Raw genomic sequence first — 72,089 nt, forward strand, 5'->3', positions numbered from 1 at the left:
ATGATGTACATGGCCACTGTGATGATAAGGGGGTCCAGTTTAGTTAAGAAGAGAAACCACAGGAGCTGTAACTTAATGTAACAAAGAAATACACACACATATACATATATTTTTATGTAAATTATTATTTATATAGTATACAGTGTCTTCTGAAGAAGATAGAGTTGTTTGTAACTTGGGATCTCACAGGAGGTTTCACAGAGAAGGTAGACCCTGAGCTGGGCAGAATTTCAGTAAGTTAATTTGGTTCTGACTGTACGATAAAATCAGGTATTTGCACTGGTCAATCTGACCTTGATGGAACACCATTCCATTTGCAGGGAATAGTGTGATCAAACATGCAGTGGTGGAGATTGCCAGCTTGTAATATTCCAGTACCTGGAAAGTGTTGGAACATCTGCTTTCTCCATGGTCTAGAAAAGTGAATCTCGAGTGAAATGCAAGTATAATGGAGGCCAGTGCTCTTTGCTTTGTACACTGCTTTGATTCTACAACATGCAACAATGTAGTGATCTGTTTCAGATTGTCATTATTCCAGAGGGTTCTTAGTAACAGGAGTGGAAAAGGAAGACCTCTCTTCCTGTGTTTCTGCCCTATGCTCTTTTTTGTTGTTGTTGTTGCTGTACGCGGGCCTCTCACTGCTGTGGCCTCCCCCGCTGCGGAGCACAGGCTCCGGACACGCAGGCCCAGCGGCCATGACTCAGGGGCCCAGCCGCTCCGCGGCATGTGGGATCTTCCCGGGCCGGGGCACGAACCCGTGTCCCCTGCATCGGCAGGCGGACTCTCAACCACTGCGCCACCAGGGAAGCCCTGCCCTATGCTCTTAAGCCAGAAAAGGTACCAACATCACTGACCTGACCTTGTCTCAGGTATCTATCAGGATCTACTAGCATCATTCTAGTGAAAGGTAACTAGACGTCCAAAGGACTGAAAAGATACACTATAACCTTTGTATACTTTATATACCTGGTGAAACAAAAATGTCACCTGAGTGGTCCCCTTCCCTAGAAATACCAGTATGTTTTTCCAGTGCCTGGCAGAACTTTGCAGTTAAAACTGGGATAAAGGTGAAGAACAGTCTTAAAATTCTAGTCCTTGAACAGCACCTAACACACAACAGGTTTTCAATAATCTTAGCAACAGTATTCACAAATAATGACCATCAGCGTAACTGCTCTTTTGTGCCAAAATACATTACCATATTACTTTTTTTCCTTCAGCTTTACAACTTGGGTTCTATTATTGTTTCCGTTTTACAGATTAGGAAAGTGAGGCTCAGAGATGCTAAGTCACTTGGGCAAGGTCACAGAACTTGTAGGAGATAAACCTGCACTCTTACTGTTGGATTCTACAAACCAGACCATAATTTAAGTCCTTCAAAATATACCTCAGAACATTTGAGTAAATTAATGAATAAATCCTCCTAGTCAGACTGACCAGATCATTATATTAGGTTCAGCTGTAAGTGGAGGAAAGTCATAATCATAGTTGGACAGTTAATACAGTAATTTACTTGCTTTGAATTTTCTAAATGATGTTTAGCTGGTAGTTTCATGATGATAACCATCGAATAAAAACAGGCATATTTTGGTGTTTGGAATAAGATCTTATATTGAGTAAAATACATATTGATTCCTAGACCTATATGATGTGAGTAACAGATGACATTGAGATGCCATCTAGAAGTACTCCTGTGCAGTTCATCATGTCAACCCAGCTAATAATTTTAGAATGTTCAGAGTGAATAATATATGCAGCCATAAAGCATATTTATAATCAATGCAAATAATGTTTTTCCTATGCTAAACCCAGAGTTAAGTTATAACACGCATCGTAAGATTAATGGGCCATTTTTTCTTCATCACTTTGCTAAATTATTTAGTCTGGAAACCATTCAGAAGGTTGCGAATTGGAGCTGAGCAGTAGTAGTGAGACTGTGCCTCTGATGATGAAACTATTTCCACCCTGACCCCTACTGCTCCCTTCTTGGGAAAGAAGGCAACATTTCTCCTAGAAAAAGTCACAGGTTTATAAGCTGGCTTGTATAATACGTTTGGAGGAATATTGTGTCTTTTAAGCAGAGCCTATCTCAGCATATAAAATAATTTTTACCTACCATTTAATGAAATTAACACTCACTTTGAGGCTAGGTCTTTTGCCATTTGACTCCTGGATCACGTCTATGGATATATTTTTTTCTTGAGACGAAGTGTGAACCCAATATAGTATCCATCATTCAGTCTATCTAGCTGATGTACATCCTCTGAAACACAAGCTCCGTGAGGCCAGGCACTTTATCTGCTCTATCAGTGTAGCCCTGATGCCTAGTGTCTAGCTTTTGGAGATTCTTAATAAACATTTGTACTGAATAAGGTATGTACATGGTGAGCAAAAGTTGGCTTCCCATTTTACAGTCAAGAGTATCCCACTCATGTTCTGTGAACACTGGATAGCAGAATCTTACTATGTTATTTTTCTGTTCCCTTTGCAAGTTTCCTGAAAGGGCATTCCTGTCCTTAGAATGTCCATCTCCTCCCATCTTCCTGGAGAATAACTCTTCTTTCTTAAATACTTAGTTCCATTATTGACTCTTTAAGATTGAATTTATTACCTCCTTACAAACAGAAAAATGCAGTGCTGTTTTTTTTTTTTGGACATTTATCACCAGAAAATTATTCTAACACCTGAAATTCTGGACCTAAAATGCCTGGACTAGTGGTTCTCAAAGTCTGGTATCCAGACCAGCACATCAGCTGCACGTAGGAATTTTTAGAAATGAAAGTCTTGGGCCCTGCTCCAGACCTACAGACTCGGACACTCTGGGGGTGGGGCCCACTACCTGTTTCAGCAAGCTCTCTTGGTGATGCTGATGCATACTCAAGTTTGAGAGCCACTGCTTAGACCTAGAACTTAAGGTTTAGGCTTTGGACAGATCTGAGTCCTAAACACTACTGAGACACTGGGGTGACCATGAGCAAGTTACTTCTGGGAACCTCTTAGCATCTGTGTGCCTTGCTTAGCTAATAGTGATTTTAATTAATTAGAAGAATGCACACGGTGTACTCAAGAGAGTAACCAAAGCATACTTTATGTTCCATAAATTCTAGCTGTTTACGATTATCATCAATCAGAGCTTACTGACACATCCTGAAGACATTCTTCTAATAAGTGTAATAATATGGTTTGTAAAATTAACAGCTTAGAAGAGCATATTACAAAGTTCATCAGACACGGTCTCAGCAGGAAATCAGGGGTACATCAATAAGGATAAATTGAGCCCAATGTAGAGAATCAAGAGATAGTGTAGTGCCCTGGGTTCAGTAAAAGTGTGGCTACTTTATAGGAGATGAAAGAGAAAGGAAGCCTTGCTGGAGAGAGAGTCCTTCCCAAAGATGCTGTGACGCCCCACAGAGAAGCACTATACGTTAGTTGGGGGATGCAGCCAACTCCCAGCAATTTGGCAAGAATTAATACCCTAACTTCACTCCCCTCCTTCGTTCCCTACAATCTTCTATTGGTACTCTTCATTGGTGAGCCAAACGGAAGCCAGAGCAAGGACACTTACTAAGATAGGCCATGCAAGCCATCCATATAGAGTTGGGTGGAGAAAGGATGTGGAAGGGCAAATAGGACATATTTCCTGTAGGTGGTGAGCGAGCTGTAAAATCACTCGCCCTTCTAACATCATTGCCATTGCAGGAGCACGGAGGAGCAAGTGGTTAGTTCTGACTTGGCAGATCCAGGAGACTGCAGGACAGAACTGGTATATGAGTTGGGCTTTAAAGGTAGATTTGAATTTTAATGGAGAGTATGGAGTAAGAAATGGTGAAGAACCAAGGGAAAGGGAGATTCATTGCAAATGGAGAAAAGAAAAGTGGCATAAAGATAAGAAAAGTCAAGACTTACGGAAGAGATAGCAAATACTCTGCGTGTGACTGGAGCAGAGAATGGGTAGACGAAGGCTGGAAGTTAAGATGAAGTCATCCTTGAGTAACATTAAAGTTTCCTCCTTTAACCTCAATTTCCACCTTCTACTCCCTTCACTAACATTGGAAAATTAAAAGTGAATTTGACTGGGTTGGTGACAATGGCAGTATGAAGCAAAGAGAGGAGAATAAGAGTAAAAAAATTAGTAGTACCTTGGTGAAGCTGGGTAAATGATGGGTGGTGGTGTCACGTCAAAGCATGGGCAAGTGATTGTGACAAATATAGGCTTATTTCTTGACTATATGACTTCAGTTAAGGTACTTAAGCCCTCTAGGCTGCAGTCTCCCAACCTGTAAAATGGGGATAAAACCTCGCTTCCTCCAAGGTTTCTGTGAGGATCTAGTGAGAAATGGAAGTAAGAGTTGAGTCCAGTAATCAGTTTTTAATACATATAAACTAATGTGAGGATAAGGGTAAGAATACTTGCTATCATTTATTGAATACTTATTATGTGTCCAATATTGTGCTAGTCTATTTACATATCTTTTCTCACTTAGCTTTCTTTTCTCTTATCTGCCTTTCTATAGGCAAGAGATAACTGATGGCTCAGTTATGAGGAAACGCAGTTGTGAGGAAAATGTCAGAGGGAAAATGTACCAGAAAGTTAATTCCTAATGGATCTGTCAGCCTTAAACAGAGCATGTCTGTGCTAAACTGTGTAAAATATCTGTGCTAAAACTACTCAATTGGACAAGTTTTGATAAAGTATTAACTTAATGAATAGGCATAAACAGCTTGGAGCTTTTTGGAGGGTATGTGGTAATATTAGTATTGGTGTGATGACTTTTGAAAGTTCTATGGCGTATAGAAGTCAAAAAGAAGACCCGGAAAGGGGGAAAACTCTCTCTGAAAGTTATTGGGGAAGTCTGGCTAGTAAGACTCCAAAAGGGAGAATCAGTAAGAGGCCAGGTTATTCATAGGCCTTCTAAGAATGTGTCCATGAGAAATATTTACAATGATTGGATGCCGGAATAAAGGAGAACACTGGCTCCATAAATGGTAACTTATTTTACACAAACAGGCTAATGATAAAAATAATGAAAATCTGATGGATTTTTGAGAGTTTCATTGACCAAACTGAGACAAAAGTGCATAACAGCTAGATGCTCATAGTTTTAATCAGTTCACTTTGGAGTCAAGCAAAGATAGCACCTGAAATGGTAAGGGACGTTTATGCAAGGTCACAAAGATTTTTGGTGGTGCATTTGGGATATAAACCCATTTCCGTAAGAATTCTTTCAGAAGTCAAATGTTTTCTTGTCAAAAATAGCATGAACTTACTTCCAAGAAAAGTTCCTAAGAAAAAATAATTTGAGTAATGAAGAACACTGATGTAAGAGTTAATTTAAGAACCCAGAAATAGAGGTAAAGAGTAAAGCAATTATGGGTTAAGAGTCTGCATAGGCAGAAGGAGCGGAGCGGCTGCTGCTCAATGGTAGAAAAGCCGCCGGTGTTCTGACCAATTCGTCCCCCTAGCAGTTGCGGGGGAGTTTCCTGCCGGCGCGGCTGGAGTCTCTGTTTCTCAGGGTTCGGTGGCTGGAAGATGCTCCAGAGAGACGAGGCTGCGGCGGAGGAGGTGGCGGCGGCCGAATCGGCAACGGCGCTAGGGTGGAGAGAAGGCGGCGGCGGCGGCGTGCGGGGCCCAACGGTGTAAACAGCCCCGGAGGCGGCGGAGGCGGTGGCCAAGACCCCGAGGGGAAAGCGGCGGCTGAGCCAGGGTCGCGCCTCCGTTGGAAGCCTGGGCTGAGTGCAGCAGAGGGGTTCTGCGGCGGGCGCGAGCGGACGTCCTAGACCTCGCCTCCCTCCCTCGCCCCAGGTAAGGCCGCTGGGCGCCCCGCCCCAGGGGGAACGGCTCGCGAAGCCCCGGACCGTTTTCGGGGTGCCACCGAGCTGCGGCCGGGACCTCTCCCCGCTTAATCCTCGCTTCTTTCCCTCGGCCGCGGAGCCCAGAGGAGCGGGACGCCGGGCCTGGCTCCTGGCTACGCCCCTAACCCAGCCGCCGCCTCCGCGCTCGGCCGAGGCTGGGAGAGGCTCGGGGCAGGAAATTTTAGTTTGCTCCAAAGCCTGGAAGTAAACTGCTTGTCCCTGTTCTCTGCGAGCATCTCTTTCACCTGAAAGCACTGGGGCTACTCCAGGCCGTAACTCGTCCCTTCCTGGTGCATGCCTGTTTGAAAACACTACCTTTCCCATTTGTTTCCCCATTAGCTTCTGCCTTCCTCTGCGCTCCATTTCACTTCCTCGTTAAATCTTCTTTCTCGCTCTTCTGTCTACGCCTCTCACCACCTCCTTCCTCCTTAGCGACTTTATTTAAATCGTTTCTCTTTTTCTTCTCAGGAGACTCCGGTCTTCTCTTCCCTGTCTTCCCCAGCAGTCCTTTTCGGATGTCATTCTTTTTACTAGTGAAGTTCTTAAATGAAACTGCTATCGTCAGTATCCCAAATCTACCAGAGGCCCATTAAGAATAGACTCACCAGCTTTAAGTGGCAGATCAGTTTCTGATTTCACCGAGCCTAGCATCCTTTGTAAAAAATTGTATTATTAAATGTAGTGTGTGGAAATAGCCCTGAAGTTATTTTTAAAATGAAGGGCTCAATGACTGTTGGAAATAATTATTTCATTTTTCAAGTTGCATGACCTCTAATGTCAGATTGAGCAGATCTAGAACATTTTTGCCCATATTGTTTGGCAGAATGCTTCTTAAGCGTTTTGATAGCGGCTCACATTCATCACTATTCAAGTTGGCTTAAAAACAGTTTGAAAACTTTAGAAAAAAGACATTATGAGAACAGCTAGGAAGCTGTTTTGATGAAGTCACTGTTAAATACCTTTTAAAATAGGCTTCACATGTTTAATGTATCAAAATAAAGTTGGCGGGAGTCTTGTAAAAAGGATTATTTAGGAATTTGAGTAGTCTTAAGAGTTATGTAGCTATTTTGGGAAAAACATTCTTTTTCTGTTAACAAACGTTTACAACTCCTGTGATGTGAGAATTACCGAGGTTTACTGTGGGATTAACACAGGAACTCATTTTATTTGAGCTACTACCTGGATGTAGAAGTGGTAAATTGTTCAGGTTAGCGTAAATCAGTATGTAGAAGAAAAAAAAAAAAGTCTGCATAAATTTCCCTGGAAGGGGGATATGGTCAGAGATGGCAATTTGAAAACAGTGAGTCACCAAAAGTAAAAGTAAATTACAAGCTGTTTTGGGGGTCTTCAAGAGAGATTTTATAGATTGAACAACAACAGCAGCAAGGATAAAATATAACGCTGTCATGTAGACTGCAGCCTGAAAAGAAAGCATTGCAGAAAAGCCACATCATCCTGAATTTATATTTCCGTGCATTTGAACAGATTGGAGAGCAGTGAAGTTGTTTTAAGAGCGAGTGATTTAAGTCAGCCAGCTTGTGCATAATACGAGATATTTTTGCATTTACATTAACTTATGTCCATAAATAACGAACTTTAACAATGAACAAAATCCATAATCCTGATAATGCTAAGAAAACTGGAAAGATACCTTTACCTTGAAAAGACAGGATAAAGAAGACAGCATAGAAATTTAGGGAGATTGCAGTTTTGGAAAACTTACATTAACATTTATTAGCTGCTACAGCTTTGAAATGTGATGATTTAAAGAAAGAAGTAGACTGTTGATTTCTAAAAGGTAATGTGTTGGCTGAAAGAGAAGAGAATCTTGTTGAGACCTAAAGTGTTCTTTTAAGGATACATTTCAATGTCATTTCAAAAAATAAACACATTTCCCATAACAAAACAGTGAGGTTAATGGAATAATGCAGGTGAAAGCTTTTTGGCCGGAAGGAGTTCCATCCTTTGGAACAAAGTTTTATTGTTGAACACACCATGACCCAGGCCTGTGAGTGCCAGCACAGTGGCTGTTTTTACAAGATCTGGTACAATATTCACAGTAGTTCTGGCCTTAGCACTAGGCAAGGATCATTCTTTTTGTATCTTCCTGATTGCTTCCTCTACAGAAATGGGATAATCCCTCCTCTTCTAAACTGGAAAGTAGTTTCTTCCCTCAATAAAACTAGTTTCTTCTCCAGGTTGAGCTTTTCCAACTCTTAGAGGTCTAAAATGAATGATATGAAACATACTGTATTTGCATCTATTTTTATTTAAGAGTTATCTAAGGAGATTTATCTAATTAAATAGGAATTTCCTAAGAGATGCCAAAATAAACAATCAACAAGTTTTCTTTAAAGATCATATATATTATATAACAAGATCCACCTAAGAGTTAAAATATAAGTAGGTATACAATTTAACTATTTGAAGATAATTTTTCTTCTTACCACTGAAGCAATAAGCAGGTAGTAGTACAATTTGGGGAAAACAATATTTCTGGCTTTTGTTTGTTTTATTTTAATTTGTGATATTCATGAGATCTTTTGTGAAGCCTTTGGGTATATAGTAAAATTCATGGGTTTTTAACTTTGTATTGACTCGTATTTTTGTAGATTTTAAATTTTTCTTCTGGCTTTAATTTATACTATCTCCTTTTACTTTTTCATTTAGAAATAATGTATTTTTCTCAGGATTGCAATCTCAGTGCAGTCCTCTACTTTTCTATTTGTTGGACGTTCTCTTAGACGTCTACATTTTTGTCTAGTTAGTACATTTCTAGTTTTTTATACAATTGATAAGAACTCTTTAATCTTATGAATTCTTTATATTTACTCTTTGGAGACAAGACTTACAGGGATTTCCTTGGGCTTAAACTAGAAAGAAAAATGAATTTGCATATGAAATGTTGAAGGCTTTGTTACAAAGTGGGTTAACATTATATGTATGTTTGAAATAAACTACTTCAACCAGAGCACCTAGCTGTTAACCTCCAGATTAATATCTATCATAAAATATGTGCATGCTTCCAACACATGGCATTGCCTCCTATTACTGCATGTCCAGGAGAAATGGTTTTGTCTTGTAGCAAAAGCCATTAGCTCTTTGCACATTTTTTTTTTTTTAATGACAGCTATCCAAAAATCAAGCTGAACCCTTGTATATGAGGACAATTTTTAGACAGGTCTAATATCCAGTTGTACCTTTCAGTCACTTAGAGAGAAGGCTTAGACCGCTGAAGCCCAAAGTCACAGGGTTTTAAGGATTATGGTGGTATATACCTCCAGTTTATAGGAAAAAAATGCGTTGTAGAAAATCCAAGTTAAATTAGGACTAAAATCCAAGTTAAATCTAGAGGTAAAGTTTTACTGCCCCAAATACTTGTAAACTCTAGGTTACTGCTCTGTTGTCCATTTCATCAGTTGCAGAATATTCAAGTTAGTCTTTCAGTGCTAACAAGAACATAAAAATGCATTATGTCTAAAAGCAGAACATGATTGCCAAGCCAGATCTGCTCATTACCTGAGAGTTTGGGGGGCCACCCAAGCGGCATCTACTTGTTTGCTACTGACCTTCAGTTAGACTTGCTCAAGAATTGTTACAGTGTAATAACATACACCCTTATGTACTCTTGAGTTTATTGAAAACACACAGCAAATGTGCACACACACACACATACACACCAGCACGCACCTACTCTAGAGCCTAGAATTTCAAGAGTCAGAACTTTTTATTTGCTTCTGGATTAAGATGGAGCCTGTATTTCCTCAGCATGCTCATTAGAAACTCTATAAACAATTCAAAACCAGCTTCTTAAAATTCTGTTTTACAAAAATTGATGTTAAATATTGTCCTCAGAGAGTTCTACTCTGACTTTTCAAATTGTTTTTTTCTCCCTTCATGGGATAAACAGTTAGAGTTTCTTTTTGTTTGTTTTTTATCTCTCATTGTAAAAAATTCTATCTTAAAAGCTGATTTATTATTTCTTCCTTAGCATGGATGACATGGGAACAAAGATGATATTTCATCAGTCTTGTTTTTATTTAAGTTGAAAGGTTATATATTTCTACTATCTATTGCAATACTGCTAAATATTTTTATAGTGCTTGTAAATCTAATGACATTATTTTTTTAGTTTGTATTTAAGGCATTTACTCAAAAGGGACCATATGCCTCAGTTCATGTCACTCTATCATCAGTGTGTATGGTCACTCTATTTTCTAATACTTTTAAGATTGGTTTTGGCCCCGACGTTCCTCTGCCAGATTTATTTCCTTTATTTTCCCCTATATAGCACCATTTGGGCCATTTAATAAATAATTTCCCAACTCACCTTTCATAGTTATTTTAAACATGTGTATCTATTTGAAATACCGAATTTTCTAATTTTTGCAAAAGTAGTATCGACTAAAAATCACATCCTATTTTATTTTTTCTACACAAAATTATTGTTTTAAAATTTGTGTTGCTCCATAGAAATTATTGCTTCTGGCCACTGTCTAATATTCCACCATATGTTAATACCATATTTTGCTTATCCATTACCCTGGTGATACATACTTAGGCTATTTTCAACACTTTATGTCCACCATAGGCATTAATACACTCTTTCCATATGTCCCTTTGAGTAACAGTGCAGAGTAACAGTGCAGCTGTGGAATGGCTGAGGTAGAAGTCATATATATGCCTTATTTCACAGATTCCTCCCCAGAATAGCTGTACCATTTTCCCCTCACCAGCAATACTTGGAATTTCTCTCTTGCCATATCCTTTGTCACCACACGCTGTTAATCTGCATTTTTAAAAATTAATTAATTAATTTTTGGCTGCATTGGGTCTTCGTTGCTACACTCAGGCTCTCTCTAGTTGCAGCGAGCGGGGTCTACTCTTCGTTGTGGTGCGCAGGCTTCTCATTGCAGTGGCTTCTCTTGTTGCGGAGCACAGGCTCTAGGCGCGCGGGCTCAGTAGCTGTGGCTCCCAGGCTCTAGAGCGCAGGCTCAGTAGTTGTGGTGCGCAGGCATAGTTGCTCCACAGCATAATTTGCATTTTAACTTCTGGAAATTTGGCATGTGTGGATTCATATGAAGTAAGGTGTTTTAATTCTGCATTGCTCTGATTCTAGAAAAGTTAGGTCTTCATATACTTTCTTGCTATTCATGTTTTCCATTCTGTGAATTGCCTATCATGACTTCGCTCATTTTTCTATTGAGTATTGTGTGTCTTTAGAGATGTAGAAGTTTTTGTATTCAGATGTTGAGTCCTTTATTGGGTTTTAGATAATGTATATGTCTTCTACCCATCAACTGTTTTTCAGTCTGACTTTGGTATCCTTTATTGTACATAAAATTCTAATTTTTTATTAAAGTATAATTGATTTACAATATTATGTTAATTTCAGGTGTACAACATGGTGATTCAATATTTTTATAGATTATGGTCCATTGAAAGTTACTATAAAATATTGGCTATATTCCCCATGCCCTACAATATATCCTTGTATCTCATTTATTTTATACATAGTTGTCTGCACTTCCTAATTCCCAGTCTGTATCTTGCCCCTCTCGCTTCCCTCTCCCCACTGGTAACCACTAAATTGTTTTCTATATCTGTGAATCTCTTTCTGTTTTGTTGTATTCATTCGTCTTATTTTTTAGATTCTACTTATAAGTGATATCATTACAGTATTTGTCTTTGTCTGACTTATTTCACTAAGCATAATACCCTCCAGGTCCATCTGTATTGTTGTAAATGGCACAATTTAATCATTTTTTATGGCTGAGCAGTGTTCCATTGTGTACATATGGCACGTATTCTTTGTTCATTCATCTGTTGATGGACACTTAGGTTGCTTCCATATATTGGCTGTTGTAAACAATGCTGTTATAAACACTGGATGTGGGTGCATGCATCTTTTCAAATCAGTGTTTCTGTTTTCTTCAGATATATACCCAGGAGTGGAATTACTGGATTATATGGTTGTTCTGTTTTTGTTTTTATTAACATCTTTATTGGAGTATAGTTGCTTTACAATGGTGTGTTAGTATCTGCTTTATAACAAAGTGAGTCAGCTATACACATACATATGTCCCCATATCTTCTTCCTCTTGTGTCTCCCTTCCACCCTCCCTATCCCACCCCTCTAGTGGCTACATCAGTTAACATTCCCACCAACAGTGTACCAGGGTTCCCTTTTCTCCACATCCTCGCCAAGGCTTGTTAGTTTTGTTCTTTTTTATGATAGCCATTCTGACATGTGTGAGGTGATCTCTCATTGTTGTTTTGATTTGCATTTCCCTGATGGCTAGTGATGTTGAGCATCTTTTCATGTGCCTGTTGGCCATCTGTATGTTTTCTTTGGAAAAATGTCTATTCAGCTCTTCTGCCTATTCTTTTAAATCAGATTTTTTATATTAATAAATTTATAATTTTAATATAGTTAAATTCATCACTTTTGCTTCATACAATGTATGCTTCTTTATTTTTCAAAGATCTATTTCATCTCTTACCCTGAAATCACAAATATATTACCTTCCAATTTCTTTTATTCTCTCTAGATTTTATTTTTCACATTTAAATATTAAAACTATTGTATTTTAGTTTTGTACATTAGGTGGAATTATATAACATAATGGTTAATAGAATGATTTCTGTGGGGTTTAAGTTCCAGCTCCACCATGTACTTCTTAGGCTAGTCATTTTATCTCTCATACTTCAGTTTTTCCACCTGTAAAATGAGGATAATAGTTTATGCCTTGTGGATTTTTTTGTGAAGATTAGGTGAGCTATATAGGACTGGGTACAACATAAGTGATATCACTAGGTTAAGATCCAGTCTCATCTCTCTTTTTAAAATGAGACTGTTTCCCCAAAAGCTGTAATTCAACTTCCTCCATTGGACTATGATTCCATCTCTTTCATGTGCCAACTTTCTATCTGTATATAGCTCTATTTCTAGGCCACCTGTTTGAGTTGTTTTCTTATTTGCTATTTCTTCCAAGGGCATCACACAGTTCTTATCTATCATGACTTCCCAATATATCTTAATGTGTAGGGCACATTCTCCATTTTGAGCTTATTTTTCAAAACTACCTTAGCTGTATGGAGAACTTTATTCTTCCAGATACATTTTATTTTATTTTATTTTTTTTATAGGAGATAGAGCAATCTGCTCTTTTTTTTTCTTTTTTTTGGCTGCATTGGGTCTTCATTGCTGCGTGTGAGCTTTGTCTAGTTGCAGCGAGCCGTGGGGCAGGAGGCTACTCTTTGTTGTGGTGCACAGGCTTGTCATTGCAGTGTCTTCCCTTGTTGCAGAGCACAGGCTCCAGGCTCGTGGGCTTCAGTAGTTGTGGCTCGTGGGCTCTAGAGTGCAGGCTCAGCAGTTGTGGTGCACCAGCTTAGTTGCTCCGTGGCATGTGGGATCTTCCTGGACCAGGGATTGAACCCATGTTCCCTCCATTGGCAGGCGGATTCTCAACCACTGCGCCACCATTGAAGTCCCCCAGATACATTTTAGAATCACTTTTTTATGCTGTCCCTCAAAAAAAAAAAAAAAAGAGCTTGGCCTTTTATTACAGTTGCATTTAATTTTATAGATTAATATAAGGACATTTATATTATTATAGTAAGTCATCTCATCCATACCTGTGATATAAATTTCTTTTACTCATGTGTCCTCTAATAAAGTTTTCATTATGAAGATTTTCTGCATAATTTATTAGGTGAAACCCCATACTCTCTATAGGTTTTGTTACTATGGTAAATTCATCTTGTATTGTATCTAGATATTGATGCTATGGAGGAACACAATTGATCTTGGTGTATTAATTTTTTTCCAGCCCCTATGTTGAGCTCTTTTCTTAGATTTAATAGTTTATTGATTTTCCTGTGTTTCCAATGAAATACATAATCAAAACGATCTATAAATATGACATTTTTATCTATATTCTTCTAAACCTTCTCTCTTTCTATTTCTCTCAATACACAGCTCCAAAAAGGTCGGTTCCAATAGACCAGTAATGTTAGAAATCTTCATCTCAATTCTCTCCTTAAAGGAAATGCTAATTTTTTAAAAAAATTAGTAGTATAATAATTTTTGTTAGTGTATACATGTGCCATGTATTTTTGGTATATAGCCTTTATCAAGGAAAGATAGTTATTATTTGGATCTAGTTTTATAAAATATACCCTACCCAATAGATTTTGAACCTCATGGGATGCTTTTTATCTCTTCTATCTAAAAAGAATGATGATATGATTTTCTCCTTTTATTTAACTAATACAGTGAATCACATGAATTGATTGGCTGATACTGAACCAACCTTGCATTCTCAAGGATAAACCCACTTGACCAAATTGTATTATAGTATAGATTAGCTTTTGCTGTATTACAAACCACCTCAAAACTGAGTGGCTTAGGGAGATCAGCTTGGTGCTTTGGGACCACCTAGAGGAGTGGGATAGGGAGGGTGGGAGGGAGGGAGACACAAGAGGGAAGAGATGTGGGAACATATGTATATGTATAACTGATTCACTTTGTTATAAAGCAGAAACTAACAAACCATTGTAAAGAAATTATACTCCAATAAAGATATAAAAAACAAAAAAAAACTTAGTGGCTTAAAATAGCAATTACTTGGCCATTTAGGACTGGATTCATCTGGGTAGTGTTTTACTTTTGGTTTTATCTGGGCTCCTTCATGCAGTTTTAGTCAACTGATGGATCAGCTGAGTGAGAGCTGGTCTGAGACAGCCTCACTCACAGGTTCGGTGGTTGGCTTGGACAGTGGGAGCACCTGGTCCACTTGTCTTCAGAACCTAGTGGGCTAGTCCTCGGCAACTGAGCCACAAAGCTCTTTTGCTATTGTCTCATCATGTGGGTTGAGTATGCCAAAGCCCAGTCCTGCTGAAGTGGTGACTTAGGAATGAGGGTGTCAGAAGGGGATTGTACCATAATTTTTGAAACATCCTATCACAATGTTTTTAATATACCTTAAAACTCTGTGGAATAATAGTGTATTTAGGTTTTTGACTTATATTTTTAATAAGGAAACTTTGATTGTAATGTTTTTTTATATTGCCCCTGTTTGGTATAATATTCTTCTTGCACCTTTAGCCCCATTATTCTAGCTTGGGGTACTTAAAATGTATTGAAGGGGATAGAAATGAGTATTGCATCTTAAATAAAATAGTCTTGGACAAGTGGTTCCCACTTATCACTGAGGTTGTTCAACAGGCTGCACTCTCACGGTGGACTATTGAACCCTTATGTACACCAAGCATTACATCTCACTTATACAATATTTATATCACAGTGCCTATGAATAGCACAATACCCATTGCTAATTCAGATTGTGTTTTAAGATATGAGACAAAATGTAAGACTTTTATTATAGTCATAAACATCTAGCAAACCAACCAGAAAATAAAAGCTAATTTTCAGTTGGTTGGCCGAGAACAAAAAAGCGAAGAATACCTAGTGCAAAACCATATCTCTGCTAACTACTGTTGGATTTAGAGCACACACATGCTAAAAAATATCTTCTTATCAAAGATTTGAGGTTGGACCTGAAAAAATTATATCAGAAGTGAAAATAATCATGTGGTCTGACCAGCGTGGATCACACAAAGTAAGTGTATACTATATATAAAGTAGATAGACTACGAGGTCCTACTGTATAGCACAGGCAACTATATTCAATACCTTGTAATAACCTATAATGGAAAAGGATCTGAAGAAGAAATACGTATATCGGAATCACTTGGCTGTACACTTGAAACACAACATTGTCAATCAACTATACTTCAAGTAAAACAAAACAAAACAAAAAACTAAGTGTAAAGGGAAGTATAGTTTTATAAATTCACCTCTGATATCCAATGGACCAACTGAAAGACAACAGAACCTACAACTATCTAGGAGACAGGACATGGCCAGCAAACCAGGCCGTTACCCGTGTTAACGGTCATAGCTGCCAAGAAACATACAGACTAGCCTGCATTCATGAATACATAGGAATTCTTCATTTATCTGGCATTGTTAGGCAATGAGGTATTGTATGTTAGGAGAAGTTTTTTTAAAATGACAAATTTAAGAGGAGTTATTTTAACCTTCACTCGGTAATTTTTTTTCTAAAATTAAGAAATGTATCTACTGGTGTATCTAATGTTTCCTTGATAACTCGGGGTCATCAGTTCAATCAACGTTTGCATGAATAATGCAAATGGAAACAAGACAGGCATGCTTACTGAAACTGAAAATGACATAGCAATGGCTGGAATAACTGATGAGAGAGCAAGAAAAAAGCAAAACTGAAAACAAACCGTGATGAGGAAACAATCAGTCAAGTTCTGACTTTCTGTACTTAGTTTCAAAAAGAGATACCACAAATCCCAGCGAGAGACTCCAGCATCATTAGCTGTCTTTCTCCTTTGTTTCCACCTTCCTTTGCTTTTCCTTCTACCCTAGATTGTTCCAGGAAGTGTTTATAGCTCCTTGCAAGACACATTCTAATACTTGCTTTCTCTCACACAAACTTCACAATATGTCCATGTGATAAATAGTGTGGAGGTAAAAGACAATTCATCACAGGCACATCTCCTATGAAAATAAAATTAGAAACTAGCTTCTAAACATGCAGAGAGAAGGGCGTGGTGTCAGGTACTAATTTCCTTGCGAATTCCTCTCCATGTCTAATAGACGTTCTTCTTTACCAAGATCCCTTTTTATTGGTGTCCTATTCCAGACTGCTCCACTCCGCCCATCCTCATCCTGTAAAATACATTCACACTCTTTTGTGACCCTACTTATTTGCCCATTAAATAATCAATCATAGAACTGTCGGAATTAAATACAGAGCGAAATTAAAATACTGGAGTCACTTGGAGGGTTTAAGCAGCTCCACCAGAAAATACTGGGCATGGATTTAAAAGAGGCTGCATGGGACTTGCTCTTGTCCAAATTCTTTCTCAAGAAGTATCTGAAATAAGCCTAAATTCAGAGTTAATCAGACTGGCCTGCTTTCTCAGGTGGACTGGAATTCTGCTCTTTCCCCTCAACTCCCTGATGTCAGTGGTACTTTCCGGAGAGGAGGTGGACTTCTCTGCCTACTGCAGAAGCTCAGTTCCCCCCGGGTCCGCTCCCTGTCTGAATCCCACACTTGAGGCCAGATGCCAGCCTTCCCAGAACATTTGTGGCCTCCTTTCAGTTTCTGACCTGCTCAGATTGAGTCCCTCTAGACTCTTTCTGGAAACCTGATCTTCAACCCCTTTCGCTGACCTCGATAGTTACCTTCCTACTTTAGGCCTCAGGTGCTTTAGCTATAAAATGATATAGTTGCCCTTAATTCTAAAGTCTTCTTTCTAAAGCGCTACAATGTGCTGGCTCCTTGAAAATGTTTCTCTTTGCTGATTTTAATTTTGTAGAGAATTAAAATCCCAGCCACTCTAAAAGACAGTAAGTTACATTGGATAAGGAAAGTGTGCTTTTGTAGTTAGATTAACAGGGATGGAAGACGACTTAGTATGTTTTAAGATACTCATGATCCGTTCTCGTGAGAGTCGGGGAAGAAGGGGAAGAGAGTTAATAAAATACCAAACAATTGTGACAAATTAAGTTCACCAAGATGTAGGTGATTAGTTACTACTTGAATAAGCCACACAAATCCAATTCAAGTTGTCCTTTATTTTTCTAAGAAGGATCCCAGTGAACTGAGTCCCATGTTCAGTGACTCCACGTTCAATGGCTTAGTCTTTAAAAACTGTTATGTTGCTGGAAGCAGAAATATTGCCCATCAGTCCTAATTGATGTTTAGCTATCACGCACATTTGAAATAAATTTATTACTTTGCCTGATCTCAGTGTAATACATTCCAAAGGGGCAAAGAGCACACGAAAAGCTATGGAGTCTCCATCTTCTACACTAAAGTGTGCAATAGATTACATATTATTTGGCCGTGAAATTCACAAGCCATAGAAACCACACCATTAGCAATGTATACAGTGGTAAACAGCAGGTAATGAGAATGATATAAAACAAAACAGACTGTGTAGGTTGGCACTGCTGCCAATAAAGCAATTATTAAATGCATTCATATGCATCTACGCTAGGTAAGCTCTTTAGGGCAATTGCTATGAGTTCTACATACCTGTCAGGATATTATATATAGCCCAGTTTCTATGCCCTTTATTCAAAGACGCTGAGAAAGGGTTACTCTGGGTAAATTCAGACCTTTTCTCAATATAGAATTTGGTCAACATGCATTCTGAACAGCAAGATTTCACAGTATTTTCATACACTAATTGCCACCTCAGCAAATGCAGGATTAAGTATAATGGATTATAAGAAGTTAGAAAGGAAAGATGGAAGAAAAGAAGGAAGGTAGAAGAAAGGTGGATATGGAGTACTTCAACATTTATGTAGAGTGGACCTAAAACTAACCTGAGGTTTCCCTGAATTATTAGCATACGCTATAGAAACTTAAATGAAAAAATAAAAAAACCCAGCAAGGGAAACTCAAAGATTCTTTGCTTTTTCACTTTACTGCATATACACGTCCATCTTAAACAATCTATATGCTTATATCCAACAAGAGAGCATTGTTTTGCAAGGCTATTTGGGTTCTATCAGCATGTAAAGGTCAGACAACTCAACTTTAGCAGAGTCAGCTTTCAGGTGAATAATTGTTTCTTTCAGGTTGCGAGCATTTGAATTCTCCAGAAATGTTTCCCAAAACATGAAAATTAAAAGTCCTAGGACAGCGTCCTTTAGAAGTTTTATAGTATCAAGGTTTTTGGAGGAAGAGTATCCTTGTCCATTATTAACACAATGATTCCAAGCAGATCAATTTATGCTGAGAATATTATATAACAGAACCCACTTCACATCCATTATACTGACAATGATCTTCCTTACTTCAACCTTGTGCTTCTTATAAAGTTGAAAATACTGAGCCAAGAACAGACAGTGACAATGCCAGAGACTCAGATGTACCTATAGGTGCCTTCAGACAACATCAGCCACCCAGGCTAAAGTCCTGGTTTAAAACATCCCAACATGAATGCATCTCAAAAACTATATGCTGAGCAAGTGAAGCCAGATCAAAAGGGCACCCACTGTATTATTCAACTTACATGAAATTGTAAACTGGGCAAAAGTCGTCTCTAAAGATAAAAAACAGATCCGTGGTTGCCTTGGGGTGGGAGATGGGGATACTTCTGCAAAAGCCTGGGAGGAAACTTTCTAGGGTTTTAGAATTGTTATCTATCTTTATGGGGGTGGTAGTTATACAAATGTATACATTAATTAAAAGTCACTGAGCCGTTGACTAAAAATGTCTGCATTTTATTGTATGTAAATGATACCTTAATAAGGTTGATTACAAAATGAACCAAAACCAAAACAAAGCAGAAGAAAAACCTCTTCTTTAAGGTCTTTAAGAAAAGACCTTAAAGAAAATACACTGTTTTCTTCCAGGGTACCAGATTGGAAATGAGGCATTGGTCTGTTCTACCCTCAGATTATCCCTAGATAGATTATCTAGTCTATTTTAAAGCACTAGAGTCCCCTTATCAGGAAAACTCACCCCATGTTTAATTTCTTTGATTTCTTCTGTGCCTCTTCTCCCAACACAGTGAAGCCATTCACGGAAGAAAAACCAGCTTTTTCCAACTTTGCATCACCATATATTCTTTGCAAAGCTATTATTTATAGAATAAAATTTGGCGACACTTTGTAAAAATCTAGCTTTTTGAGCCTTACAAATCTTAACAGTTACCCTATTTATTGCCTCCAGTGGAATTTGGAAAAAAAATTATTTTGAAAATGAATAGCTGAGAATTGACTTCTTTGCTTGTTGTGATTTTCTCTTCCTCTAAGATAGAAGTGAGTAGGAATGAGAAACACATACATAAAGAAAAAAAATTATCTTGCTGCCTTTGCATGGTTATAATTTATAGGAGGCCCTTTTCAACAATAATCTATTATCAGAATCAATAAAATATAATCTCCATGAAGGCCAGGCCAGGATATTTGTCTCTTTTTCAGCAGATTGCAATACAAACCACATTCATGGATATGCTTCTTGATGATCTTTGTAATACTGTAACAGTTGACCATTTCCTCATGCCTCTTCACCTTAACTTCAACCTGGTTTTTCACTGATGACCTCACATTTCCTTCTCTATCACTTGGTTGTGGGCCTCTTTTCCAACTCCAACTTCAACTCGCATTTCACTCTGGAACCAAAGGAAGACTCACACCTTCCTGCTTTTTAGTGATACCTCAAGGTCATTTCCATATTGTGATCACCCTGAAGAATAGCCAGACAATTGTTATTTCAAAGCCATCTGACAGTTTGTAGCTCTAAAAATTAACTAAGGACCGCATTTGTCAAAAATATCCTAGTTTAAGATTTTGGTAATACAGCAACAGTAATTCCGAAGTCACTTATGACAATCAGTGTGGGAAGCACCCTCCTTCAGGAAGATCCTTTGCCATACAATACTCTTTTTCTGTCAGGTAATAAGGAAGCACGGCCGTGGAAAGTAACCTTTTGTGGAAAGAAATACTTGGCTTCGAGAAGGCTTGCAGTTCATACATTTTTCTTGAATTAGATTCCCCATTAATTACTTTATCAACAAAGAGGTAATTATCAGAGTTATGTAAGCAATTAAGGAGATGCTACTCCACATTCTTTCAGCTTGTTGACCTTTCTCACTTTATTTCATGTGGCCATCTGAAACATCAGTGATTTACATGTCTTTCTTTTTTTTTTAACAGATTTCTGTGTGTGTGTGTGTCCCCATGATGAAAACATCATTAAAGTAAAATATCATGAATAGACTCTTAAGAAGCAGAGTCTACTGAAAGTCCTGGAAAATATGAAAGCACTAATATTCATGGACAGCTCTACACTCTGAAAGTTACTCCAAATGTTGTCGATCTCTCTTTTGTCTAGGAGTTTTTCAAATTTTCTACCATGATCATTTGTTAGTTTTATAATTACATAATAAAGGCATTACATCATACAATCTTTTGTTATCCATTGCAGTTTTAAAACTATTCCTTTCCTTGTCCTCAGCAGATATGTCATAGATTATTAGTACACAAGCAAAGACTTTCAACGTAACAGTACTTTATAGTGAGAAGAACTATACTGAGCTATCTCTATCCTAAGACAATACACTAGGAAAGCACTAGGAATTCTTAAGCACTAGGAATACAGAGACGATCAAGGGGCAAGTTCCTTGCCTTTGAGTATACATGATCATTATAGCAAATGCTTAAATAGCACTTAGTATATAACTCACCACAGCAGTCTTATTATCCTCCTTTTTAATAGGTGAGCAGAGGAAGCCACAGGGAAGTCATAGGGTAAAGCCAGAATTTGAACCTAGGTAGACTAGTACACTCTCCACGGCTTTAACTACTACATTAAAAAAAAAAAAAATATATATATATATATATATATATATATATATATATATATAAACTCCAAGTATTCCAAAGTTACAAAACACTTATCTACCAAAACTCAAAAAGGAGCACACAAACTTGCATAGAAAATAAACATGTAAAAGTTCATAAATAAACCACAATATAACCTGCTCCACATAATATACTGACTGCAGTGTCCTGGGCCTCTCCCATCCTTAGGTAGCTGGAAATTACAACAAAATAATACTTTTCACCTTCACAGCCACACCATCTCTCATACCAACCAACCAATTACTTCCTTAGAGAGAATAGGAAATTAACCTGAATATCATAAAAATATATATATATATAGCATTACTGATGTAGAATCTTCGTTTAAAGACAATAATTTCAATAGCAGAGGGAACGTTACCATTGCAGGCTTCAGATAACATGTATATTTCTCAGATTTCATGCTAAATCATATAATGCCATATTGTGTCTGAAGCTATTTTTTCAATAGTCCATTTTCTTAAATGGACTAGCAATGCCGTAAATACTGAGGAACATTTTGGCTCCCAAATCCTAAAGCCATTCTGATTATGCCTGGGTGATCATGGGGACGTCATCGGAACTACCAGAGGACTGGCTGAAATACCAGTGTTCTGGCCAGCTTACAAATCAGAAATTATACAGAATCCAATTTTATTTTTTTGTTAAGTAATTCCTATGAGGCTTTTGGGATGTCAATGTAAAGGCCTTTCACGTGTAATCTTTATCCATTAGATAGGGAACAATGCCAATCCCCGTCATAAATACTTTCACAACCTGACACTGAAAATCCACTGTAGGGCATAGGACCTGCAAATAGGATATGAGTCACACACATCCACTCATTCCGACAATCCACAAATATTCATTTTTAAGTCTACTATATGCCAATAATGTACTGGCCTCTCAGATGCTAAACCATGCTAAATGCTGAAACAGACATACTCAGTTCGGGCCCTCCTGGAACTTATTACCTACAGAAGTGCCTTCATTGTAAATGGTCAGGTCTCAGCCAATGCTATTATCATCAGCAGGTGACCAAAAGATAGAGCTTGCTTTCTAAACAAGCTCCACACTCTTTGCTTTCAACATTTTTGTTTTCCTTCAAGGCACATTATCCAGTGGTCAGTTTCTCCCAGTTAGTGAGGTTTGGGGAAAAGGTACCCAGTGAACAATTCCTTGTGGCCTCACTCTTTCCTCACACTCTCCTCTGTGCTTTTGAGCTAAAGAGACCTGGATTAAAGTCACTTGCTCTAACCTTATTATTTTAAAATACGGCTGCTCCTGCTTTGAGGATTTCCACTGGACCAACAGCAGCAAAGCAGCACTGAATCAGAAGCAGGTAAATTTCAAAATGACAGCTCTAAACATATCCACTCTTCTTTTGTTCTCCTCCTATCCCTTTGCTCTGAACACCTCTGCCCTGAGGCTTTGCCTTTACCCTTCTCTGATTACTGCTCCAAAAGGGTTTCCAAGAGCAGGGAGTATTTATGGTTTCATTTGCTCCCAAGTCCTTGGTGGAAAAGGATGCTTGCTTCCTGATTCTTACTAATTCCACACTCACATCATCAACACAAAAATCATCATTAAAAAAAAAAATTTCCTCAGCTTCATATTTCTTCTGGGCCAACACTGAAAGAATATTTTCAAAGAAACAATATCCTCTCTCCTTTGCCCTTCTGAGTTTCACGTTCTTACCTCCAGTCTCATTTTCAACCCTTATTACAGGATGCATCACAAACACAGAAGAAAGTTCTTTGTGCTTTCCTGTACCAGCTAATTATTCTAATTTGTTCTGTCTCTACCGAACAGAATGCAAAATCAACACAAAGGCTGATTATGCGACCTCTTCCAAGGGAATGGTCTGAGAGTTGTCTATTTACTAATGAAGCTCAGTGTGTATTAAGGGTTGACTGAAGCAATCATCAGGAATTTTCATCCCTTAAATTAGTCTTTTCTACCAGATGCACATCTTTCATTTCGGATAATATAACTTTTAAGTTCAGGATACAACTGGACAAAAGAAAAGAAAAAAGGTAACCAACACAACATTTGCAGTAATAACACAGTAACAGCTATCGTCCTTCCCTGAGGAATTCAGCCTACTTTATGGACACAATTTAGTACACACTCATAAAAAAGCTAACAAAGCCCCAAACCACTTCACAAGAGCGTAGAGAGGTAAAGGTCAGAAATTATTACTGCCAGACCCAGCAGACAATAGCACCTACCGGAAAGAGCACAGGACAGGAAAACCTGGAACCCTGTGTTCCAGTTTCGGTTATTCCTGTAAGCATTAGTACGATCTGAGTGAACTCAGCCTGCCCTGCTTTTTCCGTTTATAAAAACCTACATCATCCTCTCAGTAGAATGAAATGCCACATCTGAAAAGTTGCAGATCTCTTTAGGAAAGAAAAAAGCTCATGCTTTCCAACCAAAATGGAATAATTCTGTCAATGGAGACTTAATAAAAATCTGCCATAAAGCAATTGTTTACTTGAAATCTATCTTTTGTGGTATATTTATTGGGGTAAGGAGTGTCAGCAAATCATAATTAGAGTTACCGATTATTCCAGAAATCAAGGTCATTGAGTTCAGATTCCAACTTTGACCCTGACCCAGGCTTACAGAGATGTAAGATGTCCCAATACCTCATATCCAGCATACATGGGAGAAACAAGGTATGCAGACAGATCCTCTTATAAATATCCCATATGTAGTGGTTTTAATACAGGGTCTCAGATTCATTGCCATTCTTCGCATCCAGATGTGGGCATTTTCCCTTGAATTTAGGCAGGCTTTCCATGGCTTCAAACAATAGAGCAGGGGTCAGTAAATTATGGCTGGTGGGCCAAGTCTAGGCCTCTACCAGCTTTTATAAATGAAGCTTTATTGGAACACACCCATGTTCCTTAGTATATGTATTGTTTGTGTCTGTTTTCACATCACAGCAGCAGAGCTAAGTAGTTGCAAAAGAGACTGTATGGCTTGTAAAGCCTAAAATATTGACTGTCTGACACTTTATGGAAAAAGGTCTCCAACGCCTGCAATAGTATATAATGAAAGTGATGCTATGTAACATCTAAGACTAGGTCATAAAAGGTCATGCAGCTTTTGCATGATTCTCGTGGAATGCTTCAACCCTGGACACTCATTCTCTTGGAATACTCTATCTTGAATCCTAACTACCACGTTATGAGAAGTCCAAGCCACCTGGGCAGCCATCTATAGGCACTCCAGTCAAGAGTCCTTGTTGGGCCCAGTCTTCAAGGGCCAGACATGTGAATTAAAATTATCTAGATGATTCCAGCTCCAGCCATCCGAATCCTCATGAGCTGAGGTTTCAGATATCAGTCATGGAGTAGAGACAAGCCATCTCCTCTGTGTACTGTTTGAATTGCTGACCCACAAAATCTGGGCACATATTAAAATTTTTGTTTATTTCACCACTAAGTTTGGACTTCTTTATTATGTAGCAATAGATAACTATAGCACTGTGTCTGTACACAGGATATCTACATTTCACAGAGCACAGATTTTTAGATGTGAATGTTGACTGCTCAATTTCTAAGAAGAACGTATACACACACATAGGTACAAAATGTTTATGCATATGTAAATATTAGACCTATATAAACTATATTATCCATAAAATGAGGGGGCCTTGATAATGGCTAACATTATTTTTCGGTATTTATTGTGTTCCAAGAACTGATAAATTCTTGCATTGTATGAATTTTCTCTTTCACCCTCATAGCAACTCCCTGAGAGAGTAATGGTATCTCTATTTTATAGATGAGAAAACTGAGGCAAAAACAGATAACATGCTCAAGAGTACTCAACAAGTAAATTTTTAGAGTCAAGATTTGAACCCAGGTTCTCAAGTTTTAGATCCCTTACTCATACTCACCAAGCTATTTACTGAGGAAGGGGATGAAAGCTGACGGCATTACCTCATGCTCAAGAAGTTAGACAGAAACTTAGCAGGTATGGTTGAAAGAAGACAGAACTTGGAGTCGTAAGTCCAGAGCCTGAGTTATGAGATGAATTCTCCTCTCATCTAGATATAGGTTTGTTTTTAGAAAATGAAGAAGATCACTGCATATTTTGATTGTTAATTTCTGTACTTAATGATTACCAAAGAATGGAATTTTAGCAGGGAGCTATTTTGCAATGACATAAATTATTGATTCAAACTCAAACCTTTATTATAAATTATTGATTCAAAATCAAATCTTTATTAAGTCTCCCTTGCATCAGAAGTTTTTCCCACTCTTCATTTCTTTGAAACCCTTTCCTGTCTACTCTTGGCCAAAGCTTGAAGCCTAATTTAACACTTGGAAATAAAATAATGAAATAGTCATAACACAGCAATTCCAATGCCTACTGAAATGGAAGCTCTAAATAATTTTTCAGATAATTTAGGAAATTAAAAATATTTACATCATAGATGCAAAGACAGAAGTTACTTGTGTAATAAATGGTGAGACAAAAAGTTTCTGGTCAAGTAGATTTGTTTATATATGATCACTAATGTGAGTTCTACCCCTGTGCTAAAACCCAGTGACAGGTTGCATACAGCTTCTAAAGGGATAGTTCAGTGCATTGGGTCAAATTCATGCCATAAAATGTGGTATTAGTAGTAGTACTAGAAGACAGAGTGACTGTCTTCTTTGGGACATAGATGAAGACCCCAAGATAGACAATATCAAGGACAAATTATGTAGAATAAGATATTATCTCAGTCCTTGGAACATGTCATCCAGGATAGAACAAGAAGTAGATTTATTATCAAGTACATGAAGCCAGAGACAGTAAGCAATGAGTGGTAGTTGGTTAAAATAGACAGGTTTTAGAAGCAGAGGCACGGATGTAGAAAACAAACTTAGGGTTACCAGGGGACTGTGGCAGGGAGGCTAAATTGGGAGATTGGGACTGAAATATACACACTACTATACATGAAATAGATAACTAGTAAGAACCTGCTCTTCTTATTAGCCCAGGGAACTCCATTCAGTACTCTGTAATGGGCTATTTGGAAAAGACTCCAAAAAAAAAAAATAAAAGTGGGGCTTCCCTGGTGGCATAGTGGTTGAGAGTCCGCCTGCTGATGCAGGGGACATGGGTTCGTGCCCCGGTCCGCAAAGATCCCACATGCTGCGGAGCGGCTGGGCCCGTGAGCCATGGCTGCTGAGCCTGCGCGTCTGGAGCCTGTGCTCCACAACGGGAAAGGCCACAACAGTGAGAGGCCCGTGTACTGAAAAAAGAAAAAAAAAAAAGTGGATATATGTACATGTATAACTGATTCACTTTGCTGTACACCTGAAACTAACACAACACTGTAAATCAACTATGCTCCAATAAAAATTTAAAGAAAAAATAGGTTTTAAGAACCATAGTCAGGGAGCAGTGTGGATTGGAAAGACCTGGCAAGAAAAATTTCTGCATCCTCAGACAATGCTCCCCAAGCTGGCTATTGCAAGGGTGAGCATTTAAGAGATCTTTGACCTAAGGAGGACATGAGATTAACAGTCTATCCCAATGTGCATGAATTATTCTCCTCCGTGCTATCAGAAATCAGATGGCATCCTAGAGCAGGGGTCAGCAGATCTTTTTTGTAAAGGCTCAGATAGTAAATATTTTGGATTTTCTGTACCATACGTCTCCATTGCAACTGCCCATCTGCTGCTGTAGCATAGAAACAGCCATGCACAATACGTTAATGAATGGATGCGGCTGTGTTCAAGCCAAACGTTATGTACAAAACCAGGAGTCAAGCGAGATCTGATCAGTGGGCCAGAGTGTGCGGACGCCAGTTCTGGGTCAGTGTTCACAGCTGAATGAGTCATGAGGCCTTAAGTTCCAGTTCTCATTGTACTACTTTCTACCTGGGTGAACTTGGGTTCGTCCTTTTATTTATATGGGCCACTGTATTAGTCAAGGTTCTCCAGAAAAACAGAACCAACAGCATGTGTATACAATGTGCCCATATATACTGACAGATATAGATCTAGATATCGATATTGATACCTAGATCTATATCCATATCTATATAAAGATAGAGAAAGAGAGAGAGATTTTAAACAACTGGTTCACACAATAATAGAGGCTTGGTAAATTCAAAATCTGCAGGTTAGGCTGTCTAGAGACTCTCGGAAGAGTTGCAGTTCAATTTCTGTAAGTCTTCTGGTAGAATTCCTTTTTGCAACAGGGAGGTCAGTCTTTATTAAGAGCTTCAACTGATTGGATGAGGCCCATGCATATTATGGAGGATAATCTGCTTTACTCAAAGTCCACCACAAATTTAATTATGAATTTCATCCAAAAACACCATCACAGGGACTACCCTGGTGGCACAGTGGTTAAGAATCTGCCTGCCAATGCAGGGGACACGGGTTTGAGCCCTGGTCTGGGAAGATCTCACATGCCGTGGAGCAACTAAGCCCATGCACCACAGCTACTGAGCCCGTGCACCTAGCGCCCATGCTCTGCAACAAGAGAAGCCACCGCAATGAGAAGCCCGCACACCACAACAAAGAGTAGCCCTCGCTTGCTGCAAATAGAGAAAGCCCACGTGCAGCAACGAAGACCCAATGCAGCCAAAAATTATAAATAAATAAAACATAAAAATTTTAAAAAACACAAAAACACCATCACAGAAATATCCAGAATAATATTTGACCAAATAACTGGGCATGGTGGCCCAGACAAATTGACATGGAAAATTCACCACCTAAGCCATAGTTTTGTCACCTGTTACTGAGAAATATGACTTATCTGAGGTATTTTGATACCTAGAAGATACCTTCTAGAGGTAACACCCTCAGTATTTTACATGGTAGGCAGTAGAGGGAATGAGCCCATTTGCCCAGTCATATGACACCTAAAGGATAAAATTCTGTCTTCTCTCTCCAACCCACAAGGATGAATGCTAAAAATACATCACTTATATCTGCTTTAGCTAACATAGGATAGGTCTGGAACAGACCTATGCTCCCAGTAAGTCTCATGAAATGCTGTTTCATTAAGGAGACACTTTACTTGCTAAGATTAGAAGCAAAAGAGGGTGGTGGATGAAAAACTGCCCAAGGATATAAGCTCATGCAAGGAAGCAGGCGAGAGAATGGGTATCCGAAGATGTGCGCTCTGAGCCAACACTAATTCCACAGCATCAGGTTATAATTCAGGGAGCCCAACCGCTGGGGTTTTTTTTCCCCTTCTTCTTTTCCCCCAAAGAGGGACAAGCATACTGACAAAGGAAGAGCATCAGTCACCACAGATAAATTGCTTTTTAGAGGTGATCTCGCAAATGATTTGGCTCAGTGTAGACTATGATTTGGCTCCCCAAACCATAAGTTAGAGCATTTCATTCCAGGTCCCTCTTCAAATATCCATGATAGGTAAAACTCTGGCATCAAGTAGGTCTTGAAATCTCCCCAGGTGATTATAATATGCAACCAGGGCTGAGAATCTGGAGATGTAGAGCAAACTTAAATTGAACTTTAGTTAAACAGTAAAACAAGCTCTGACTCTACTGGCTGGAGCTAGACAAGGGATATGGATTTAGTGGGATGAGAAGATAAAGGACACCAGGGAGTAAATCAAATGCTTTACACCTGTGCTTAGCTAATTGTTACTCAGATAATTCAGACAATCTTACAGCACCTGAACCCTGAAATTCCTCAGTTCTGTTTCAAAAAAAGGAACTCTTCAAGTAACTGAACTCTGAGAATCATGCCAATCATAAAGAAAAAGAAGAAATCTTATTTTTTGAATTAGTTGATTTCATATATACTGTTTCACTTTCATGATATTAACTAGTTATCTTTCTTTCCATTTTATGTTTGAGGAAAGTAAGGCTTTAAAGTCTCAGTAATTTTCTCAAGGTCACTTGTTAAGGGTGCGGTAGGCAGCATAATGGCTCCTAAAAATGCCCTCACCCTAATCCCTAGAACCCAATAATATGTTACCTTACATGGTAAAGAGGACTTTGCAGATATGACTGAAGTTATAGGCCTTGAGATAGAAAGATTATCCTGGATTACCTCATGGAACAAATCTAATTGCATGAGTCCTTAAAAGCAGAAAACCATTCCCAACTGTAGAAAGAGAAAGAGAGAGATGTCCTAATAGAAGCAGAATCAGAGAGATGCAACATTTTGGGGTTTGTAGGTGGAGAAAGGGGACTCTGAGTCAAGGACTACAAGTGACCACTGGAAGCGGATAAAGTCCAGGGAACAGAAACACCCCTAAGAGCCTCCAGAAAAGAATGTAGCTCTGCCAACACTTTTTTTTCTTTTTTAACCATCTTTATTGGAGTATAATTGCTTTACAATGGCGTGTTAGTTTCTGCTTCATAACAAAGTGAATCAGCTATACATATACATATGTCCCCATATCTCCTCCCTCTTGCATCTGCCTACCACCCTCCCTTCCCTATCCCACACATCCAGGTGGACACAAAGCACAGAGCTGATCTCCCTGTGCTTTGTGGCTGCTTCCCACTAGCTAGCTCTTTTACATTTGGTAGTGTATATATGTCCATGCCACTCTCTCACTTCATCCCAGATTACCCTTCCCCGTCCCTGTGTCCTCAAGTCCACTCTCTATGGCTGCGTCTTTATTCCTGCCCTGCCCCTAGGTTCTTCATAACCATTTTTTCTTTTTTTTTTTAGATTCCATATATATGTGTTAGCATATGGTATTTGTTTTTCTCTTTCTGACTTACTTCACTCTGTATGACAGTCTCTAGATCAATCCACCTCACTACAAATAACTCAATTTCATTTCTTTTTATGGCTGAGTAATATTCCATTGTATATATGTGCCACATCTTTATCCATTCATCTGTCGATCCTGCCAACACTTTTACTTTACTCAATTGAGACCAATGTCAGACTTGTAAGGTCATAAATTTACGTTGCTTTGAGTCACTAAATTTGGGATAATTTGTATGAAAGCAATAAAAAAAAATACAGAGGTCCTACAAGAGCCAGGCTATATATTTATACTTAAGTATTTCTGAAATGAATTTAACCTTGTGATTGACAGCAGCAGCAGCAGCAGCAGCTTCCAAGGGATCCCACCACACACCTGAGGCAAAAGGAGCCTAATACAAAGCAGTGACAGCAGCAGGTCACTGCCCCACACTTGGGGTAGAGGGGGACTTGATCTACTGTAGCAGCAGCATAGCCTGAATGGGAACCCACCCTCCTGTGGCACTAGTCCCATCAACATTAGTCTAATCTGCTAGCATCTGCTGTGCCAACAGGCCCAACATATACAAACCCTCCAACTCAGTAGCATTAAGTGAGCCAGGCTCAGTGTTTCCTGAAACTCATATCCAGTTGCACTGGAAATCCAAGATATCACCTACTGTTATGAAAACATAAACAATAACAGAAGACTGGGAACTTCAGAAAGAAAAGGGGAACAATGGAATGCGTGAAAACAAATGGGGTAAATATAAGAGACTATCATTAGCCTCATGAGTTTCTTAAATTCTATATGATGGTCAAAGTAAAAATGATGACACCATCTGATGGGGTTCTCAATGTAGAGAAAGGAAATACTACAGAAAATCATACTTTAAAACTGGGGAATATTAAGAGACCTAAATGGAAGTAAAATTTTGAAACTTCACTTGAAGTAATGAAACACTGATTCCAGTAGGCTATGATAAATTACATATGTATACTGTAATGCCAAAAGCAACCACTAAGAAAACTATACAAACAGTATACACAAATGATTATAAATGAATTAAATTAAAATGGACTTATTAAAAAATGTTTAAGTAACCCACAAGAAGGAAAAATAAGGGAAACACAGGATTGAGAAACTAAGGTAAAAGACAAAACAAAAAATAACATGGTAGACCAAATCTTTGACATGGCAATAATTACATTAACGGTAAATGATCTAAATAACCAAGTCAAAGATAGAGATTGGAAGAGTAGATTAAAAAATCGCAAGCATGATCCAACTATATACTGTCTATAAGAAGCTTACTTTAAACATCATGATATAGGTAGTTCAAAGTAAAAGGATGAAAATGATATATCATGTGAACATTAATCAGAAAAAGCAGGAATGGCTATATTACTATCAGATAAAGTAGACTTCAGAGCAAAGGAAATTATTAGGGGCAAAGAGGGTCATTACATAAAGATAACAGGAATAATCCACCTAGATGACCTAGTGATACTAAATGTGTGTGCACCAAACAACAGAACTTCAAAATGCATGAAGCAAACACTGAAAAAGGTAAAAGGAGAAAGTTTTAAATCCACAATTATTATTTGAGACTTCAACACAGCAATTTATACAACTACCAGAGAGAAAAATCAGCAAGGATATGGAAGAACTGAAAACATCATCAATCAACAGGATATAACTGACATTTAAAGAACACACTCAGTAAGAGCAGAATACATATTCAAGTGTCCATGGAACATTCACTCATATACCATATACTGGGCGATAAAAAAACATTAGCAGATTTAAAAGAATTAAAATCATAGAGAGTATGTTCTCTAGCCATAATGGAATCAGACTAGAAATCAATAAGAGAAAGACAACAGGAAAATCTTCAATCACATGAAAACTAAACATCACACTTCCAAATAACTCATGGGTAAAAAAGACAGCATCAAGGAAAAAATTTTTAAATGCATAGAATAAAAGAAAATGGAGATATAACAGATCAAAGTTTGCGGAATGAAGTGAAAGCAATGCTGAAAGGGAAGTTTATAGCACTAAATTGGGAAAGAAAATATTTCAAAGCAATAATCTAATTTTCTATATTAAAATAGTAAAAAAGGAAGAGGAAAAAACACTAAACAAGCAGAAAGAAGGAAATAATAAAGATGAAACAGAAATCCATGAAACTGAAAACAGGAAAATAGGGGGGAAAATAAATGAAACAAAAGGCTGGTTCTTTGAAATAAGCAATCTAACCAGCAAAGATCTAGAAAGACTGATAAAGATTAAACAGAGAGATGGCACAAATCACAGATATCAGAAATGCAACCAGGGATACCATGACATATCCTGCAGGTTAATGAGGGACAAGTTACTATGAACAAGTCTACACTAGAAATTCAAAAATGTAGATGAAATGGGCCAATGTTTCTACACCCAAAACTACCAAAACTCAGCCAAGATGAAATAGATAATCTCAATTTTCCTGTAACCATTAGAAATACTGGTTTTTCATTTAAAAACTCCCAAAAGAAATGTTCAGGCTTAGATGTTTCACTTTTACCCAAGACTTAAAGAATTAACACCAATTTTACATGATTTGATAAGAAATAGAAGTAGAGGGAACAGTTTCTAATTAATTTTATGAAGCCAGTATTACCTTGATACCAAAACCAGACAGGGATAGTATAGAAAGAAGAAACCTACAGACCAATATTTTTTATGAAATTGGCTGAAAAACCCTCAGCCAAATATTAGCAAATTAAATCCAGAAATATATGAAAAGAATAATATACCATGACCAAGTGGGATTTATTCCAGTTATGCAAAGTTGGTTAAATATTTGAAAATTAAACAGTGTAATCCACCATATCCAATAGATTAAGGGGGAAAAGTCATGTGATCCTATCCATTAATGCAGAGAAAGCATCTGACAAAATCCAATCCCATTCATGATTTTAAAAAAAGAAGAAAAAAAACTCCAAGCAAACTAGGAATAGAAAAGGAGCATACTGAAACTCATAAAAATGATCTACAAACAACCTATACCGACATGATATTTAACTGTGAAAGACTGGATGCTTTCTCTGTAAGATCAGAAACAAGGCACCGATATCTGCTCTCACCGCTTTTATTAAATATATCACTGGAGGTTCTAGTAAGAAAATAAAGCAAAAATAAATAAATACATAAATTTAAAAGTTAAATTTTTAAAAAGTTTACTTAAAAGATAAAAGGACTATTCCTACTACGTTGCATAGGAAGGAACATATCCTACTGAATGTTGAATAGTAATATATCCTATTATACTGAATAAGGAAAAGTAAAACTGTCTGTATCTGAAGATGAGATGATAATCTAAATGGAGAAAATACCAAGGAATCCACAAAAAGCTTGAGAAATAATATTAGTTTGTAAATGATTTAGAGTACAAGATCACCACAATTTTATCAAATTATATATTAATAACAAATGTGTAGAAGCTTAAATAAAAATATGTGATGCCATTTACAACTGACCTAAATAAATACTTAAATATAAGCCCAATAAGACATTTATAGGACCTCTAGACTGAAAATTACAAAATGCTGATGAAGAAAAATTTTTAAGTCCCAAACAAATAGGGAGACATACCTTGTTCATGGATTAGAAAACACAACATGATAAAGATGTCAATTCTCCCCAAGTTAAGAGGCTTAACACAATTACTCTTAAAATGCCCTCAAGGTTTTTGTGGATATAGACAAGCTTATTCTAAGATTTATATGGTAAGAAGAGGCTGAAGAATAGCTAAAACAACTTGTAAAGGAAGGTGAAAATGGGAGGAATTAATCTACCCAATTTCAAGATTTTGCAGTAATGATGGAGGGTAGATACATAGATCAATGGAATGGAATAGAGAACCCAGAAATAGACTGACATAAATACATATAACTTGTTTTTGACAGCAGTGCAAAAGCTATCAAGGAAGAATAGACTTTTCAAAAAATGGTACTAAACAGTTGGACATCCCTCGACAAAAACAAACAAACAAAAAATGAACCTTAACCTCCACACCTTACACAAAAATTAAATCAAAGTGGATCATAATCTTAAATGTAAAAGCAGGACATTTTTAGAAAAAAAATAGGAGAAAATGTTTGGCATCTAGAAATAGGGGAATAATTCTTAGACTTGACACCAAAAGTATGATCAATAAAGGCAAAAGCTGATAAATTGGATCTCATCAAAATGAGTTAAAAATGCTTCATAGAAGATCCTTTTAAGTGGATGAAAACTCAAATTACACAGTAGGAAAACATATTTGAAAATCCCATATGAGACAAATGACTTGTATCTATAATATACAAAGAACTCTCCAAACAACTTAAAAAAATCCAACTAGAAAATAGGCAGAAGACAGGAACAGACATTTCATGGAAGAGAATATACACATGGCAAAGGAGCACGTGAAAAGATGCTCAGCATCATTAGCCATTAGGGAAATGCAAACTAAGACCATAATGAGATGTCAGAGAATAACTAAAATTAAAGTATAGTGACAACATCAAATGCTGGCGAGTACATAGAAAACTTATATCACATCACTGGTGGGAAAATAAAATGGTTTAGCCACTCTGATCAACAGCTTGACAGTCTCTTTTAATCCTAAAAGTAGATTCACCCTACAACGCAGTAATTGTACTCTTGAGCATTTATCCAAAAGAAACAAAAACTTAATTAAGTTCCCACAGAAACTTACACATAAATGTTCATAGCAGTTTTATTTATAATAGCCAAAAACTGGCAACTACCCAAATATCTTTCAGTGGATGAATGTTGAAACAAATTGTGATAAAATCTTATGATAGAATACTACCGAGCAACAAAAAGGAACAAATTATTAATATACGCAAAAATTGAAATGAACTTCAGGGGAATGATGCCGAGGGGAAAATTTTGAAAAGCCGATCTCCGAAGATTAAGTAATTCATGATTATGTTTACATATTATTCTTAAAATAACAAAACCGTGGAGATGGAGAACAGATTAGAAGTTGCCAAGGGTTAGAGATGGGGGTAGAAGGTACAGCGGGGGAACTCTGTGAGGTTTTTGTGGTTCCAGTACAAATAATACAGCAATCTTGGTTTTAATCCCTAAAGATTTCTAAAAGCAATTCCTAATAAGAGGTGTCCAGATATTTAGCAATGGCAGATTAGAGGTATAGCTCCCCAACATAACAACTTCAAAAGAGAACATACTAATTCAATGCATATGTTAATTTCAAAAAGGCCAGTCACAATACTTAAATGGTATATATCTTAACGATATTATTCTAAGTATCCAGCTATACCAGATGGACTAGCAAGATTTTCTGTACATTCAACCTTATTTAAGACAGTAAATCTTATAATAAGACAGTTAAAAAAAGAAAAAGAAAAAAAAACAAACCTCAACTACATTTGGATATTCTCATAGGAAGATGAGGTGAAAATATGCAGCAGCGGTTCAAAAGCTTAAGCAGTGGCACCTAAATTTGGTTGTGCATTAGAATCATCTGAAGCACTTTTTAAAAACCCTCACACTGATGGTTGGTCATCGTAGACCAATAAAATCATTTTAAATCTCCTCAGACGATGCCAATGTCTAGCCAGAACTGAGAACCAGCGGACTAAGCAGAAGGGGATGTTTCTACAAAGATCTCTTAACAGTAAGTCCTTTCACCCAATCAGATTTACCTCCCCGCAAAGGGCTAAAGAACGCTAGTGTTGTCCATACTTGCTTAGCTTTAATTAGCACTTGTGACTTGCCCAAAACCTAGATCATGTTTCCCCTAAATTTCATGTTATTCCCTACGTTTTTCAAACCCAGGGCTAAGGGGTTTGCCAGGATGAGATTTTAAGTGCTCACACAGGGGAAGTCCCTGGCAAACCAGGACAGCGGTCCCTCTACATTGAAATGTAAAGCATCCTAAATAACCCTGCCACTGCTCCCAGATCCTAGTCTGTGCCAACCAGTGGAGAAAAGGCATTCTCCATTACTACCACGGCAAATGCTGCTGTACTTGCCTTGGCTGGTCCCTATCTTTTCCAGGCACCACTCCCCTTCACCTGCTGGTGGACGCTTTGGCCAGCTGACAATGCAGATATTTTCAAACTTTAAGGTGAATAAAAATCATCTGGAGGGCCTGTTATAACAGAGATCACTGAGCCCCACCAGAGCTGCTGATTCCATAGGGCTGGGACAGGGCCCTAAAACTTGAATATCTGACACATTATCAGGGGACGCTGGTAAAACTGGTCAGGTTGTTACCGAATGCAGGTTCGTGTGTCTGAAGCACAGTGAAGCCAAACAAACCTAAAGGTTGGAGTCTGGAGCAGAGAAAGATTTATTGCAGGATCGAGCAAGGAGAGGGGGTGGCCCGAGTTCCAAAACACCCTGAAATCTCCAAAGGATTTCAGCAAAGCATTTTTAAAGGCCAGGTGAGGGAGGGACGTCCCAGGGAATGTGATCAGCTCGTGCACAATCCTCTGATTGGTTGATGTGGAGGCCACAGGGCAGGTAACATTATCCATCCTTAGGTGCCAGAAGGTCTGGGGGCTACGTGCTCATGATCATCAAGGAGTTAATTTCTTCCATTGGGTGGTGGTTTTTAGCATCTGAAAACTCAAGGAATATGCCTGAGATACTATTATCTGAGTACTTCAGAGAGGAACTACAGCAGAGGATATGGGGGATGGGTCTGTCCTAGGAAGGCCCCATAGGGTACTGCTTGGTTACAAGGTGACCATACTTTGAGAACCACTGCTCTAGTGGCTTGGAATGTTCAGAAAGTAATGGAAGAATCCCTTCCCAGGTCTAGATTCTAGTATCGCCAGCTATTTTGGTGGGGGGAAGGGTAAGTTTTGTCCTTGCTTGGACTTCTTGTTCATTGATAGCAAAGCCTATTTGAGGCAGTGCGCTCGGCAGTCCTGCAGTTCTGTCTTCTGCTTCAACAGTGTTTGGAATGAACAGACCCAGGGACGCTCCTTGCTCCAGCCCCCGACCACCCTCCAACCTTTCTTCCTGTCGCAACCTTTGGAATCAGCCACTCAGCTATCCTCAGCCTCCAGGACAGGCCAACACCGTTTTTTGAGCTTAGCTCCTTCTCACTGATCAACCACGAGTTCCCAGGTGCGTCAGAATTATTCCATCGAGGTGGAGGCCGCCGTCCACCGCCTGTTCAACATGCATCTGGGGACACTTACCTCTCTCTGAGCTTCTATTTCGACAGCAACGATGGGACTCTGGACAGTGCGGGCCACATTTTTCGCCAACTGGCTGAGGAGAAGTGTGAGGGCGCCCAGCGTCTCTTGAAAATGCAAAACCAGTGCTGTGGCCGCGCCCTCTTCCAGGATGCGCGGAAGCTTTCTCAAGATGAGTGGGGTAAAACCCAGGACGCTGTGGAAGCCGCCATTCTTAGGGAGAAGAGCCTGCACCAGGCACTATCAGATCTGCGCGCCCTGGGTTCCGCCCGCGCAGACTCCCACCTCTGTGACTTCCTGCAGAGCCGCTTCCTGGAGGAGCAGGTGAAACTCATCAAGAAGATGGGCGACCACCTGCCCAACCTCCGCAGGCTGGCTGGTCCGCAGGCTGTGCTGGGCGAGTATCTCTTTGAAAGGCTCACCCTCGAGCACAAACAGGAGTCTCTGAAGTCCAGCGGCCTCTGAGGAGCCCCTCTGGCATCAGAGCTTCTGCCTGAAGTCCTGCTCTGCAGCTACTAGGCAGCTTTGTAACCACCCTCGAGCCCTCTCCCAAGCCTTGGACCAAATGGAAACAATAACGCTTTTTGCAGAAGGAAAAAAAAAAAGCCTATTTGAAACACAAACGGAATAAAGAGGAAAAAAAGAAATATATATATATATATTCATGTTTTTTTCCTTTTTTTAAAAATTTATTTTACTCAAGTATAGTTGATATACAATGTTGTGTTAGTTTATGCTGTACAACAAAGTGATTCAGTTATACATATATATAATTTTTCATATTTTCCATTATGGTTAATTACAGGACATTGACTATAGTTCCCTGTACTATACAGTAGGACCTTGTTGTTTATCCATCATATATATAATAGGTTACCTCTGCTAATCCCAAACTCCCAATCCATCACTCCCCCACCTCCCCCTTCCCCTCGGGAACCACAAGTTTGTGTGCTATGTCTGTGAGTCTGTTTCTGTTTCATGGATAAGTTCATTTGTATCATATTCTAGATTCCACATATAAGTGATATCATATGGTATTTGTCTTTCTCCTTCTTACTTACTTCATTTAGTATAATAGTCTCTAGGTCCAGCCATGTTGCTGCAAATGGCATTATTTCATTCTTTTTTATAGCTGAGTAGTATTCCATTTTATATATATCACACCTTCTTTATCCATTCATCTGTGAGTGGACATTTAGGTTGTTTTCATGTCTTGGCTATTATAAATAGTGCTGCTGTGAACATAGGGGTGCATGTATGTTTTCGAATTATAGTTTTGTCCAGATATATGCCCAGGAGTAAGATTGCTGGATCACATGGTAGCTCTATTTTTAGCTTTTTGAGGAACTGCCATAGTGTTTTCCATAGTGGTTGCACCAATTTACATCCCCACCAACAGTGTAGAAGTCAGTCAGAAAGAGAGAGACAAATACCGTATGCTAACACATATATATGGAATTTAAGAAAAAAAATGTCATGAAGAACCTAGGGGTAAAACAGGAATAAAGACACAGACTTACTAGAGAACGGACTTGAGGATATGGGGAGGGGGAAGGGTAAACTGTGACAAAGCGTGAGAGAGGCATGGACATATATTCATGTTCTTTTAACATATGAATTGCCCCACTTTATCTGTGTGAAATAAGTTTGTTCCCGTTATTGGGCTGCTTCTCAAGCTTTGCTGCTCATTTGAATGACCTAAAGAGCTTTTAAGAAAAACATTGGTGTCTGGGTCCCAGCCCCAGAGATTTTGATTCAGTAGGTCTAGGGAGGAGCCTGGGCACAGGGAGGTCTCAGAGTTCCCCAGGTGATTCTAATGTGCAGCAACTTTGGGAACCACCTCTTGGCTTCAATCCAGCTAGTGAGCAGATATTAAATCTAAGACACATGGGCTAGTGCGTGAGCTCTAGGAAGATTCGTGCCAGGGAAAATGATCGATAGTTGTGTTACTTCTCTGAAATGGACTGAAATTTCCAATTAGCATGAACAGGGGAGGGTGAATGGGTGAATGCAATAAGGTGTATCATTTACGTATTGCCCTATGTGTATGGCTAGAAGCTTTTGCAACTGAGGTCTGCCCTACTTTTCATGCTAATGGTAATGCTTGTCCTCCTAATGCAGCTGTAAACTTTATAAGCCCATAGGTAGACAGCATCACAAAATATTTACCCCTCCCCACTGGCCCACTCTCAAGCTTCTCTCCCCTTCCCCAATACACAAATGTACATCAATGCTCTTGAGACCACTATCAACATATTGACCTTCAATTCTTCTACTTTGCAGCTTCCCTCTTATCAGGAGATGTCAGCATTTAGTGCAAGGACAAATGCTTGCCTCTTGGTGAGTAATGTAGGCAATGCCTCCAAGAGACAAATAGCCCTTAGGGAGGGGGAAAAAGTCTTTCAAAAAGGTTGATGCCCAGAGGAGGCATTTTCAGTCATCTCAGCTTAGAGGTCAAATATCCAAAATTAAAAAGGTTAAAAAAAAGAAAAAGAAGAAAGCAAGGAAGAAAAGAAGGAAACAATTTTCTTATCTCATAGTAATAAGGCAGTTTTCCTTAAAAAAAAAGACTTAAGCCTTAAATTCTCTTTCCTAATCAAAATGTGCTTTTCCGTCTTTAGACTCTTCCTCTTATATCCTGTATTATTCATGACGTTTAATTCTTGAAATAGCACATGGCTGAAAACAGAAGCTAACCTCTAGTCCACTATGAATTAAATCTTCTTTTCCTAGGACCTGTCTACAGTGTACAATTTGGGGTTTGCCAACATAATTATTTTTTCTGAAATAAGTTACAGCATTTTGCCTTTTCAATATATAGTTATACAATATATTGTTAACACAACATAGTTAATATAGTCAATATAGTAAATACAACTATAACACACGTGATATGATGCCACTTTGGTGATTTTCTTCATCCATGTAATTCTGAAATTTGACAGTATAGTTTTCATATTCTAATGAGCTGAGTATTACCTTTGCAAGGATAGAAAAATAAAATAAATTCATAATATTCTTGTGTGGTTTGCCCCTGGGGTGGATTACCATAATGGGGGGATATTTGAGCCTTTCCCCAAGTCATTAAAAAACCTCCAGCGAGCAGCCCCTTGTCCTTTCCAGGGAGTGGGGGGAAAGGATCTTTAATCATAATAATCCTGGGGGGAGAAATCTCAGAAATAAGACATCTGCTTCTCTGCCTTGTTGTTTTGCAGAATAGCAATGATTGCTTTAGCAGCTTCTATTGCCATGTGTGTACAATAAGTAAATGAACATAAAATTGAATGAACGCATAAAAGAAGGATAAACCCACCCAGCTTAACAAATCCACTCTCTCACCTGCTGTGCCCTGAAACATGAAAGAAAGAATCATGGGATCATAAGGATTAATAAAATAACAGTCTCTGTTAACAATATTGACAGAAGGTATAGGAAAATTTGTCTGATGTGGGACCAACAGCTTAACTGCTTAACCCTTTTTTTTTTTTAAGGGCAACTCATTCATTTATTGTTTAAAGATTGCAAGACAACTTCTGAATTTCTGTAGCACAGTTTTAAATGTTTTACTTTCTTGATAAATCAGAGTATAATAGAAAAAACAATTCGTTTTCAGTAATATCTATATCTCTATTCAGAATTAAGTCTTCCACAGACATGTAACCTGGAAACAAAATCCTGTTACAATAAGCAAAGCTTCAACAGAGCTGCTACTTTTCGGGCCAGGGAAAGGTTCATCCCTATAGGAGGAGGATGTGCTATGTAAAACGGCTGCAAGGTCACAGCCTTGAGGGCGCTGGAAGTCTATTATCCTATCCCACATTAAGTAGTTTGGTGAACTTCAAACGTCCATTCATCTGCAACCAAGCTGGCAAACTTTAACTGATATCTCAAGCAGGTAAAAAATAAATTAAAAGAAATCCTTACACTGATGTTCCTTCATTTACACTGTTCAATAGTTCATTAACATGTAATTCTGGCTAAGAATTACATTTGAGATTCCTTGCTCAGATTTTGGTTAACAGTACAAATCTTTCAGAAATTCAAGTTCTTATTAATCAATAATTTGTCAGCTAGGCTACATTCAGGCATCAGCTGCAACTACAGAATAGGTGCACTGCCTCAGCGCTTTGGAAAGACATAATCTAGAACACTACTAGCAGACAAAATATCTGTTGCTAGACAGCACAGGTGCAGTACAGCAAGACAAAAACATATATTCATGTGTGCCGCGGACCAGCCGGAGAAAGAGGATTTCACCGCCCGGGGTCAGAAGGGAAGGGGTAAGGAACTGAAGTGGCACCGACGAATGGGTGAAGGACCAAGACAACTGATGGTTGCAAGGCAAATTTTATTGCGCTACAGTTGCAGATTATATAGACTAGAAAAAGGAAGGTTGCCAGATGGTGGTTTACATTATCTACAGACTGTCTCGGCTCAAGGTTAACTTCCCTGGGAGGAAACCCATAAACCAAGAAGCATCAAAAATAACCTGCATGTGCAGGGGGAAGACAGCTTTGCTTGTCTCATTTTACATTCTTTCTGATCTCTGGGCCCTGGTGATTTATCTCCCATGGAATGGAACAAGGAGGGGAACAAGTAGGGACAGTCCCTTCGAGCAGCGGCTGCATGCCTGGCATGTCCTTACCTGCTCTCAAGGCTGACTGCTTCCCACAGGTCCCCCTTTTTTATTTTTTAACTTTTGCTGCAAAATAATTCCATGAAGTTTAGTGCCGAGAGTAGTATACTGTTGCATGAGGATACGAAACAGACATGAGAAGATTAATATCAATAATAGGTAAATTATGGCCAGGGTAATAAATCCTGACAACCTTCCGGTAATCCAAGACTGAGGATTTAACCACTTTAAATGGTCCAGTAAAGTTTGAATTACATCTTCTGGCGAAACATCATCAAGATGTGTATTTTGTATATCCTGAATTTCAGCATTTAATTTCTTAAGATCAAGACTAATATTATTATCTGACCAAACACTCAGCAGATGCATTTTTACTTTTTCCCATTCCCAAATACAGTCACTGTACTTTTAAGGAGTAACACACATCCATGTATACTTTGCATGACAAGCTAGACGCATCCTCAATTTTAATGCTGCCATCTGATCTCCAATCCCCAAAATTGCGTTTTTAAATTCATCTAACTTGTTATTAATCTGTAAATATATGTGACTTTGTAAAGATAAAGCAAGACTGCTATGTTGAGATAACTGATTAGCAAAGTGAGCATGATGAATACTCTGTGAAAGAGCAAGACCGGCAGTAGCCACGGTAGCAGACAGAGCAGCCAAGGCAAGTAAACTTACTATTAGCCACCCAAGAAAGTGTCTCCTCTCTGCAAGGCTTTAGAGAGTTCCACCCATGCCTGTACTCCAGTATCTTCATACCAAGGTTCTCTCAGATGTACAGGCACCATAACATACATGGGTTGCTTTAGTATAAGCACAGATTGCGTTCCTGCAGAAGGGAACATACAACTGCTAAAAATACAATTAACACAGCTAATATTATATCCTCCTTTGGAAGAATTACCAATGTTAATAGAACCAAACAAAAGTGTATACGGAGGAGCAACACAAGTTATAACAGGTGTATTGGAATAAGTTAGAGCTAGTTTCCATATATCCCAGTTCTTTTGAAATGTGATAAACCTATCTATGATGGGAAAAGAAGAGATAAGAATTGACACCTTGGTATAATCTATAGTACACCATATTTGGTTATTATTCCAAGATGCATTGCAACGTTCAAAAGTGGATCCAGGAAAGTTAACGGTCATAAAGGGAGGAAATTGATTTTTTGATTTTCTGTTAAGCATAGTAACCTTATGTCCAGCTATAAGTATCCCTTGTCCTCCAAGTAAACGCTTCATACAGAAATAATTTCCTGAATCTTCACCTGTAACCTTGGCTATAGTAATAGCGGAATCCCTAAGTGGTGAGGCGTATGAGATTTGACCTCTAATATTAATAGCTTGCCCATTTTATACCAAATGATGGTATCCTTAAGATCCTCTCGTCGGCTGGTAGCGTGGCATGTAAGAGTAATGTTGGTTCCTGTAAAACGAAGGATGCCTGGAGAGCCTGACAAACTAATTGATTGATCCGTTCCCTCATAAACATCTGTATGCTCATAACTAATAGCCTTTACATGTCCAGTTTCCAGATTCAGTGGGCTAAGACAGACAGGATGTGTACTAAGCCAGTTAGTATAATTTACAGACATATTGATTTGTTTTATATTCCCAATAAGAGGCCCATAAACAGTTATCATTGTAAAATACAGGAAACTCTGCTTCAGACCAAGATATAGGTTGTAATAGTGGAGGATCAGGTACATAGGCCCAGTAAGTTGCTGCATTAACAGAGGGAACACATGAAATGGTTGCCAACATAACCAAAAAAAAAGTTACAGGTGTAACAGGATTATTCTGTTGTTTCACTGACTCTTGAGCTCATGAAACCAGTTGTTTAATTTGTCCCCAAGTTGGAACATCACTCCTTTGAGTCGTCCTGGCAAGTGGTCTCCTCTTCTTCTTTTTCTGAATCAACACTGTCAAATTTTCGGGAGAGATGCAGAGCTTCTTCATCTTCTGAACTAGGTGAGCTGTGGCAAGCCATCTATTTGCTTGACTAAGCGCTCAGGAAGCCAGCAAGGTCCAGGCGCTGATCTGGGAAAGATACACACGTGACCACGTCCCCAAATCAACACAGGATCAGGACCACTCCAAGTGCTGGTTAACGGATCTCTCCAGAGGACCTCCGGAGATTGAGAGGCCAATCTTGGCTCAGCCACCAACCTTCCCCCTGCAGAGCAGCCAAATTTGTCAACAGTGAGAACATTTAAAATAAACAGAGCATCATTTATAAGGTTATGTGGCGTTGTTCTATACAATTCCCCCATTTTTATTTTTTCAATAGTTAGCTTTAAAGATCTATTTGCACGTTCTATAATACCTTGTCCTTGAGGGTTATATGGAATGCCTGTAATATGGGTAATTTTGTAATGAATTACAAAATGTTGCAAAAGCAGCGGGCCCATTATCTGTTTTAATAATTTTGGGAAGGTTCATGAAAGCAAAACAGTGTAATAAATGAGTGATAACATGTTTAGTAGCTTCTCCGGTCTGTGCTGTAGCACAGAGGAAACCAGAATAAGTATCGATAGTGACATGAACAAACTGTAATTTCCCAAAAGACGGGATATGAGTAACATCCATTTGCCATAAATGTCTAGGTAATAATCCACGAGGATTAACAACATAATGTGGAACAGGAAGGTGAGGTAAGCATTGTGGGCATTGCTTAACAATTTGTGGGGCGGCTTCACCAGTAAGGGAAAATTGTGTGTGTAATGTAGCCGCTGACTGACGGTGTAAAGCGTGCAACTGCTGTGCTGCTTGTGAAGCAGTTTGATCATAACTTACCATAATATGAGGGTGTCCAGGACATGGACCATGAGTATCAAGAGTATGGAGATAATGAATGCAGTATATTAGCCATTCTTGACAGCATGACGAACGGAAAGGAGGAGTACGGTAAATTGGGACATGTCCTGCTTTACGGAAAAGAGATTGAGGAGGAGGAGTAACTTCAACTCTATTCTTGGGAGGAAAATGTACAGGATAAAGATCACGTTTAGATCGAGTTAAAACATCTGCAGTCGCATTAAGTTTAGTCAATGGACCAGGCAAGTTAGAATGAGCACGGATATACAGACCTGCGACAGGACCATCATGGGAACGAATAAGCTGTTGAAGCAAACGAAAAGAGGATGATAATTCAGGGTCATTAGTATGTCCTATGCTCGCAGTCTCCAGAAGAAATCACAAGCTAATAAGATATTTACTATCAGAAAACAAATTAAAAGATATAGAAGGCAAATGTTTAAAAGACATAATGACAGCATACAGTTCAACACGTTGAGCTGAAGTCAAGGAAGTTTCTTTAACGAGGTTCGTTCCGTCGTCAATGATTACAGTAGCCACTCCTGAAGAAGAACCGTCCGTAAAAACCAAAGGTACATGAGGGACAGGCTGTTGCCTAATTATAGAAGGAAAGATATGAGTTAAGTTTGCTGAATTGGATCAATTTATCAGCAGGGTAATGGCATTCCAAGGTACCTGAAAATCCTGCAAGAGCAAGACCCCATTCATTACTATGTTGAAAAAGCCAATTTTGTTGACTAACTGAATCAGGGATAATAATTTGAGAAGGTTCTATACTTATAGGTTGTAAGCATCTAGTTCTACCTTGCATTATTAAATTACTAATAAGTTCATAATAAGGGTTAATAACTTTAGAGGGTGTAGTTTTCATATGAATCTATTCAATAATTCCAACAGTTTGCCATAAGACGGCAGTAGGCACATGAGGAGTTGGACAAATTATTAAGAAAATTGGAAGGTGAGTATGAATTCTAGTTAATTGTGTAGAACTGATAGATCTATTGACTATTTGTAAAGCTTGAAATCCTTCTGGAGTCATAGAGCGTGAAGAAGAAGGATCTGAGTCACCTTTAAGAATATCAAACAAAGGCTGTAATTGAGCAGTAGTAAGTTTTAAGGCAGGCCTTAGCCAATTAATATCTCCAAGTAATTTTTGAAAAGCATTTAATGTTTTTAAATTATCAACTCGAATTTGCAGTTTTTGAGGCCTAATAGTAGTGTTATCAATATATTTTCCCAAATATAAAAATGGAGATTGTCTTTGAAGTTTTCTTGAGGCAATGACCAAGCCAAATGATTGTAAGGACTGTTGTAAAAATTGAAAAGCAGTCTCTAATAAAGAAATATTATCAGTGGCTAAAAGTATATCATCCATATAATGTATGCGATATAACGATGGAAACCTTTTTCTCACAGGAGTCAAGGCCTGAGCCACATATTTTTGGCATAATGTAGGACTATTTGCCATGCCCTGAGGCAATACTTTCCATTGAAATCTCCTCATGGGTTCCTTAAAAATTAAGGCAGGCAAGCTAAAAGCAAAATGTTTTCTATCTTCAGGAAACAAAGGAATAGTGAAAAAACAATCTTTTAAATCTATAACTAAAAGATGATAATTGTGTGGTATGGCTGTTGGAGAGGGTAGGCCTGGTTGAAGAGCTCCCATTATTAGCATAGTTTTATTAACAGCTCTTAGCTCCTGTAATAACCTATATTTTCCAGATTTTTTCTTGATAATAAAAATAGGAGTATTCCAAGGACTACTGGAAATTTCTAAATGCCCTAATTGTTCCAGTACTAATTGTTCTGCAGCTTCTCATTTCTCCTTTGTGAGGGGCCATCGGTCCACCCATACAGGGTCATCAGTCAGCCAAGTAATTGGATCAGCAGTGAGTGGAGAATCCAAGGCCCCTAAGAAAAACCCAAACCTTGTCTATCATTTTTTATTTTCACATCAATAGGACAGACAGTTCCTTGTTGATTTGTTCCCAGCCCTTTTGTGGGAAGAAATCCTTGATCCAACATCATATTAGAGACTTGAGAGTTTGGACTATAAAGTAATACTCCCATTTCTTTTAATATATCTCGGCCCCAGAGGTTTAAAGGCAGCCCAGGCAAAACATAAGGCTGGAAATATCCTGAATGGCCCTCACTATCTTGCCATAAAAAAAACTGACTACTTTGCATAGGAGAAGAACTTTGTCCTATTCCGTGAAGTTCTGTAATAGTAGGACTAATGGGCCAACGTTTAGGCCAGTGTACCTGCGTCATAACAGAGACATCAGCTCCAGTGTCTAACAAACCTGAAAAAACCTTTCCATTAATGGTTCATTTCATTTCTGGACGTTCTTTCCCTATCTTCTGAATCCAGTAGGCAGCATTAGACGATCCAAAAGCCTTTGTTCCTCTCTTTTGATGTTGTAAAATTTGTCCATGAGGTACAAAGGGCAAAAGTAGCAATTGTGCCATTTTATCACCAGGAGAAATAGTTATTATATTTTTAATAGTTTGTGCCATGACTTTTATTTCTCCTTCGTAGTCAGAATCTATGACTCCTGGCATAACAGTTAAACCTTTCATGGTGACACTACTTCTTCCCAATAATAGTCCCATCAAACCCTTGGGTAAAGGTCCACAGATGCCCGTAGAGAGGGCCTGAGGACCCATTTCAGGAGTTAATACATATCGGGCGGAGGTACTGAGCTCCAGTCCTGCGCTTCCTGGTGTTGCTCTGGAGAGCGAGGATATTGTATGTTTTTGTTTTTGGTTAATGTCTGATTGATAATTTGAGGAGGATACACAGACATTGCGCTTATTATTTGTTGGGGCCGGGGAAGGCCCTGGGAAGAGTTTCCCGACAGTGGTGGCCCATCCTTGTGGGCCACTGAGCAACAATCTTGTGCCCAATGTTTTCCCCTATTGCATTTAGGGCATAAACCAGGGATTTTCTGACCATCTGGAGGTTTTTGAGTAGGGAAGGAAGGACTAGGGTTAGAATTAAAAGATCTACATTCTCTAGCAAAAGGACCTGCCTTTCCGCATTTAAAACAAGTCTTTGTTTTCTTTTGATTGTTTTTAAACCCCACTTTAGTTAATGCTGCAGCCACAGCAGCACCCTGTATATAAGTAGGCCCAATGTCTGCACAAAGGTGAATATAATCCTCCAATGTTCCCCGTTTTCTCCAAGGTCGAATCGCAGCCTGACACTCATTATTAGCATTTTCAAAAGCAAGTTGCTTAACTACAATTGTACCAGTGAGTCCGTCCACAATGAGTCTCCCCACCGCCTGTGACAACCTATCTACAAAATCAGCATATGGTTCATCAGGTCCCTGTCTAAGTTTTGAAAGATCTTCAGTTTTGTGTGTAGAAGGACATTTCCTCCAGGCTTGTAATGCCAAATGATTTATTTGAGGATAAGCAACAAAGGGATAAGTTAATTGATCTTGTAAAGAAAGATATTGTCCTTCCCCAATCAGCATATGATAATCAACTGGAATATTATGGGCAGCATTCTTTTCTGCTTGTTCAGCAGCCCGTTCATAAAAATCAAACTTCCATATTAAATAATCTCCACCATTTAAACAAGCTCATGCAATAGACTTCCAATCAGCGGGGGGAAGAGCTTCTCCTGTCAACCATAGCAGTAGTAAAAGGAGCAGTGGGCCCATATTGAGCACAGGCAGATTTTCAATCTTTCAAAACTTTCAAAGGGAGAGCCTGATGCTCCCTAGTAGCTTGTTGAGGATTATTAGGATCAGGTCTTTCTATGACGGGACAACAGAAAATAGGATCTTCTCCTCGTTTTATTGCTCCTTGTACAGCGCGCTGCAAGGGACTGAGCATTTTTACAGATGTAGATTTTTGAGGAAGACAGTCCTTATTAACCTGCAGCTTTTTCACTGACTTATCTATCACAGCCATTAGAAAATCATCCTCAGGATATTTCTCTCTTTTATGTTTACAAGCCTCATCTGTTAAGTCAAAATGTTCCTCTTCATCTAAAATATTTAAATTAATTAGCTCTTTCGGTTTAGGAAGTGGCGACACAGTAGTTGATAATACAGTCTCTCCTTCTGTCAGAGGCTTATGTTTTTCTGACTTTACATTCAAATCAACACTATCATGAGAAGAATCTAAACATATTTTTATCAGATTCCACAAACTGTATGTAACAACAGGAGTATGAGTAGGCCCTCGAGACTCGTAATAATTTTTTAAATCTTCTCCAACTTTCTGCCAGATTTCTATGTCAACAGAGCCGCCATCAGGAAACCAGGGAGATACACCATGGATATGCTGTAAAAATTCAGTCAACAATAAAGTTCAGAAACTTTATTACCCCGAGCTCTAAGCATCAAAAGTAAAACCTGAGCAAATAATTCATACATCTTTGAGCCCTTTTGCCCCATCTTATTTTACTTCTGACTATTGCCTTATGCCTCTATTCGTTTCACTTTTACTGGTGGCCACACATATTTTGCATAAGGGTTCTCTTACCTGCACTTTCTTTTTCTTTTAATTGCCTTCACGCTTCAGGTCCCTGTTCGAGTGCCACTTGCCGCGGACCAGCCGGAGAAAGAGGATCTCACCGCCCAGGGTCAGAAGGGAAGGGGTAAGGAACTGAAGTAGCACCGACGGATGGGGTCAGAAGGACCAAGACAATTGATGGTTGCAAGGCAAATTTTATTATGCTACAGTTGCAGATTATATAGACTAGAAATCGGAAGGTTGCCAGATGGTGGTTTACATTATCTACAGACTGTCTCGGCTCAAGGTTAACTTCCCTGGGAGGAAACCCATAAACCCAGAAGCATCAAAAATAACCTGCATGTGCAGGGGGGAGACAGCTTTGCTTGTCTCATTTTACATTCTTTCTGATCTCTGGGCTCTGGTGATTTATCTCCCATGGAATGGAACAAGGAGGGGAACAAGTAGGGACAGTCCCTTCGAGCAGCGGCCGCATGCCTGGCATGTCCTTACCTGCCCTCAAGGCTGACTGCTTCCCACACGTATGTTGCCTTGTTTAAGCCTCAAGCCCTCGATCCTTTGTTGAAATACAATAATTTCATTCCTATGGTTTTCAATACCAAAAACTCAACCTCCAGGAGGGCTAAAGTCTAATTTGTACTCCAAACCAAGTAGCAGTGCAGTTCGCTACTACTGAGACTGAATCCATAAAGACTTCAAGACCACGTCCAGAAGACAAGTTATTATATATAATACCCTAGAAGGTCTGAAACATAATTATCATATACATAGCTGGTCCTTCAGAGCTTTTTACCTATAACATGTTTTTTGATGAAAGTTATTTAATGTACTGGAGATAACTGTGACTTACTGATCAAATATTTGAATACTTATACTTACCTGGGATTTCATTTCTGCTGAAAGAAAAAGGTAGAACAGGACTCACTAAAACAAACAAACAAACATTAGAAATGAAAGTAAAAATCTTAACACACACTATGACTTTTGGAAGCAGCATAGAGGGGCAGTCAACGGTAAAACACTGGTGAAATAGGTCAAAACTCTAGGCCAAAAATCCATTATTATTATCATCAGTGACAGTACCACAACTGTGCCCTTCAGAATTAATAATCACTCCTAAGAATCTTCATTTGGCACCAGATGATGCGGTTAAGAGAAACACTCTGGGAGGTTTTGAATCAGACTTGGTTTTTTGTTAGCCAAGTTACAGGAGAATTTTTAAAGTGGGCGGAAGGGAAGAAGGAAACGGACCAGGAAAAGAATTTAAGCCATCATCTATAAACCAACAAAGCACTGATAGTTCCGAACATTATGTCAGACACTAAAATGACTGATATAGGCTCAAGTGGTTTACAAAACCTATAAAAAGACTATACCAGCAAAGTCCCCATTTATCTGTCGAGTTCAGAAACTAAAACAAGGAATATTTTAGCTTAAAAGCTTATCTCAAGAGAATCGTACACACTTCACATGAATAAAAATACCTGAAACCAAACATTTTTAAAAGCTCCAATACCCAAAATATAAAGAAAAATATTAATTCAGAGGACTCAATCAATCCATGATAATCACAAAACGGCTGGGCAATCTCTATCTCCCTTCCACACTAACCATCCATCCCATGGAAGACCAAGGGAGATCAGACCTTCCAGACTTACCTTCCAGACCTTCCAGACACCTGGCTGCTGCAAAATTCTATGGAGACTCCTTGTGGAACAGCAGTTTCCCATCTCTTGTGTCTCTCCCTATCGTGATCATGATCATGCAGGAAGCAAGTCTGGCTGTGCTATTTCTTATCATTGTCTGTCACCCATCTGCAGCATGGTATTGTACAGATAAGGAAAAAGTAGTTCCCTTTCCCCCAGAAGGTTGAGGCTCAGGTACAGGGTAATTCTCCTGTGCACACAGTCATTATTTAGGCCGACTCAGTGACTTCAACAGGCTTAATCATGTGATCAGGTTTGTTGCCAGCTGCGTAATGCTCCCACATCTGTAGATAGAGCCGCTCTAGGTCCATTGTGTATTGTTTGGTGTTGAACAGAGGGCTAGATGTTCTCTGCTTCCAGACTTTGCCACGAATTTTCTTCAGGTATTCTAGATCAGTTCCCAGTTTCACAGCTATGTCTTCATATTCTTGTCTATTTTGAGCAATAAGCTCAAGACAGCCTAAACAAGTGAGCTGGGAAGCTGCAACTCGGGAAGCAAGAGTCTCTCCTGGCATAGTCACCACGGGTGTCCCTGACCAAAGGACATCCATCCCTGTGGTGTGTCCATTACAGAGTGGAGTGTCCAAGCAGACATCAGCCAGCTGGCCTCTCCGAACATGTTCCTCTTTAGGAGCAACAGGTGAAAAAATGATACGGTTCTGGGGAAGGCCCATATTTTGTGCATACTGTTGAATATTAGGTTCTCCTACTGCTGGAAAACGCAACAGCCACAGTACACTATTGGGAACACGCTTCAGAATATTTGCCCACATCTGCAAAGTAGATGGGTCAATTTTATATAACTGATTGAAGTTACAGTACACAATGGCATCTTCCGGTAACCCGTACTGAGAACGTGTGGTTACAATAACGGTACGGGGAACCTCCTCTCCAGTGGCAGCCTTAATGTTGATCTGGGTAGTTGCCAGTCCATTGCTAAGACTGAATCCATTAATTGTTATCTGAATTTGTCCTCTGTTAATCATTTCAATAACTGCCTCTGCAATAGTATTCATAGGAATGACAGGCATATTAAGAGCCGTATTACTGCTGTCTGCGTTGTCTCCTCCATCAGGACATTTCATCTTGACAATCTGCACATCTGGGAGACTATCAAGAAATGCTTTGAGGTCGATGCCATTCAGCACAACCCGATTGTCATAAATGTGCCCATTGGACTTAAAATCGATGACTGCCTTCTTCTTCAGGTGAGGGAACATATTAGCATGATCACCAATAAAGAAAGTATGGGGCATATAAGCCAGTTTCTCAGAATACTGCTCAGCAACTTCAGCAGGTGAAGTTTCCTGATCAGTGATGATATAATCCATGAAAAGCACGCCACTGGTCCCAGGGTAGCCCAGCCACATTGCCTGAATAGGAGCTGGCCTGAGAGCAAAGAGTTCATTTCGAGCACCCCTGGTATAACCATTCATATTTACAAGGATGTGTATACCATCTTGATGGATGCGATCAGCTGCTTTCCCATTGCATGGAATCTGAGAAAGATCAATGAAATGATGGGCTTCTGCCATCACCTTCGCTCGGAAGTTTGTGCCATCATCTGGGCTCAGGGCATAACAGAATACCTCAAATTTATCAGGATTGTGCATGCCTGGAATAGACTGCATAAGATGAGAAGTAGGATGATTCCCAAAGTCAGAACTCACGTATCCTACACGCAGTCGACCATCACTGAGCTTCAAGTCTTTTGGATGTTCGTACGGTGGTTTATGAAGGACACTGATCTCATCCAAGCAGAGGTTCCCATGGCTCTCAGCAATAGCCTTCCTGAAGCCATGAGAAAGAGGATAGAGCATACTATGATGAGGCTGCACAGAAGGCAACCTATTCTTCTCCAGCTGGTCAGCCACAATGCTGACCAACTTCTTCATTCGCTCATCATAGTCTGTCCAATCACAGACAATCTGCAGGCAATGAGCCAAATCACAATAAGCGTCAGGAAAATCAGGTTCAAGCTTCAGAGCAGTGCGATAAGAAGCAATTGCTTCTGGAATATTCCCTGAATACTTGTGAATGGAAGCCAGATTGCTGTGGGCATCCGCAAGTGCAGGGTTAATCTGAATGGCACGAGTATAACACTGCAAGGCTCCCTGAACATCCTGCATCTCCTTTAGAGTGTCTCCCATGTTACAGTAGGCATCAGCAAAGGTAGGACTGATTCGAACAGCCTCCTTATAATGCATCAGAGCTTCCTGCAGTTTTCCCTGCTGCTGCAATACACTTGCTAAATTTGAATGGGCAACAGCAAACTCTGGGAAGACTTCTAATGCTTTACAATACAAGCGAACTGCCTCTTCAAAGTTTCCCTGGTCTCCTTTGATATTGGCTAGGTTATTCAGAGAGTCTGCATGGGTGGGACACAGCCGCAGAGCTGTATTATAACACTCTTCTGCTTCGGCAACACTGCCCTTCTCTTCCAGAGCGTTGGCTAGGTTGCAGTAAGCATCAGGGAAATGTGGTTGCAATTCAATAGCTCGCCTGTAGGTGTCTACTGCCAGATCCATCAGGCCTTGCTCATAGTATACACAAGCCAGGTTGGCATGTACCACTGCATGATTTGGGCTCAAGCTTAGGGCACAAAGGTAAGCTGCCACAGCTCTGTCAAAAATCCGTGCCTCTTTCAAGACATTTCCTAAATTGATATAAGCATCCAGAAAATTGGGGTCAAGCGTGACAGCCTTTTCAAAGTGATGAATGGCAAGCCAAATCTCCCCTTGTGCATTGAAAACACAGCCAAGATTACTCCAAGCTACTGCAAAGTTCGGTTGCGTCTCCATTGCTTTCAAATAACATGCCTTGGCTCCTTCCAAGCGACCCAGGGCTTTGAGCAGGTTCCCCAGGTCACTGCGAACACAGTACAAATCAGGATTGCACTGAAGAGCAGAGACGTAAGCTTGTACTGCCCCTTCCATGTCGCCTGCTGCTACCAAAGCAGCTGCCAGGTTAATATAACCATCGATGAAATCTGGTTTGAGATGCAATGCCTGCCGGTAATGCTCAATTGCCTCCTGCAACTGCCCTCTTTCCTTGTACACATTCCCCAAATTCGAATAGGCTTCTGCCAGAAGAGGGTTCTGTTTAATTGCCAGAGTACTAAAGTGGGCAGATCTGTCCAGCCTTCGACACTGGAAGTGTAGAGATGAAAGTAATAAAAGTACTCCAGTATTGTCTGGCTCTTGTCTCCACAGCTGCATGCAGTGTCTCTCAGCTGCCTCAAAATCTCCTGCCTGATACTCTCGATGTACCAACTCAGCTAACCCTTGGAAGGAAAGCATACGTTTTGTTGGTTCTGTGCTGTCGGCCACGTTGCCCACAGAAGACGCCATCTGGAGCTTCTGGAGAGAGTGAGAAAAGGGGGTAATTGAGTCCCGCTGCTGCCACTACTGGCAAGAATGTTTCTAGAGGTAGCAAATACGAGGGCAGCAGCCATACCACTGCTTTGGCAGGCTTAAGCGGCGGCAACAGTTACATGCACTGAAACTTAGGAACTCTGGTTGGCCATCTACCTCTCACGCTCTTGAAATCTTAATTCTTAACCCTGCCCTCTTCCACCATTTTTCTCCTAATCAGGGAATAAAAATTACCTATACACTTGCCTTAGAAGAAATCAAAAGTCAGTAGTCCAAACACTTTTTAAAATTTTGTTTTCTGTCCAGTTGGAAAGGAAATACATGATTGACTTTACTTCATCATTCATATAGTCAATGTGGAAAACATTAGGGCCGTGAATTTCAATACAGTAAGATCAGAAAATTTTAAATTGGCCTTCCCAAACCACTAATAAGTAACCAATGTTGTATATAATGCTAAAATCTTAGAGACTGAGTTTGATATTTTAAAAGTTCTGAAAGGATTAGCTAATTTCTCCTCATCATACTTCTCATGCCTCAAACCTGAGTATTACTTTTTTAAAATTAAATTTATCTTTATTTATTTATTTTTATTTTGGCTGCGTTGGGTCTTCAATGCTGCGTGCAGACTTTCTCTAGTTGTGGCGAGCGGGGGCTACTCTTTGTTGCGGTGCCTGGGCTTCTCATCACAGCAGCTTCTATTGTTGTTCCACAACTCTATGGGTTCCTTTTTAGGTCCTGTGAAGAACCCTAGAAATTAGTTCATGGAATTATAAGTTTTTGCAAAATTGTCAAAAGTGAGATATTTTAACTTCCATCAGGTAAGACCAGCGTCTCTTTCTTTGCCAATTTTCCTTCTATCATATTCCGCTATGTTGGATCATATTGGAATGGCCACAGGCTTTTTTGAAATCTGGCTAAGGAGATTTTCTTTTTTCTGTGGTACGCGGGCCTCTCACTGTTGTGGCCTCTCCCATTGTGGAGCACAGGCTCTGGACGCACAGGCTCAGCGGCCATGGCTCACAGGCCTAGCCGCTCCGCGGCATGTGGGATCTTCCCGGACCGGGACACGAACCTGTGTCCCCTGCGTCGGCAGGTGGACTCTCAACCACTGCGCCACCAGGGAAGCCCTAAGGAGATGTTTTAAGTGAGGCTATTATGTGATTTTCAGACACCGCCATATGTAATTGACTATATACTATCCCATTACAGGAATAACTTCCAGTACTCATACTGACTACTCTACTGACTTAACCTAGCACAAGACACAGAAGCATAAGGACAAAAACCACCTTACAATATAGCCATGTCTTGCACTTCACAGCTCTCAAAGCATGTGCGTTTGAAGAAGAAAAAAAGAACTGAAAAGTACAAAACCAGAAGCTAATCTGTGGAAAATTATTTCAATCATCAGGCATGTGAAAGATAAGTCAAAGATTCAGTTCTCATCAATGCTTAGTCAAAACGGAAATTTTCTTCTGTCAAGAATATACTCCAGGGGCTTCCCTGATGGCGCAGTGGTTAAGAAGCCACCTGCCAATGCAGGGGACAAGGGTTCGAGTCCTGGTCCGGGAAGATCCCACATGTCACGGAGCAACTAAGCCGGTGTGCCACAACTACGGAACCTGCGCTCTAGAGCCCGTGAGCCACGACTATTGAGCCTGCGAGCCACAACTACTGAAGCCTCCGTGCCTAGCGCCCGTGCTCTGCAACAAGAGAAGCCACCGCAATGAGAAGCCTGTGCACCGCAACAAAGAGTAGCCCCCAGTCCCTGCAAGTAGAGAAAGCCTGCGCACAGCAACGAAGACCCAACACAGCCAAAAATAAATAAATAAATGAATGAATGAATGAATGAATGAATGAATGAATATACTCCATCAACAATGTGTGTAATGGAATGGTATGAATGAGTATTTTATCAGAATCCCTGTAATGCACAAACCTATAGCAGTACTGAAATCAGTAATGCATTTATAATAGTAAATACTTATGAGGAAGTAATCCATAGAGGTTTTCTCAAAGTTAACAACGAAAGTTAATGTGACATTATCAATAATAAATTGTGAAGCTGAAATAAACTTTTCTAAACTATTAATAACTAGAAGCAAATTCTAATCAACCATGCTACAAGAAATCTATGTCTAAAAACTACAAAGTTTATTTCTTAAAATTTTATTTCGAAAATACATAAACTGTCGTATGAGGAGGCAGTTAAAGAATATATAGCTAAAAGAGTGGGGGAAAAGTTTTATAGAGACACATCTGGCAGTAGTTCATTTTTAAATGTCATTTTTCTAGGTTTTGTGACACCTATAGTATTGATATTTGAAAGCATTTAAAAAATTGTAATTTGAAGATTTGCTACTTCCAGGTAGAATAAAATATTTTGAAGCAAAACAACGTTTGCACTGAGAAAAACAAAAAAAGCCAAATAAAATAGCCAGCATTCAATCAAAAAGTTCTAGACAAACCAAGAGATAGAATCATATGGCTAAAATTCTAAGAAAAGAACGGATAATACAAAAATATTTATATAAGATATTGTGTGTCTTTATCAGGAAAAGTCTTTATCAAGAAAAGACTTTAAAATCATCAGAATTAATATTATATTTTATTTATTTGTATATTATATTTATATATAGATATTTATATATTTATATAAAGAACTTAAAGATAAAGCCCTAGTTAAGGCAGTGACAATAGCAGTAGCAGTGGGAGTGAAAAGTAATGGTTATATTCAAGCATATTTTGTCAGGAAAAGTCCATGATCAAATGTCTGACTGCATACATGGGATGGATAGACGGAGTGGGAAAAATCCAAGTTAACTATAGAGGTTCTAGTGAAGATGGGGTTGCCGTCACCCAACCCAAGGGGCTGCGATCATCCCCAAGGTCTAGGAGACTCAAAGGGAAGGTCATGGTCAGAGGCAAAGTTAATTGGTGGGAAAATAAGACTCCCAGTCTCTCCATCTCCTTATACCAGTTTTTTTTTGTAACATCTTTATCGGAGTATAATTGCTTTACAATGGTGTGTTAGTTTCTGCTTTATAACAAAGTAAATCAGTTATACATATGTCCCCATATCTCCTTCCTCTTGCATCTCCCTCCCTCCCACCCTCCCTATCCCACCCCTCTAGGTGGTCACAAAGCACCGAGCGCATCCCCCTGTGCTATGCGGAAGCTTCCCACTAGCTATCTATTCCTTATACCAGTTTTGTTTTTCTGCTCATATACGTAGCAGCATTTCATTCAAGGGGAAAGTCATTGATCTGACTGGTCAAATTAAACAACATAGTTCAAGGCACATTTACAGTGGTTAGTTCCTCCACAATTTAGAAAGTCACATTCACAATTTCCCTCTTCCTACACCGCGGAACACATTGGCCATTCCTCCAAAGTTTCCACTCCACAGAGTGGACAAGAGATGACGTTAGCCCAGAACTGAGAGCTTGGCATGAGATGGTGTCAGCCCCATGTAGAGCTCTGGCATAAGTTATAACCCAACCCAGCTCTACAGAGAGCTCTGCATGGAATCCTGGGAGTAAACTCAGCCATAATAATGGGATTCTGTTTTTCATTTGCTTTTCTTCCTTGCTTAACTTTCCCTGGCCACTCTGACAAACAAACTTTCAGGCATTCCTGGGCCACTCACTAACTTTATTCCATTTTATGTCATCCAGATTCCCAAGAAAATTACTAACTATAAGGAGGGAAATTTGGAACATGCTGAGTTTTAGACGCCTGAAATATACAGGTCATTGAATCCAGTTAAGTAGCAAATTATCTGGATCTCAAATATGCCAGTAGAATAGCAGACTAAGCTCAATTTAATGTACTCTTACTGGAGACACACGTAAATTCTGGGTCAATTTTGAAAAAGTTAAAAGGACATAGCTGAGATTAAAAGAAAGAAAGGAACACCTGCATGTTTCAGAAAGTAACAGAGAAATTAAATCCAGAGAAAGAAGAGCGGACTGATGTCTGTGGGTTCCGTTCCTTAGTATAGGCCTTATGTAAATAGGGGCTGGAGCTAGAAATCTAACATTACCTTGAGGCCAGGAATTTATAGACTCAGGATGGAACAATATTGAGAAGTTGGTACAGATATCCTACAGAAATTTCATGAGGAACTGCTTAGTCCATTAAGAGGGCCAAGGGCGGTGGTGAGGAAGACTGATATCTCTTGAAAACCTTCAGGTACAGAAAACATCAACACCTCTGAAAAGTAGGCCTCTCCTTCCCAGCGTTGTGATGGCCAGGTTGTCACTAACCTGTAAGGCCCTGTATGAATCAGAAACTGCAAGGAGAGTAATTCAAAGAAAAACAGATGCAGGATGGGTGTGGCAATAAATCCTAGGACCCTATCAGAAACAAAATTAAAACCACTCTAAAGGGAAATTTTAACAAACCAGAGCAGATAGTATCCTAACCAGAATAGAATAATAATTCTGAGGAAGTTACTTTAGTTATTTAAGTAATATTCAACATCCAGAGCAAAATTCACTTAAGTACTGTACTGGTGGAAATTGGGCAGCACTATGGAGACAATAAAAAGGTGTTTACCATCAAAAAACATCAAGGTAAGAAAGATAATGTCTAATTTTTAATTATCCTGTGGTTTATTGAAATCTTTTGGAAACCCAAAATAGAGAAAACCTAGCAGGCAATGAAGACTTAAATATTTAGAGATTTATCAACTCATCTATAAAAGCTTTATTAATCTCTTCTTTTAATACCACTCCTGAGAGGTATAAATGTGTCCAGTGATAGGGTTGATGAAGCCTGAGAGAATTTCAATTGTTTACTATTCTTGGTCAGCTATTAAGACCTTTCAGGAGCATCTTGATTTTCATGGCATCATCCAACAAAAAGCAGGATATTTTACAGAAAGTCCTGGTCCACTTTTTGGCTTGCTTTTGTGTTTATGTTTTTGGTTTTCTCACATTGGGCGGTACATTAGGCTACCTATTGCACACTCCCTCATTCATGCATGCATTCATTCAAACAATATTTACTGAGTTGAGATATTTAATTAACACCCAATAAATGATGTTTAGATGAATGAATGCGCTTTTTATCAAAGTAAGTGTAAGAACTGAGAAAAATTACAGAATGTATGATCCCAGCCCCACAAAAGCGTATAATTGTGTTGAGGATATAACATATGCTGATGAAATAACTAATATATCATATTGGACAGTCTCTAAGTTCAAAAATGAGTTTTTATAAATAATCAGAGCCTAAGGAGGACAAAGAAGGGACAGTTCATTATGGGTTGAATCTATCAATAAATGTACATTTCAGATGAGATTTGAGATTGACCTTAAAGAAAGAAGAGGACTTAGATATATGAACAGAGAACAAAAAAGGCATGGTGATAGCATGTGCATAGATAGTGTGGCCAATATTTATGTTCTTCATTAAAGACAGTCAGAGATAACCCAAATGTAACTGTTTCCATGGGTCCATTCTCAGTATCCAAACAAAACGGCAAATCCTATCTTAGTAAAACTAATGAAAAACACAGTCTTTAACAAAGACATTGTGAAGGAAAGGGGGAGAGAAAGGCTTGCGTCCCACACCACACAACAAAACTTATTTAATTATTTGTTTCATTTTCTCCCTCTGAAAATTTCCTCTCCCTCTCTCTGTACGTCTCTCTTCTCCCACCACATCTGGCCACACTCTACCAGCCACCTTTCCAGATCTTTCCAGAACTCTCCATCCTAGTTTCATTATGCCACAAGTTAAACATCTCACAGGTCTCCAGGATGCATCCTCATCACTTATTCCACAAAGACAAACAAAGGACACTTCTCAGGATCAAGTTTCTTGGAAGGAAGAGGTCACGAGGAGTGATTATAAATAATATAAGGTGGAGAGCAGTGACTTAAAATACCGTTTTTCCTCTTAGAATGTGAATACAGGGAACTTTGGGAAACTAGAAAATCTAGAAAGGATTCATTGATAATTATTTATTTTCAATGAATAAAATAAAATGTAATAATACGGCTAAACTCTGACAGATTAACCTTTTCAAAAGTTGCTTTCACACACCTTCACTATTGGGATGTTTCATAAACACATCTTTCTTCTTTCTTTGCAGATACTGGCACCAAACTTTCAAACAATAAGAACCTTCCCATAAGTCCCTTGCCAGGCAAGATTAAGGTATAACAATCCAAACAGATTTTTGAAGAAGATAACTGGTTGAAAGCACAGGAAAAGAGCTAGGTTTCTCTTTTTCAACAGTCACATAATGAGTCATGTGGGAATTGGTTTACAAAGTCTCTCTCCATGAGGGGCTAAGGTTAAGATTAGAACTTCTGAGGCCAGAAGAGCAAAATAACTACAACAACACACATATTTTCAAGAGCCGCCCTTTGGATGTGAGGGATTGATTTTTCCCACGCTTTTTTCAGCAACCCAACTGGTGTCTTTAGTAAATGACATAAGAGAATACAGTGTGGCCAAGAAGGCTTAGATTTCCTTAGCCCCAAGTCAGATATTCTCAAGTGACTGTCCACTCAAATTAAAAAGAGAGATTTACAAGAGGAAACTGGATACAACTGAGTGTACTTTTATTTCAACCCTTTATCTGAATGTTTTGTTTTGATTTCAGTTCTCCACTGAAGTTGCCTACATTAATATATTTTTAAGAACATTTCCTTAAGCTGAAGTATTCATTCAGTATATTCATTTACTATAATTGAGAAAAGCCAAATGACTTAGGCAAATTCATTTCTATATTGCCACAGCAGTGTATTGTGAACTAAATGACACCTGGCAGTTCTTTACTCAGATACTAACTCAATTAGAAGGCAGAACAAGGATACCTACCCATTCAGGGAAGGAAAGGTCACTTAGCCTCTGTAGCTGTCTTAGGTCTCTTATCATCACAGTAACAAACTGAAGACTAAAAACCATACGATCATCTCAATAGATGCAGAAAAAGCTTTTGAAAAAATTCAATATCCATTCATGGTAAAAACTCTCCAGAAAGTGGGCATAGAGGGAACATACCTCAACATAATAAAGGCCATATATGACAAGCCCATAGCTAACATACTCAATGGTGAAAAGCTGAAAGCATTTCCCCTAAGATCAGGAAGACACCATCAAAAAACTATTCGAGCTCAAACATGAACTTGGTAAATTTGCAGGATACAATAGATTTCTATATATAAATTTTGTATTTCTATACACTCACAGTGAACTATCAGAAAGAGAAATTAAGGAAACAATCCCATTTACAATCGCATAAAAAAGAATAAAATACGTAAGAATAAACCTGCCTAAGGAGGTAAAAGACCTGTACCCAGGAAACTATATGACTCTCATAAAAGAAATGAAAGATGACACAAACAGCTGGAAAGATATACCATGGTCACGGATTGGAAGAATTAATATTGTTAAAATGACCATCATACCCAAGGACATCTACGCATTCAATGCAGTCTGTATCAACATATCAAGGGCATTTTCCACAGACCTAGAACAAATAATTTTAAAGTTTGTATGGAAACACAAAAGATCCTGAATAGCTAAAACAGTCTTGAGAAAGAAGAACACAACTGGAGGAATCATGCTCCCTGGCTTCAGACTGTGCTACAAACCTACAGTAATCAAAACAGTATGGTACCGGCACAAAAACATCCATCACTGGAACAGAATAGAGAGCCCAGAAAGAAACCCATGCACTTATGGTCAATGAATCTATGACAAAGGAGGCAAGAATATGCAATGGAGAAAAGTCTGGGCTTCCTTAGGGATGGTTTCATCAATTAATTTGTTTTCTTAAATGGACCATACTTTTCCATGTCTTTGTATACCTTGTGAGTTTTTTGGTTGAACATCTGGCTTTCAAATATTGTAATGTGGTGTCTATGGAAATCAGATTCTCCCACTTTCCCAGGGTTTTCTGGGCTTTGGATTGTTGAAGGCTGTAGTAGTCTGTTTGTTTAGGGACCTTTCCAAACTAGTTTTGCAATGACTGTACCCCTTATCGTATGTAGGCACTGAAGTCTCTGTTCCTTTAGTTCATGTTTAGCTAATGTTTTGACAGAGAGGTCCTTGAATTCCTGCACCTAAGACAAACAAAAACAAATATACACAAGCACATCCACATGCACACTCAAAACCACACACCTCTCCCCATTGTGCAGATTGCTGGATCACTCCTTCAACATTTAGCTGACCTGCACTGAGGTCAGGGCTCAGCCCATGGTAAAAGCTTAGAGACTCCTCTGGTGTTTTCAGAGCATGCATCTTATCTTGAGTATGCATGTGGCTTTCTTAATTTCTCTGGACACAGGTGTACTTTTTGTATGTTCTAAGTTCCCAAAGAATCTCCCCCAACGTTTGCTCCTGCGTCTTATGTGGTCTATTGTATTTCAATGCACAGTCTTCTGCCCCAGCCATCTGTGCTTTGTCAGTTCACCTTGCACTTTTTTTGAGCAATGACCGCTGCTTTTCCAGACTGTGTTCCAGGTTAGCTAAGACAGAGATAAGCATCTTGTGTCAGTCCTTCAGGTAGCTCCCAGACAGGTTAGAACAGATACACATAATAATCCGAGAGTATGGGCTCTTCTGCTCCCTCCTGAAGCAGGATTGAGGGCCCCATACTACGAATGGTCTGCTGCTACTTTAAGACTATCACTGCATTAAGACCCCACCACTTTAAGACCATCACTACACTAAGAGTAGATGGGGCAAGGGCAAGTAAAAATGCCACAAAGCTTTCCTGCCATTTTCAAATTGCCTCTTCCCTGGTTCAGTATGTGTTTGCTTGCTGTAAATCTTTGCCTGATTTCAGGACTAAGAGAAACTCAAGGAACGCCACAACAAGAAACAGTATAATCAAACTCTCAGATGCCAAAAGACAGAGAAAGAATCTTTACTCCCAAAGGAGAAAGAAAAAACAAATTTGTTACAAAGCAGGGATCCTCAAAAAGATTCATAGCTAATTTCCTATCTGAAACCATGGAGGCAAGAGGCCAGACATATTTAAAGTGCTGAAAGAAAAAAACTGTCCACCAAGAATTCTATATTTGGCCAAACTGGTTTCAAAACTTAGGGAGAAATTAACACATTCCCAGATGAACAAAGGCTGAGGGCGTTTGTTTTACAACTTCCTAACACTGCCCTATGACAAATGCTAAATTGAACCTTCAGGTTGAAATGAAAGGACACTAGACAGCAACTCGAAGCTGTATAAAGAAATAGAAATCTCCAGTAAAGATAAATATATGGGCAGATACTAAAGCCAGTATTGTGCTACTGGCTTGTAACTCTACTTTTTATTTCTTACATGACTGAAAAAACAAATGCATAAAATAATCATAAATCCATGTTATTGGGCTCACAAAGTATAAAGGTGTAATTTGTGACAACAATAATATAAGGAGGAGGAATGGAACTGTAGAGGAACAGAGTTTCTGTGTGCTATTGAAGTTGGTTTCAATTCAAATGATATTGGTTGAACTCTGGAAGGGTAAATGTAATCTTCTTGATAACCACAAAGAAAATATCAATAGACTATACGCAAAAAGCAATGAAAAAGGAATCAAGAGTTCACTACAACAAAATCGGCTAAGCACAGAAGAAGTCAGTAATGGAGTAAATGAGGGGCAAAAAATGCATAAGACATACAGAAAACAACCAGGAAACAGACAGAATTAAGTTCTTCCTCATCCGTAATTTTTGAAAAAGTAAGTGGATTAAGCTCTCCAATAAAAAGATAAAAACTGGCAGGCTTCCCTGGTGGCGCAGTGGTTGAGAGTCCGCCTGCTGATGCAGGGGACACGGGTTCGTGGAGGATCCCACATGCCGCGGAGCGGCTGGGCCCGTGAGCCATGGCCGCTGAGCCTGCGCTTCCGGAGCCTGTGCTCCGCAACGGGAGAGGCCACAACAGTGAGAGGCCCGCGTACCACCAAAAAAAAAAAAAAAAGATAAATATTGGCAGAATGGACTTTAAAAACATCCATAATCCAAGTATATGCTGCCCGCAAAAAACTCACTTGATTTCAAGAGACACAAGTTAGTTGAAAGTTAAAGCACAGAATAAAATATCCCATGCAAATAGTAACAAAAAGAAAGAAAGAGAGAGAGAGAAAAAGAAAGGAAGGAAGGCAGGAAGATAGATCTGGGATGGCTACGTTAATATCACACAAAATAAACTTTAAATCAAAAACTATCGCAAGAGGAAAAGGAGGCCACTATATGTTGATAACAAGTTCAATCTATCAAGAAGATATAACAACTATAAACATATATGTACCAAACATCCCCCAAATATGTGAAGCAGACATTGACAGAATTGAAGGAAGAAATAGATAGTTCTAAAATAATAGTTGGAGATCAATACCTTGCTTTCAATAATGGATAACACATCTAGACAGAAGATCAGTAGAGAGGCAGGGGGACTGAATAACACATTTAACCAACTAAACCTAACAGCCATATATAGATCACTCCACTCAACAACAGCAGAATACACATTTTTCTCAAGTACACATGGAACATTCTCCAGGAAAGACCATATGTTACGCCACAATACAAGTACCAATACATTTTTAAGAAACTGAAATCATACAAAGTATCTTCTTTAGCCACAGTGAAAGGAAGGTAGAAATCAGTAACAGAACCATTGGTAGCCATTTCCCATCATGCCTGCCACACATGATATAAAGCAATGAAGGGAAAAACATAATTGACCATTTAGAAAAGTGGGAAAGAGGACATATCATTGACACAGAGTGTGTGCTGTTTCCCGTTGTCAGAGATAAAAATAAATTAGCATCATTTATTCATTAGTGTGTTAATTTCTTGGTCAATCATTGCTCAGCCAGTGTTTCTGCCTGATGGGAAGATTTCCTATACTCAGTGTTGAGTGGAGACAACCTTGAAAGGGACATTTAAAAGGATTATACTGTGATGGGCTTAGCAGTACCCTTCCTCCTATGCCAGTATTTAGGCTGGGGTATTTCCATGCAGTGTGTACAACCGTAGGCCCCAGGTCACCAGAATTTAGTTGGATTCGTTGTCTTAATACATTCTCTCAGTACTTTGTCTTTTATTTGACTGTTGCATTTACTTCATTCTTTATTATCACTGCGAAACAACTTTGTTTCCTGTTCAGATGCCAAAAAGTGGATATCAATACCTCCTGAGTTTTACACATCACAGATCTGTTTTACATATCGGAGACAGAGACAGCAACTATTTCCAATGACTTTGAGACATGCTTTGAACATGCGATTAACATGTTGAGTGTTGAAATGTGTGTCGAGCTCATTATACTTGCTCTAAAAGGTTTCAAACTGCAAAGATTTAAAAATCTTTATCTTTGAATAGTTTTCCTGTGCTGTCCCTTTGTGTCAGACTGTTAATGTGCAGTCTGGCACCTTCAAATAACGTGGCTTTGTAACCAATTATTTACATGTTGTTTTATCCACAGAGAATCTTTTTTTTTTTAAATAAATTTATTTATTTTTGGCTGTGTTGGGTCTTTGTTGCTGCACATGGGCTTTCTCTAGTTGGGGCGAGTGGAGGCTACTCTAAATTGTGGTGTGCGGGCTCCTCATTGCTGTGGCTTCTCTCGTTGCGGAGCACGGGCTCTAGGCGCTGGGGTTTCAGTAGTTGTGGCACGCGGGCTTCAGTCGTTGTGGCTCATTGGCCCTAGAGCACAGGCTCAATAATTGTGGCACACGGGCTTAGTTGCTCCGCGGCATGTGGGATCTTCCCAGACCAGGGCCCGAACCCATGTCCCCTGCACTGGCAGGAGGATTCCCAACCACTGTGCCACCAGGGAAGTCCCCACACAGAGAAGCTTAAGGTCAAAACATACAACTCGATTAACTACACGTCCTCCTGTTCACATTTCCCTCATCTTTTCTTCATCTTCTATGTTTCCTTGGCACTGTTTATATTAAGTGCTTTTGCCATTATATTTGATTGTCTGTATTCCGCTGAGTTACCACAATGCTTTATGAGACACGGTAGGATATAAATGCATTTAAGATATATATATATTTTATATATATATATATATAATATATATATATAATTTGCTTTAGTGCAGTGTTTTTTGTTTTCTGTACTGAATTCATTAGCATGGGTCGGTATAAAATTTAGCATAGGTCAATATGTAATTTGTAAACTAATAAGGTCTTAAAAGTGAGAAATTAAGTCTTTTAAATTTAATTATTTATTGTAAAGAGCAGAATAGCATACATAAACAGGTGCCTAAGGAAAACTTGTATTCTAATATGGAACTCTCATGAACACCTTTTTTTTTTTCTTCTAACGGTATGATAGCAGGCCATTTGCTTATTTTTATGGCTTTAACTTTACAACAATGAAATATTCGTAAATTTTAAAAAGTATTTTTCTTTATTTGATGCGGGTGGGATACTGGAGAAATGAAAGGTCAAACACCTATTGAGGAATCCATACTTGTCTCTATATTGTGTACTTTTATTTCAAGAACTGATTTAAAATTCCTAAAAGGATGCTATAATAAGTTATTATGCCATTTTACAGACTGAATTAAGTGAATTTCAGGGAGGTATGAAACCTGCCTAAGGCTATCCAGCTACCAAGCGGTAGAAGTGAGAATTAAATCCAGGTATACCTATCGCCAAAGTTTCTGCTCATCTCTTTACATCATCCACTTTTAATAGCCAATGCTTTCCTGCTTACAAATATGACTGAGGTTTCCAGACAGTCAACAGTCCTTTTTAATCAGATAGAAAAATTACTGTTGATTCTCTAAAGACAATATTCCTTTTCCATTAAGTGACTTTAGTTGTTCAAATAATACTTCCAGACAGTAGTAATCATACAGTTGGAGACTAAGAACAGAACTCAGGGATGTGTCTAGCAGTCAGTAAAGACCAACTGGGCTCACTGATGATATTTACGGTCATTTCCTCTAGACTAACATAATCTTATTAATAAGACCCTAATAATTCACAGTACTGCCCTTGCCTGATTGTTTGTTCTTCTCCCTCTATCACTCTCTCTTTCCCCATATTATGATTATTTTTGGCAATTTTTGGTGAATTAAATTCAGGGATTAGTATTCAGGAGTACTCGTCACAAAAGCAGAGAATCTTAGCTCACACCAAAGGAAGAAAATAGAGAAAAAGTATAAATTATATGAATACACACACATACACACATGTGCCAACTATATGCTGCACTTCTCCAAAATCTATTCGGTATCTGCACATTTACTGTATATTAGCAGTAAGAGCAGAAATGAGCGTAACGCTCTGTTTACAAGGCACAGAAAAGAGACCCAAATATGGAAATTACTAGCAATGAGAATGGGGAAGAAAGACTACAACAAGGAATGTAGATGATATTTTTGTTTCCTAGCTATGATGCCAAATGTTGAACTTTCAACTTGAGACAAGGAGGCCATAAAAAGTTGTATTAGTTTCCTAGAGCTGCCATGACAAAGTACCAGAGACTGAGGAGGTTAAACAACAGAAATTTACTCACTCACAGGTCTAGAGGCTAGAAATCTGAGATAAGGTGTCAGCAGGATTGATTTCTTCTCAAGTATCCCTTCTTGGTTTGTAGATGCCATGTTTTCCTTTTGTCTTCACATGGTCTTCTCTCTGTGCATGTCTGTGTCCTAATATTTTCTTTTTATAAGGACACCAGTCATAGTGGATTAGAGCCCACCCATTTGACCTCATTTGACCTCAGTTACCTACTTAAGGGCCTTATCTCCAAATACAGTCATATTACGAGGTATTGGGGGTTAAGACTTCCACATATTAACTTGAGCAGGACACAATTCAGCTGATAATAGAAGATAAGAGTAATTTAAGCAAGTAAGTAACTACTGTTTACAGTGAGTTGCTTAAGGATATGAATTTACTCAAGAAAAACAAGAAATTACATAACACTGTATGTTATACAAAGATATTAAATTAACCATCATAACATCCTGTGAGATGGGCTTTAAATTAGACTAAGCAAGATGAAGCAACTTATCCAGAATTGTATAGTTGGTACTTTCCAGAATTTAAACCAGGTATTTTCCCAGTTCCATTCTACGTTATATATTCATTTCATTATTTGAAATGAATTTTGAGTCTTCATTTTGCTTCGTTTCTGAAGTTATATGGGGATAGAATGGAGTTGGATATTTTCAGTGACATTAACACATGGGGAAGGAAATTGAGTCCAGAAGCTTCAGCAATGTTTCCATGGAGAACACTAACAACAGAACCAGAAATACCGTTATCCTTTTGGTTCAGTGATCTTTCCTGAAGCACTACAAGAATCAATTTTAAGAAGCCCAGTGTTTTCCAAACTTTCACCAATGGGCTCTGTAGGGTCCTCTAACAGTATCTAAGAGACTAACTAGTTTCTCAACCCAAGCCACTTAAGACAAGGAGTTCTGATTGTTCTCTGTGAGGAAATCAAGTGACAATCATAGCTGGTGATTTAGGATAGTTTCTTCAGGGCCCAGGCAAAACCTAATACACAGTAATAATCATTGTTAACTGCATCTTTGACAAGGATTAATCAGGTATCAGAGAGGTCTATAAACTGGGAGAAATTATGATCAAAGAGAAACATAGACCACAGATATTTAATTAATGCTCAATTATTTATGAGTTTAACTTTGGTTAACCTAATTTTCCTTCTTCTAGACAATTTCCAATTCGTCTCCACAAAGAGACCAGAATAATCACCTTCCAATACACGATTTATTGTGTTGCTTTAATTTAAAGCATACAGTGACTTCTACATTCACTCCACCAAGTTTTGCCAGGAGAGAAAAGGAGACGTGATATTTTGTCTTGAATTAGATATGCCACCATACGTGACTTAGCTCATCCTACTGGAAGCACTTTGAGGGCAGATTCTACAGTCTTGTCTTACATCCTCTATGGAATCAAGCCAAGGGAATCACACACAGTTACAGCTGGAAAAACATTTGTTCTGGGTTAATACTTTTAGCCTCTACCACCAAGACTTTATCACCAAGACCTATCTTTACAGTCTCTAAACAGGAGACCTTCTTGCCTTCCCTTTTCATATTGACTAGGAAGGTAAAGGGAAGAACTGAGAAGTACCCAAAGTCAGCTAGCAGCCAGCACAGATAAATCATCTGTGGAGATATTGTTTCTTTCAAAAGATATAAACATAAGAGGAAGTCCTAGTGTTTGAAACAACTGTGCATAATAAAATTCCATGAAAACCTAGAAATCCAGATGCAGATCAGTAACATATTGGTTAAATAAGCTGTTATGTTCCTGCAATGGACAAGTGTACATACATTAAGAAGAACAAGATATTCTTTTCTATGAGATTCTCTTTTCACTGAACTCATCAGTGCTGCAAACACAATGTTACATAATACTTTTTCTTTAACATTATATCAGGCATCCTCATCTTGTCCTGCATTTATTGCCAGTGTTACTAAAGTCTATCACTTACCTCTTTCTCTTTTAGACATATAATTTCTTCTTATTTTGGAAGCATTCATCAATCCTATTTTACTCTTTCTTTTAAATTACAAATGAATATTGAATTTTATAAAATATCTTTTGGGGGATATTTCAAGTGATTGTATACTTTTGCTCTCCTTTGACCTTGTTATATGGTAAATTATATTTTGTTATTTTATATTATGCTATTTATTATATATTGTATTATGTTTACTAATGACATTTATTATATTATAATTACATTATTTTTAAGGTAGCATTTTGTTTTAGATAGACAAGACAACCAGTGGAATAGGAAGCATCTTAAAATTAGATGCAAGAGCATAAGGGAATTGAGATTAAAATAAAATTCACGTTTTGGATCAGCAGCAAAAATTATTCAACAAAAGTGGGAAAATATGGCTATCATAGAATTACTAAATTCTAGACACAGCAACTAGTTAAAAGTGAAAAAATAATGAAAGTGTAAAAGTATCAGAAACCTGGGAGACTTGAAATAAATTATTCATGAGGAATATCTTTCTAAGATACAAAGAAAAAAGGATACATTTAATTATGTAAGAATTAAAAGCTTCCTCATGGCAAAATGCACTACAAAGGTCAGAAAACAAGCAAAAGAAATTGGGAAATATATTTAGAAATGGATATGCCTCCTTTACAACTTTTGACAGAAGCACATGTTTCTTTTTCCTTTAACCTGTTATGTGGGTATTAATCTATAATGTAAGTGCATGGTTCCTTTCCTTTAACCTGTAATGTGAGATTTAATCTATATGGTAAGTGCATGGTTCCTTTCCTTTCATCTGTAATGTGAGCGTCAACATGGGGCACTGTTTCCAAGCACAGACTTTGGATGTTCCTGTACTGGTCCCGTCACTGACCATCCACAAAAACTTACAAATGCTGCTTTACTTTCCTGGGGGTTAGAGTCTTAGCTAAGAAATGGAAGCAAAATAGAACTTTCCCCCAGGGATGATAGAAGGTTTAAAGGAGTAAATATGTAAGTGACTTGGCACAGTGCCTAGTACAAGAGAGATCAATATAAGTACTTAGCAATTTTTTAAAGAGACAGATGAAAGAAATAAAATGTGGTGATTTCAATCTATTGATATATATTCTTGACATTAAACTACATTGGATGACCTAACTTGCTCGTGCTTTTTCTTACTCTAGTGAACTTGGGTCGCTAATATCATAGTTTAAAATTTTTCCTTTTATATTTACAAGTAAATTTGACCTGTAAATTTCTTTTTCCTTACAGTCCTAATCTATTTTCAGTATTAGGATTATATAGACTTCGTAAGATGAATAAAGGAGCATTCTTCCTTTGCTACTCTCTAGAAGTTTTTCTTTGTTAATATTGATGTTATCTGTTTAACAGAAGTTGGATAGAATTCACCTCCCAAATGATCTGGCCGGGTCTGGTATTTTCTTGGTGAAAGCTTGTAAACTATTGACTTAATTCCTTTACTGGTGCAAGAACTCCAGCTACAAATTTCCTCTTGTGTCAGTTTTGGTAAACTTTAGGAGCTAGGAAATTGTCCACTTTACAGAAATGTTCAAATTTACTGGCATTTCATATATTCTCTGTTTGTACTCTCTGCTATAACACTGTCCTGATTCTTTCTGTATATTGTTTACTTACGTTTTTGTTTTGCTTAATCAAAGTTTGTTTTTTTAAATCTTTTCAAAGTATATTCTTTTGACTTACTAAATCACCTCAATTTTATACTTTTTTCTGTTTTATTAAGTTCTGCTCATATCTTTATTGTCTATTTTTCTATGTTCTCAGGGTTTATTGTTTTACTCTTCTGATGTCAATTAAAACACTTGGTTATTAATTTTAATAAATCTTTTTACTTATAAATAGTTGAACTTTTTGAAGGTTCCAGCTTAGTTGTACGTATCTAAGGGTCAGCTCCTCCTCACAGTTGCTGGCCTAAGGCTTAGTTGACCCTATAGCAATGTATATACTGACATTTTTTCCCCTCGACTTTCTGTGTTTTGCTACTTCTCACTTCTCTTTGCAGAGAAGCCCTTTGAAATACCCTTAACTTATTTTACAGCCAATAAGTCTTTAAAATACTGTGTATTTTTTAAGATAAATCAACTTATATAATTAGGCAGGAAATCTGATCTGCCATATTTTTAAAAACAGCATAATTTCACTCTTCTCCACGATTAATCTGCTGTATTACACGACCTTCGAGTTTTTAGCTTTATCAATGACATGTACTTTAAAAATGTTTGAAAGATCCTACCCAGTCTTTTAAAACATCCTCGCTCCTTGTTTCAGTTCTAGTTTTATGTATATTTTCTGCCTGGCACCTGATTATTCCAAC

General features: G+C 38.6%; 2 pseudogenes; one reads left to right on the forward strand and one right to left on the reverse strand.

The window, feature by feature from the left end:
* The first annotated feature begins 25,302 nt into the window (after positions 1 to 25,302).
* LOC115850975 (ferritin light chain pseudogene) lies at positions 25,303 to 37,828 on the forward strand (annotated as a pseudogene).
* A 3,680-nt stretch (positions 37,829 to 41,508) lies between these two features.
* Positions 41,509 to 54,247, reverse strand: LOC115850665 (UDP-N-acetylglucosamine--peptide N-acetylglucosaminyltransferase 110 kDa subunit pseudogene; annotated as a pseudogene).
* Positions 54,248 to 72,089: the final 17,842 nt, after the last annotated feature.

Source organism: Globicephala melas, unplaced genomic scaffold (assembly GCF_963455315.2).
Source record: "Globicephala melas unplaced genomic scaffold, mGloMel1.2 SCAFFOLD_85, whole genome shotgun sequence".
NCBI classification, from domain to species: Eukaryota; Metazoa; Chordata; class Mammalia; order Artiodactyla; family Delphinidae; genus Globicephala; species Globicephala melas.